Source organism: Rhamphochromis longiceps, linkage group LG6 (genome assembly GCF_057381845.1).
Source record: "Rhamphochromis longiceps isolate RC_006_pf linkage group LG6, R_longiceps_female_GT1.1, whole genome shotgun sequence".
Classification (NCBI taxonomy): Eukaryota; Metazoa; Chordata; class Actinopteri; order Cichliformes; family Cichlidae; genus Rhamphochromis; species Rhamphochromis longiceps.
Window position 1 is genome coordinate 4,700,394 of NC_140562.1, and position 72,089 is coordinate 4,772,482.

Consider the following 72,089-nt stretch of genomic DNA (forward strand, 5'->3'; position numbering starts at 1 on the left):
ACGGAGAGGCCTCAGACAGTTCGGATCGGCAACAGCATCCAACACCACCACACTGAGCACTGGAGCCCCTCAGGGCTGTGTGCTCAGCCCACTGCTGTTCACTCTGCTGACTCATGACTGTGCAGCAATGCACAGTTTGAACCACATCATCAAGTTTGCCGATGACACGACTGTGGTGGGTCTCATCAGCAAGAAAGATGAGTCAGCATACAGAGAGGAGGTGCAACAGCTAACGGACTGGTGTAGAATCAACAACCTGTCTCTGAATGTGGACAAAACAAAGGAGATGATTGTTGATTTCAGGAGAGCACAAAGAGATCACTGCCCACTTAACATCATTGGATCCTCTGTGGAGGTCATCAAGAGCACCAAATTCCTTGGTGCCCACCTGGCGGAGAACCTCTCCTGGTCCCTTAATGCCAGCTCCATAACCAAGAAGGCTCAACAGCGTCTCTACTTCCTGCGGATGCTGAGAAAAGCACATCTTCTGTCAGGCTCAGGAGGGACTCGGAGTCAGACCGTCACTAAAGTTCACGTTTTATTTACACACACAGACACCAGGTGCGAATATATACAGGTGAGGGGGCACAGGAAGAGGGTCTCCGGGAAGCACAGGCACGGGAAGAAGAGGGCTATGTACAAAATCCACTGAAGCTCAGGCAGCTCGGACTCCGGCTTTAGCTCACCAACGGCGGTCCTCAGGCTGGCGAGAATCCTGGCACAGAGAGGAAAGGCAGGTAAGTAGTGGCACGACAGAAACTCAGAAAAAGGCTCAGATAGGTGATGACACTGACGAGTGTTACACAATAATCCAGCGAGGAAGCACTCTCAGCAGCCGCCTTAAGAAGTGAGTGAGATGATTGCTTGCAGGTGTCCGAGCCAGGGGCTGGAGCCGTCATGACTCCGCCCCGGTAGAGCGCAGTGCAGGGGAGAGAGAGAGAGATGCAGCGCAACAAAAACACTTGTAGCCATACAGAGTCAGCCGAGAAGGCACAGGGTCATGACATCTTCCTCCATCCATTCTTACCAACTTCTTCAGAGGGACTATCGAGAGCGTCCTGAGCAGCTGCATCGCTGTCTGGTATGGTAACTGTACCGTATCAGATTGCAATACCCGACAACGGATAGTGAGAACAGCTGAGAAGATCCTTGGAACCTCTCTTCCCTCCATCACGGACACTTATAGCACTCACTCCATCCGCAAAGCCACCAGCATTGTGGAGGACCCCATACACCCCTCACACACACTCTTCAGCCTGCTTCCTTCTGGAAAGATGTACTGGAGCATCCGAAGCTCATCCGAAACCTTGGCTGATTGTGACCTAGACCCGTTTTCAGACCTTTGCTCGTGTGATTAGGTAGAGGATCAACAGGGGGTTCATGACCCCCTTGGGGGACACTCCCCTAGGGCTTAAATTTGGGACTCTCCACCATTTGACCTTAGAACTGAAGAAGCTTCTCAGATGAGAGGTGAAACGTCTTCAAGCAACATAAAGAAGTCCAGACGCTTTTCTTTCCAAGCTCCTTGGACTGTTTCTCTATGTGTTAGCCCTGTGAGAGAAGCTCAGCACCTTTTTTGCTCGGTTTGAGACCAACCCTACCTCTACTGCCCTTGCCCCCAACCTCCCCCTCTCCCTTCAGGAACAGGAGTTCAGGAGGAAGCTGAGGGTGGTGAACCCCAGAAGATATCCTGGCTCCAAGGGCATCCCAGAGGCTGTCTGTGCAGGCTTTAACCAAGGCCTTGTGAGGGATCTTCACCAGGCTGTTCAACCTCTCCCTGACTCATGCCACTGTTCACACCTGTCTGAAGGTGTCCACCATCATTCCCTTCTCCAAAAAGACTGGAATAGACAGCTTTAGTGATTACAGACCTATAGCCCTCATGTCTGTAGTCATTAAGTGTTTTTTCAAAGATGACTGCTCCTCCCTAAACCTGGTTCTGCCAAAGGTTTCTTCTTGTTAAAGTTCTTCCTTCCCACTGTCACCAAGTGCTGCTCACATAGGGCCATTTGGTTATTGGCTTTTTTCTATTATCATGGAGTCTCTGCTTTACAAGATAAAGTGCATTGAGGAGACTTTTATGATTTGGCACCATATAAATAAAAGTGAATTGAATTTTACCTTTTATGCTGTCCTCTTGTGATTAGAGAACCATAAAAACAGCAAATTGATAAAAACCTGTAAGTCTGTAGTTAAAATTTCGAAATGTCTTTAACAAAGAATATGTGTCTAATTTTGGTTACTTTAAATTTCCAATAAAAGTGTGGTAACTTTGTTTGCAGAGTGTAGCACCATTTCTCTTATTGTCAATATCAATTAACTTCAATTTATTCAGTTCAGTTGATCTGGATTACTGTAAAAATTGCAATGCACATTGTACAATAACAGCTCTCTAATGACAGAGGAGCGTGCTGAGTTGGGAAATGCTGGCTGCACTGTTTTTGTTTTTTGCTTGTGCTTGTTTTTGTCATTCTAGAAACAAATGTATCTGGAATGTTCATTGTAAACTGGCAGGTTAGGTATTTATCATGTCACATGTAGACACACTAAAAATCCCACTTGGAAAATAGCAATTAGTATTATAACATTACATTCCTAATACTGTCAATGGTAAAGGTAAAAGTTATGGGTGTGTATGACAAGATTAATGTTAGTAATTTGTCACTGAGCTAAGCTCCTCGGACAATTTTCTTAAACCCATAAAGCATCTCTGCGCCACTTAGCTCAGCTCATCTCTTCGTCTGCGAGGGGAACAGTCAGAGTGTCAGAGAGCAACAAAGAGACATGAGGAGACATCGTTCCACAGCTGCTTAACAGATGGCTGGAGCTTACACTGCATTCACTGTTTGTCACATATAAACTGCAGGTAAGCACCAACTCTTTGTTTGGTAATATGACTGCTTACCACTGACCAACTAACACTGTGTATATGCAACAAATGTTGATGTCATCTGAAGAAACCTTTTTTTAAGCTATCAAATCTATTGGTGTCGATGCAAATTAAGGATGTATATGAATCATCATCTCTGAGTCATCTTGCATCATTGTAACAGTGACATTTTTGGTTTTAGGATTTCCGTGACCTTTAATACAAATATGTTTGGTGCCCTCAGTATGGAATGCAATAACCGAGGTGCTTTATTTTAATGATTTTGACACAGACTTCATCGTCAGCAGTAAATTACACTTGATGTTGTGTGAAAACAGAACAGCTGGGGGTTAGCATTTTTTATTTTTTTACGGGATGGCCTCAGTTACTTATTTTGGGCCTATTTTTGCTGTTTGTCTACTTCACTGTCAAGTTTCTTTATCTAATTTGAATTGAACAGACAGCTTTTAAATACAGCACTTTCACACGAGCGATTTAGGGTTGCGTAGCAACTGTGAACAACAACATTTCATAGATTTTGCACTGTGGATCAAAGTGACTCTTTCCTGAGAGTCTAGATCGTCTAGGCTATCAAGCAGGCCACTTCATTTCCTGAAGAAAGTGTAGTCTGAATAGCTGAATGATTTGAATTCAATAGCTGTAACCTTCAAATTTGGGGGAAACTTGTTGAATCAGAATATTGAAAGCTCACATACTTTAAATCACTTAAGTCTGTAATTATGTCAAATCTCAAACTCAAAACCAAAATATTTGCATGTTCTGTTCACTCTAATATATTGTGCGTGCGTGTGTGTGTGTGTGTGTGTGTGTGTAGGTGTGTGTGTGTGTGTGTGTGTTGTATTTTATTTTAAAATACGTATGTTTCAACTATACAGACTGAAAAAAGAGGAATTACATTAGATGAGCTGAAATGTGGGGGATTCACTACAGACAGATAAATGGTTGAAATTCTAATCATCCAGTCAGAAAAGACAAATCTGAAAACCATCAACTGACATCAACTGCCCAGATTTAAACCACCTGTCTGCCAAAGAAAAATTCATCAACTGAAAGTACCTGCCAACAGCTTTCGGTTGGACTGCAGGAAATAGTGACGTACTGTCACTCTGCAGCAAATCCCTGGTAAATTTGGTTCAAACTCCATCTAAATGCAAGACCTTAACCAGCAAGTCCACTGGTGTTGCTCCTGGTAAATTGCTCCTGTTGAGCAATTTAAAAACTAGGGTCTTTCCTGCGGTTAAGACAATCTCCTCATTGAAAATACATTGTGCATCTATGCTTCAGTTACAAGGTACTCCCTCCAATCGGATCTGTTCACATCTGTTAGCTTTGAGAGATTCATCACTTTCATCACTGGAAAGAAGAGAAACGGTGCTACATTTTGAGGGTCAAAGAATGGCTGCAGACTGAAAGCTGTGGACACAGCAGCAGCTTTCAGATGAATCCTTTCTGCCACACTGCCAGTTGCTTCTCTCACTGTAGCTGTCAACAGTGCGTACCATGCACACGGGCTCAGGGGGTTGGGAAGCGCATCTGTATCCGGAAGGTCGCCGGTTCGATCCCCGGGCTCTCTGTCCTGGTCGTTGTGTCCTTGGGCAAGACACTTTACCCTACCGCCTACTGGTGTTGGCCAGAGGGGCCGATGGCGCGATATGGCAGCCTCGCTTCTGTCAGTCTGCCCCAGGGCAGCTGTGGCTACACCTGTAGCTGCCTCCACCAGTGTGTGAATGTGAGAGAGAATGAATAGTGGAATTGTAAAGCGCTCTGGGTGCCTTGAAAAGTGCTATATAAATCCAATCCATTATTATTATAAAGTTGTGTAGTTCAATGTCTTGGCTTCGTTTTAAAGTTTAAATGGTGTCTATAGATGAACGTATGTGGAAGCAAGTAGAGTTGAAAGAGAAGTAGGTTGAATGAGGATTTAAACACTGAAATACATTAGAACATATATGCACACATGTTCAAAAGAAGCAGAATCGACGTTTTTTCTAAGTTGAACAGTGTTGAAGATGCCAAAAACGACTTGGATCTCATTACTGTCAATGCTTAATCAGCGTTCACACTAATCTTTCTATAGTATTGCTGAATCTAATAGCTTGGAGCCGATGAATGTTTTTTCCATGTCAGACGTCTCTATTCCCCTGTCATCAGAATATTGTAGGTTTTCCTCAGCTGTGAGCAGTCACATCATTTTAACACTTTCCACATCGGAGTGTTTTGAACTTACCAGTGACTCATGAATCACTAATAATTAAAGACCTCTCACAGAGTTATGAAAGTGCAGAAAGCTAGATTTAAAAACAAAGAACACAACTGGTTGCTGTGAAAACACTGAAAACACAGTGTTAAGTACGCTCATTGTTTCTGTGATGGGAAGCTTCTTCTACATCCAGCAGTGTTGCTCTGTTTCAAGTTTGGTATAAAAATATTTAATTAAAATAAACTTTATCAGAGGATCCCTCATCAGATATCAGCAACTCCTTTCTACATTTTAGCTGATAAAATAACTTTGTCCATTCACATAATCTTCAGAACTCACCTCGTTCAATTTCCTCCTTCCTTCCTGTCTGTGATGAAAACATAAGCTAGCAGCTCTCTGCTGTCCTAGAACTGCACTAGCAGCAGTAAATTAACTGAAGAAGACAAAAAGAAAACGTGAGCCAACAGTGATTGTGTCCTTGTGTTTCTTCTGAACTAATAAATCATCATTGTGAGGCTCTCTGCTCAGGCTGCATGGCTCTGCCAGCTGTGGCTGAGTGTTGTACAACATCTGACAAGAGCTGAGACATGAACAGCATAGTCTTCAGCTGAGAGCACAAAGCCTGGACAGCAGCTGCTTAGAAAGCTCTGGAACAACACAAGTGAAAAATTCTGATGGTCTGGCAGCCCTGCTGGGGTCAAAGGGCATAGATGACATTAGGAGGGGAAAGGGGAGGGGGCTGGGTCATGCAAAGGTCTATGGTCTTTGAATTCAAGCACTATAATGTACCCGCTGCCTTACAGTATATATAACAACTACAGCAAAACTGTAGGATAAGGTAGAGTAAACGTAGTTCAGACACAAAAATGCACTGTGAAGGATTCGTCTGACACTTTACAAAAATGCTAAAATCAAGAAAAGCAAAGTAATGCTCGTGAAACTGCTGCAGCGGAAAACAGACAAAGAAATAAAATCTGAAAACACTGAATTCAGTTCATTTTGATTCAGTTTTATTTATAAGGTGTTCACGTTATCATTTTGTACTTAAGCTACTTCTTTGTGGTACAGAAACCGTTCTGATATCAAAACGTTCAGCTGCTTCTGGAAAAGTGTGCTACATTTCTTTTTTCCGGCTTTTTAACATATTTAACTTTTCAATAATTTTTTTTCCACTCAAATGAATGGAGAATGCTTCTCTTCAAACCCACCATATTTTGAAACTTCATTCATGCTCACTTCAGCATACTTTGAGTTAGAGAAAATAAAACCAAGTGACTTCTTCAGTCTCAGGCTACGTCCACACTAATACGTTATTGATTGAAAACGCATCTTTTTCTCTCCGTTTTGGCGTCCCGTCCACACTGAGACGCCGTCTTTGGTCAAGGAAAACGCAACGTTTTGAAAACGCTCTCCAAAGTGGACACATTTGAAAACGCCGTTTTCGGGTCCCAGTGTGGACAGCGAACCCGGGGCCTTTTTGAAAACAGTGATGACGCATTTTAGTCATGTGATGCAGTCATGTGACCAATTAAACTAAGATAGCGGAGGGCGTTATACAGCAGTTGCGCTCCAGATATCTTTTCTTCAAATTCTTTAATGCACACTTGCGTTTGCAACTTTGTACTTTTGTGTTACTCGCAGCAACAACTCCACCTCATTGTTAGTCCATTTGAAAAACTCGGTGCTTTTCCTCGACATTTTGCCGCAACGTTTCAAAGAGCCGGAAAGTAAATAAGCGGCAGAAAGAAATGAGGCAGGTCGAGTCGTCATGCATGTCACGCATGCGCAGGACTGGAACGTAAGCGTGTTCGGCCATTTCAATGTGGACGCACAACTGTGAAAACGAATGAAAACGATAGTGTGGACGCGGAGCGTTTCCAGACACGGGCACCATTTTCAAATTTATCCGGGCTAGTGTGGACGTAGCCTCAGCTGACTGCAGGTTTCCAACCTTATAAACAGCACATCTGCACAATGACTGAAACCAGCCCACTGAATGAACAATGGGCTGTGAGGTCAGTTCCAGGTCATTAATATGCAAATTGTCATGACCACTGATCAATGGCCATGAGTCCCATTCACAGAGAGTTGAATGGCTGCAATCACAGCATTGTAAGATGGTGACAGATGTACCCTTGGGCCCCTCGTTGATTCAGAGATGGTCTTTCCCCTTTCATGTAAATGGCCTCCTTGACTCCGCGCTCATACCAGCGTTCCTCCCTGTCCAGGATGTACATCCTCATCATTGAAAGAGTGTTGTAGTGTCCTGATGACACCCAGTTTGTGCTCCATCATCATCATCATCATCCACTGGAGCACAAACTGGGTGTCATTAGGACGCTACAACACAGAACAAGCACCGTTCCCACAAACACTGCATCTCTGTGGCTTTTAAACCCCAGAACATGCTGCACCAAAAATGAGCCAGGCTTCATACATGCAGACTGCACACTCCAGCCCAGGGGTGGGGAACTCCAGGCCTCGAGAGTCGGTGTCCTGCAGGTTTTAGATCTCACCCTGGGTCAACACACCTGAATAAAATGATTAGTTCATTATCAGGCCTCTGGAGAACTTCAAGACATGTTGAGGAGGTCATTTAAATCAGCTGTGTTGGGTCAAGGACACATCTAAAACCTGCAGGACACCGGCTCTCGAGGCCTGGAGTTCCCTACCCCTGGTCCAGCCTATGTTGGACAAAACCAGTTACCTTAAAACCATCCCAACCTTCCCTCCCAAGAAGATTTAATTGGGAATTGAAATGGTAATATGTTTGTAAGGTCTGAAAGTTTAACGTTATTAGAATCTATTTATTCTACTTCTATCCAACTACAAACTACTGAGCTTGTCCTGTAGACACAGTAATACATTTCCATCATATAAATTAATTTTGTGCTCCAATAGGGAGGTTTAAATACCTTTGATATTCCAATTCTCGTGTATTGTGACGACCAGTATGTCTGTGGAAAATTGCAAATAATATGGGTGACCGTGTTCATCCTTGTCTGGTCCCTCTCTCCAGGGTGAAACATTGTGATATGACCTGTTGGTGGGTAAGTTATATAGAGCTGTTATCCAATGAATAAAAGACTTTCCAAAACCAAAGTTGTGAAAAAACTATGAAAAAGGACCAGTCAAAGATTTGTTCTGATTCTAGTGACATTACTATACTATGACATTATGATGCTTCTGGTGCAATTATCTCATAAATAACAGAAAGCCAAAGGTTCACTGTGGTTGTGTTACAAGACAGAGCATCCACAGCAGTAAGAGGTTAATGGTTTAGGGCCCGGATGGCTTGGGGATAGAAGCTCCTCTTGAGTCTCTCTGTCCTTGCCCGGAAGATGCAGAACCTTCTACCAGATTGCAGAAGTTGGAACAGTTTGTTGCCTGGATGGGACGGGTCCTTCAGTATCTGCTCTAGTCCGGCATCTCCTGGTGTAGGTGTCCTGAAGCGGGGGAAGAGCAATCCTGCAGCAGCGTTCTGCTGTACGGATCACTCTCTGGAGAGCTTTTTGGTCCTTCACACAGCTGTTCCCAAACCACGATGTCATGTTCTGTGTGAAGATGCTCTCCACATGGTGATGCTGTTAATAATAATAATGGATTGCATTTATATAGTGCTTTTCAAGGCACCCAAAGCGCTTTACAATACCACTATTCATTCACTCTCACATTCATACACTGGTGGAGGCTACAGTTGTAGCCACAGCTGCCCTGGGGCAGACTGACAGAAGCCAGGCTGCCATATCGCACCATCGGCCCCTCTGGCCATCACCAGTAGGCGGTAGGTGAAGTGTCTTGCCCCAGGACACAACGACCAAGAGCCGGGGCTCGAACCGGCAACCTTCCGGTTACAAGACAAACTGCCAACTCTTGAGTCACGATTGCCCCGACGGATGTTAGAGAGGCATCTACCTACCCAGTTCTCCCAGTGAGGAAGTCCAACACCCATGCACACAGATGGCTGTTGAGTCCCAGATCCCTCAGCTTTGTGAACAGTCTGCAGGGCACTATTGTGTTAAACGCTGAAGTGTAATCAACAAACAGCATTCGCACATAGTTACCCTGTTTCTTGTCCACGTGGCTGAGGGTGGTGTGCAGGACGTGGGCGATGGCGTCCTCTGTGGATCTGTTGGGTCGGTAGGCGAACTGGAGCGGATCTATGGTGTCTGGGATGGAGGGGGAGATGATGTTCTTCAGCAGCCTCTCGACCGCCTTCATTACTACCGAGGTCAGTGCAACTGGCCGGTAATCGTTCAGGGATGAGGGTCTGCTGTTCTTGGGCAAGACGGAAGTGAACACACCTGCTAGCTGGTCAGCGCAGCAGACGGCCGGTGATGCCGTCTGGCCCCGCCGCTTTCCTTGTGTTCACATGGTCAGAATTAGCCCATGAAAATGTGATAAAAGTTAAAAAAGGAAAACTCATTTTGAATTTTCATTTAAATACCCTGACAAGGCACACCTGTGAAGTGAAACCATTTCAGGTACATCATGAAGCTCATTGAAAAACAAATAGTGGCTACTTTGAGGAATCTAAAATATAAAACAGATTTAGAGTTATATATTATCTTTATAATCCCATATAATCCCATCTTCAATTCAATTCAGTTTTATTTATATAGCGCCACATCACAACAAAAGTCGCCTCAAGGCGCTTCTTGCTTCATATATGTGATGTTTTCAGTTTGTATCTACACAAAAATACAGAAAAAACACTGAACGAGAAGCTGTGTCCAAACGTTTGACTGGTAGTGTGTATATTTATGCAAATAATTAAAAAGTCACACTACGCCAGCTTGTAGCTTTGTTTGAGAGTGTGTAGAACAAACCTGATGACAGGAACTCCCAGAAAACTTAAAAGTAATAAAAAATCAATCAAAGTTTGAGAGCTGTGAGCAAAAAACGAAGCCGTAAACAGCTGGAAACCTGTGTGCTTATTACAGTAAACACAACAGTCTTGTATGTTTTACTTTATGAATTCATTTCTTTTGATCAACACAAATATTAACAGAGGGAGATACTTGATGAACCACACTGATCATTACAGTCTGCACTGGGCTTGTCTGCATCATCGTTTCACCGGACAGCATAATCACGATGTGGCGATAGCCAAACTGGCCAGCAGATGTCACCACGGAGTTGAGTTTCAGATCGTTTCAAAGCCTCGAGACACGTTTGGGTCAAAATCATCAGCAAAAGCGGAGCCATTACACCACACGATGTCACATTATCTGACATCATCTGTACATGTCTTTCCTTCTAAAGGTATAATCTATAACTGGAGTCTGACAAACTCAGTGCCTCATGTAATACGAAAATAAGTAAACATGGCTTTAAACAAAATAATTTAGAGTGTCATACGCATCTGTTCAAGACAACCATGTGCTTATATTACAGCTGATGTGGGTACATTTGTGTTTTCAGTGACATATTACTGAAACACTAATTTCATGAAAAATAGTGCAAATTCCTAATTCATTCTCTCTGTAAATTAAATGCTGTATTATCCACGTTTTAAAAAGGGTCCAATTTTCAAGCATTTCCAGTAGTAACACAGCTGACGACAACATTAAGTTCCTTCTTTTAGCAATCAGTTGTGTTGGCACTGTATGAATATGGTCACACATGCACAGCAGTAAGTGTGCCTACATGTATGTATGGATGGGAATGTGTCTGTAGCCCCCGATCTTTAATCATTTGCAATGCATAAAACAAATAGCAGCAGGGGACAGGTTGTTCTGCGTCTGTCTCTGAATCACACACATCAAGTATCTGGAGTCGAGATTGAATGTTTTACCTCAAATACGAACACTCTTACACACTCCAGTTATTTTTGAGTTTGAGGAAGAAGCCGGTGTAATGAGTCATGAACTTAACAACCACATATCCTAAGGTTAACTTTAACTGAAGCCTGAGCTTTGCTTAACAGAAAATGACGACCTTGCAGAATCTAAACCTAACCTTTTCTGGTTCTCACCAGTTTTTATACACAAAGACGTGTTGCACGTGACCTCGGAGCCTTTGTACACTCACTGTCCTGTTGCATTTTTTATTGTCAGTCCCATTATCATGTTCTCGCCCTTCTCTCATTTATTCTTAATGCTAATTAGTTGCGGACAGCTTGCTGCTCGATTAGAAAGCTTGAGAACGTGGAGCATTGCTCCTATCTGATCCCCATCAGGTTTTTCATAGCTGTGTAAGTGTTTGTTGGGTTTTTGGTTTCTATTAGTCTACGTCTGACAACCCAATGTGTGTCTGGTTCATGATTGGTTCACGTATCGCTGGAAAAAAAAAAATTTCTTTAAAGGTAAAATTTATGAATAATAATTTTAAAATCTGCTGAATTAAGAGGTTTACTTTTAAGTTATTAAATACTTTTCCATACTCCATCTACTCTGTTATACGCCTGCTAAGGTGGCAACTCATCTGTGACTTTGATAAATCACTTAATGTCATTTACTTGGTAATGCTAGCTGAGTTTCACACCAAGCACAGGTTGTAACTGATCTCAGTGCATTTAGCTGTGCATGTGCAATTCACCAGAAAAGCAGCTGCCGGCATCTCAGCTTTGCACAGCTTCAGTCGTTGTTAACGAGATGGACACAGAGAACGCTAGCATAGCATAAGGATTCACGACAGCACGTCTGATATTAAAGGAGAGAGATCGCTTTACTTTCGTACGTTTTAATTTAGACAAGAGGAGCATTGCTTGTCTCGCTTGCTCTGAGGGAATGCCACAAGTTTCTCCCTTGGTTGAAACTCGTCAGGAAAATAAAGACACATCCTTGGAACAAGTTCTCAGTGCATTTTGACTTTCATAGCATAAGAACACAGAAAAAAACAACAATAAAGATTTCATAATTTAAACATTCGTGTCAAATGTCTGAGTGATAATGATCTAAAGAAGAGAATGAGTTGGACAGAAAACAAAACCAGTATCTTTTGACTGTTTTACAATACCCCCACCGTGATCAAATAAAATCAAACCCTTAATTAAACCACAGAAAATGTGTTGTTGCTATGGTTACATTAAGTGAACGCTGTGATCCCTTTAGCTGCAGCTACATTCTGGCTGTTGGCACTCGCTGTTAGAAGCTACGAGCACAGAGTGAGTATTGTGGTGGGGAATAAAGAGAAGAAGAGAGAGCAGAGAGAGACAGGACAGGAAGCACGCTACAGGAGAGAACCAGAGTTTAATCACTGCTCATAATTAAATACAGAGAGGTGAGTGAAGAAGAAGTGCTCCGTGCATCATGGGAAGCCCCCCAGCACCCGAAGCATATTGCAGCACATCTACAAGATGGTTCAGGTCACCTGATTAAAACTTTACTTTTAGTAAAAAGTAGAATGAGTATCTGTATCCACAATCAATCTATGTCCTCCCTATTGTAGTGTTACCTTACAAATCCATCAATAACAGCTCAGACACCGTGCAGCTAGTTATATAAATAGAAAGCTAAATAAAACTTGAGAGCACCGACTCACTCTCACTGACCTCTGAAAGCATGGGACTGCTTTTGCAGGGGTTGTGGTGTTACTGTAAAACAGAATTACACTACATGTGATTAATGTCACAGAACAAAGTGGAAGACTTTTTTGTTCAGGAAATAAAACTAAACTGTAGCAGTTGGGCTAAACTCTGTTCAGGACAAAGTTTTATGAACGCCCTAAATCATAGTTATACTCTGTTATGAATATTATTTACAGAGTTCTGGCATCCACCCCTGTTCAGGAGGCAAATCCCCAAAGACCCAATAAAACTCCTCTTTTCTTGGCTAACATTATCTCCTTCTACACTTGATTTGAGCTATTTTTCTCTTAATAAGCATCCATCTCCATCACCACCAAGCCACTGCTATGACACGTTTTCTTAAATCACATACTCACTTTCAACTAAAAGTAACTAAAGATATGCATGTTTATTAGCTGTTACTAACAATCAACTGTATTGCAATTTGCAATATTTAAAATTTACAACAGCAGCCCTCCTGCAAGAACAAGATTCTCACACATTCATTTTAAACTACATGTGGATATAGAGTCTCTCAATTTTCTTTCATTAATATAATTAGAAAATCTTTCCGACTTGCAGCAGGAATCCTCTGTTTGACTTCAGCGTTGCCACAGTAGTATTATAGCCTCCATAACTTGTGTTTGTTACAGATACTGCAGGTAAAACCCTGTTACATGGCATCGTTTAGTGTTCATGTGTACTGACTCTTATGCCTCAGGATGAGAGCCCAGTGGTTAAATTATAGTTCGGAGGGTTTTGAGACATATTTAGGCTTATTCAGCAAAGCAGTTTCAAAAACAGTCTACAACTGATCTACTAGCCATAGTGTCCATACGGCTGATCAAGCCTACTGTTTATAGCATGGGCTCAACTGCTTAACAATTAATCTTCTTATTAAACTGATGGTATGTTTGATACTGTGTTAGCTCCATTTAATTTCGTGTGTCACTACCAACAAGAGTGAGCCAGGCTTCGTCCTGCAGCTGAGAGACGAGCAGCGCTTAGCTAAACGGAATCAGCAGAATTACCCTGACATCAGAAAACAGACTGAAGACGAAGCTTTTCCTGCTCTTCCTCCACCATCAGTCAGTAGTCCCTTTCAATCAGTGCAGTGTCTTCGTGGCTCTGCTTCAAATCTCCTCCTCTGCAGTGACTGGGTTTTAAAGAAATTAGGTTCTTTCACATGTCAACATTAATTTTTGGTAGCGCAGTGTCTCTCGCAGTGGAGTGACAATTTTATTTGTTTCTGATCTTTCCAGTAAGATTTAGCCGTCGTATTCCTCGTTAGATGTGAAAAGTTGTTCGAATCCATTTCTGTGGTGATCCATACTTTTAGACACGAGGCCGGTTCTTATTTTTTCAGTGCAGTACGGTCAGCTGACAGTTGGAGCTACGCAGCAACGTGGCCGATCAGGTATATGTTATCGTAGAGGTGGCCTACGAAGTCATCCGAAACATTGTGTGCTGCTCGTCGTGTGTTCCTGATAAACTCCCTCTTGGACATCTTGTTTTTCACGTGTGGGCTGGTGAGGTCGATGGAGAGCAAGATAAGGCTGTAGCACAGCACATACACAGCATCTGCAGAGAGAAGGCACCAGATTGGAATTGGAGAGAGGAACAGAAAGTGGAAAAACTCGTCAATCTGAGTGATTTCTACTACTAAATAGCTCTAGAGCATTCTTGTTTCCAAGACTTTCCAGAGGGGACAGGTGGTTAGATTACCACATCCATGAAAAGGCAGTAATCCATCCCTCTCTAGTCTTGGGCTCTAAAGTGTCAGACTGATCCTGCTACAATTCCTAACCACACAAGCAGTTCAGACGAGTTAGCAATAATCCAGAGAGGCATTGGTTTCTCTGTGTTCTGCTGACATTAACAAAGCCTTTGGTAAATGCAGGGAAAGAATAAAACCTTCTGACATCCTTATTATGTGGCAGTGAATGAGGTTTTCATGTCATGTCTGCATACTACAGTTTGTTGTTACTACAGCAGGACGATGAAAATCACACTCCCTCGACATTTCTGAATCCGAAAAACTGAAGCTTCCAGTTTTACTCTTATTATCATTTATCTGTTTCAGAAATCAAATACAAGACGGTTCGCTGTCAATGACAACATCAGTTTAACAGTTCTGGCAAAAACAAAATATCCACGAATGTTAGCATCTTAGTGTTTGCTGGGCATCTCTTTAATGCTAGCACCAAAGAAAAGGTTTTACAGAGAGTTGTGTGTGAGGGTGGACATTATGAAAGGACTTGGACTGGCAAGGCAGAGAGATTATTAAGATGGAAAAGATGTGCAGCAGATTAAGGATAGCAGTGGCTATGTGCTAACAGGTAAAGATAGTGTGTTGAGTAGATAAAAGGAGTACTTTAAGGAGATGATGAACACAGAAAATGAGAGAGAGGAGGGCGGATGGAGGACAGAGTGAATGAGACAAAATCAGGGCCGCTATGAAGCAGATGAAGAGTGGAAAGGCAGGTCGTTCAAATGACGTACCGTGTCTTATTTTGGAGGAGTTTTTGATCAGACTATTTAACAAAGGATGGCTGAGGAAGGGTACAGTGTTTCCAAAACAAGAGTGATGTGCAGCAACTACAGAGGGATAAAGCTGGTGAGCCATCTTCATGCCAAGAAAGAGCTCTACAGATGCAAATGAGATGTTCTTTGAGAGGGTCAAATGGAGCTGCTAGGAAATGTGTATGAGGAAGTCAGAAAATCAGAAGCATAAACAGCTGGGGAAGGATAGTAAGGAAGTGAGACAGTGGTGAGGTGTGCGGTCGGAGTGACAGATGGATTCCAGGTGGTTGTGGAATTAAATCAGGGATCAGCTCCGAGCCCCTTCTTGTTTGCTATGGTGATGGACAAGTTGGCAAATAAGGTCAGGCAGGAGTCTCCATGGACTTTGATGTTTGCAGATGAGAGCAGGTGAAAGAGAGCTTGCAACAGTGGAGCTATGCAGGAGCAAGACAGAATACACTTGTGTGTGTGAGAGGCAGGCGGGTGCTACGGTGAACACAGAGCAGAAAGAGTGAAAGGGGATGAATTTAAATATGCTGGGTCAACCGTTTAACGCGACGCACAAGAAAGGTAAACAAGTGCACGCAGGGTGGAGTGGGTGGAGATGGACGTCAGGGTGATTTGTGACAAAAGGAAGGTTTACAAGATGATAGTGAGACCTGCTATGATGAATGGTTTGGAGATGAATTCAGAGAAGCAAGGATTAGATGGTTTTGGGCATGTTTAGAGAGGCGATAGTGGACACATTGGACAAAGGATGTTGAATTTGGAGCTGTCAGACATGAAGAAAAGAGGAGGCCCACAGAGGAGAGGACATGCACGGGCTTGGTTGGACAGAGGAGGATGCGAGGGATACGGTGAAATGATCCTATGTGACAAGCCCTAAAGGAAGCAGCTGAAGAGGAAGAAGACTATCTTCTATCAAAGAGCCATCTCGAGGCCCAGACACACTGGTGACACTTAAGTTAACTCCTGTACTTAAAGCAGGAACACTAAGTACTAACCAGGACTGAGGCCCAGCTCTCGAACAAGCCCAGGGTTACAGGTACAAAACCTGTGGCTGAACTTGGTAATAAGGGTTTCCAGATATTCTCCTCTCTCCTCGGGCGCATGGATGTGTCTGAAGAAATCCCTCAGAGCATTGGGGAGAAACTGGTTACTGAAGTTATGGAGCTTCACCAACTCATCCAGGACATCCCGTCTGCCCACACAGAAACATACAGTCACACAAGCTGCAGTCACAGAATAGCATACAGATACTATCTTTATTTATTTAACCTTTATTTATCCCATTGAGATTCAATTTGTCATTTACAAGAGAGACTTGTTCCAGACAAACATATTAAAATATCTATACTAACATGAAAATACATTTAATAGTTAGCAGTAAAGGCATATTTATATATTTGGGGATAGTTAGGACCAAATGTATTTGGACACAGTAGGTAAACATTTTCCCTCTGAGCACCATCACACTGGACTGCAAACTAATCTATTATGATGTGACTGTCTCTAAACATTCATGGACCTATGAACTGCAAGTGTCAACCTTTCAGCTTAACAAACTGTTGTGAATGTCAAGTGAAGAGTGGTGTGTGTGTGTGTGTGTGTGTGTGTGTGTGTGTGTGTGTGTGTGTGTGTGTGTGTGTGTGTGTGTGTGTGTGTGTGTGTGTGTGTATTAACCTCTCATCCAGATAAATCCTTAGCATCTTCCAGTTGAGCCGTCTGGTGTAGAAAATAAACTTTGCCAGCTCAGTGGGGTGATCCACTAGTATACCTTTGGACATGAAGTAACTGATACCCTACAAACACAAAGAGGAAAATGATGCTCTGAAATAGCAAAGACTTGTAGGACTAAAGTTAGAATCTAGACACTGACTCAGCGACTCAGGGAAGGGGGACGTCTGCGTCTCAGGGTCAGACACAGAAAGCCCGCCGAACAGAGAGGCAGCTCTAAAACAAATGCTTCCCAAGAGAAAACTACAAGTTGTAGCCGACAAATTCTTTTACTGTGAGCGGCAGCGTCTCCCAATCTACAAAACACTCAATTTTCATGCAGTATTTATTATATAGGCGTGGTGACAGTGTAACGACAGCTTGGTTCTTGCACTCTCACTACGATTAGCTGATTTCAGTCCGTGTGTTGGGGAAAGGAAAATAGTGGCACAGTTTATAGTGTGGATACGGACATTACTTCGATTTTTTTCGCACAAAGGGACACGAGCGCAATGGTAAAGTAGAGACTATTTGAGGACAGAAACAACAGCACAATGTTGCTAACACAACATGCACCTGCACAGACAGCATGCTAAAGCTAAGCTAGCCAATAACCCACAATGACACTAACGTTGAGTAAATGCTGACCCCAGCCCAGCGCCGTCATTTGCGCTGTTGAACTACAAGAGTTACCAAACTAATGAGCAGTCAGGTTGCTAGTTTATTTTGTTATGCTAGCAATCTCCCACTCTAGCTTGTTGATCAACCAAAGACCTAAACAGAGTTTTCATTCATTTGAAAGCCTGATGCTTAGCCTTGTCCACCCCTGTTGGAAAACGCAAACTCAATTTTGACCATTCGAGAAAAAATTACCCATAATCATCTCACAGATGTAACATTATCTACAGCTACTTTCAGCACCATTGATATTTATTTAGAGATTTTTCTTTCTGAGTTAACTTCAATAATTACTTCCTCCAAACCATCAACGTGTCTTTTAGACCCCATTCCTACAAAACTGCTCAAAGAAGTCCTGCCATTAATTAATGCTTCGATCTTAAATATGATCAACCTATCGACTCAATTGGTTATGTACCACAGGCCTTCGAGCTGGCAGTAGTTAAAAAGCCATCACTTTTAGCCACTTTTTAGCCATCACCAATCATAAGTCAGTCTCCTTTCATATCAAACATCCTTGAAAGAGTAGTTGTCAAACAGCTAACAGATCATCTGCAGAGGAATGGTTTATTGGAAGAGTTTCAGTCAGGTTTCAGAGCTCATCACAGCACAGAAACAGCTTTAGTGAAGGTTACAAATGACCTTCTTATGGCCTCTGACAGTGGACTCATCTCTGTGCTTGTCCTGCTAGACCTCAGTGCAGCGTTCGATACTGTCGACCATAATATCCTATTAGAGCGATTAGAACATGCTGTAGGTATTACAGGTACTGTGCTGCAGTGGTTTGTATCATATCTATCTAATAGACTCCAGTTTGTGCATGTAAATGGAGAGTCCTCTTCACACACTGAGGTTAATAATGGAGTTCCACAGGGTTCAGTGCTAGGACCAATTCTGTTTACATTATACATGCTTCCCTTAGGCAGCATCATTAGAAGACATAGCATACATTTACACTGCTATGCAGATGACACCCAGCTCTATCTGTCCATGAAGCCAGATAACACACACCAATGAGTTAAACTGCAGGAATGTCTTAAAGACATAAAGACCTGGATGGCTGCTAACTTTCTGCTTCTTAATTCAGATCAAACTGAGGTTATTGTGCTCGGCCCTGAAAATCTTAGAAATATGGTATCTAAGCAGATTCTTACTCTGGATGGCATTACCTTGGCCTCCAGTAACACTGTGAGGAACCTTGGAGTCCTTTTTGACCAGGACATGTCCTTCAACGCACATATTAAACAAATATGTAAGACTGCTTTCTTCCATTTGTGCAACATCTCTAAAGTTAGAAATATCCTGTCTCAGAGTGACGCTGAAAAACTAGTTCATGCATTTATTGCTAAAAACTAAAAGCTCCTTGAAAAGCCTTCAATTGATCCAAAATGTTCCAGCAGGAGTACTGACAGGGACCAGAAAGAGAGATAAATATTTCTCCTGCATTGGCTTCCCTTCACACAGATGCTATTCATTTATTTGTAAGTGAGCAAACCTACAAATTCAGCAGGGGATCAAATACTTATTTCCTCCAGTGTATAACTGTATCAACTGTTATCACTGAAGGTTTAGACAACAGACTGCAGATGCCCCAAATCCAGATGTGCGCATCAACCAATACTGACCCTTTGACTAAATCATTAGGTCAGGTGAAGGACGGGGATTAAGTTATTTTGTTCTTACACTGAAATCCTGGAAAAATTAACATATTGGCTGGCAGGAGATTTGATGGAAACAAAAGAAATATTCACAGTTGATGCGTCTCTACTACAGATCCTGGGTGTAACTTTATATATTACCTCCTGTGGGTTAGCATTGAATGTCAGGCTGCCTTCATCTAGCTGTAGGTATAGTCTTCTATATGAGAAACCAGCAGGAAGCCTTCTGTTGTAGATGGAGCAGTGGCCCCAAGTGGACTTACATAGACTGGAGGAATTGACATGGATTATTAAAAAAAAAAACAACAACATAGACATTTGTAACACTTCTAGTAAAAATGTAATTACCACAAGAAAAAACCGAGGTGAAGTGCCTTACCCCTGCCAAAGATATTCATCATTTCCCAGACCCTGCCACACACATCCAGCCAGGCACAGATCAGTAGCATTCAGGTATGACAGTATGGTGATGCCCAGTTCAGGTGGCAGCATCTCCAAGTCTATAAAACCATGAGGTTCCTTACCTACCAAAAAAGGAGAGACAAAATAGACAGACGTATTCAGATTTAGTTGTAGCATTTTTCTGTATTTGGTTGCACTGCGTGCTTTTAGAACATATGAGCTGTGAAATTGATGAAGACGTTTTCATAATTTGCTCTGTTTTTCGATTTGCATACATTTTCTTAAGCTGCAGTGTGTTCAGACCTCGGGGCCAACTAAGAGACCCCAGTACCAGGACTTCAAAATGCAAACTGACTTGAAGCACTGTACGCGTACTTTGTCCTGATTTTAAGTACATGCTAAAAAACTCATTTACTAAGCAGAACTCATGGCAGAACTCATGGCCAAACAGCTATGCCTCTCACTAATTACACCCAAATTTCTTGGAAACCTTCGGACAGCATACAATCCTTTCCTACAATAGAATAGTTACAGCCCACCAGCCTCACCTAATGGCAAGATCCAGGTTGAAACCCCGGATGGAGCCTTTCTGTGTGGCTAATAATCAAGTTGGATGAAAGTATTTATCTCTTTCTTAGGTTTAACGTCCTGCATATGAATCAAAAGTAATAGCCTATTAACTACAGCTATTCTGATTATGTACAAAATGTTAAAAGAAGCAACTAAACAGTACTGAAGTGGAGATGAAACACTACATTAATAAAGGCATCGATTTAACATTATATGTCAAGTTGGCTTTAAGAAATAAGTGTCTAAAGTTACATGTTTAGTACAGAGTATGATGTCATTGGGTTGTTTGGTTGCTGCCAATAGACTTTGATTAGTTTATGTTGGACCAACAAGCTGTAGTTACTGACACTGTTTGATTGTTTCTTGTTTAGTTAGGTTTATCAAGTGGTGCAATCAACTGACAGAGCAGATGTCTGCAAGATGCGATCAGCATGGTTTTATTCAGTAAAGCTGTCCCTCTTCCAAACAGTTTACAACATAACAAGTTAGTACATGTGCATCACAAGTTTTTACCCAAGCACGATCGTGTCAGAGGGGGACCCGACTGATGTGTGGAATGGACAATGTAACAAACACACAAACAAAAATGGAGCCTCAAAGGACAGGATGCTACAGAAACCTATTTCCTTGTTTTAGTTTAGAAATCCTTATCTCACATGATCTCACTGAGTGGATTATTTCATAGTGAAAGTGAAGAGAAGTGAAGCCCAAATGTAAGTAAACGAGAATGAAGGACTTTTTCCTCCCTGGGGACATGGTCACAGATGTTTGGATTCCCGACAGGCATGAATTGTTAATACAGATTGCATCGTGTGTGTTTGTATGTTTATACCGCCACTGCGTGTTCTCAGCAGATGATAGATGTCAGGCCGATAGCAGTGCTGTGGAGCTCTTTTCTGCGAGCCTGCATCTCTCCCTGGGTAAAGAAGAAAATGTTTTTCTATTCAGTCGCAGACATTGAAATTCACCTCGAGGAGAAAAATGAATCATTTTCTGACTCTAAGCTTCACCACTGGTTAATTGTTTTCAGTGGATTTGGTAGAAACTGCCAAAAGTTAAAAATAAACCTAAAGAGGAGAGGATAAATGCAGTTAGCTGTCAGTTCAAATGACAGCATGTGTAATTACTGTACATGGCATAAGAAACTCATTAATGCTTAATAATATATACAGATTTAGGAATAAATAAATATATGCTGACTTTAGGGCTGTCCAGCGGTGTGGTGGTTAGCACCATCACTTCACAGGAAGAAAGCCGTTGGTTTGAATCCAGGAGCCCTTTCTGTGTGGAGTCTGCATGTTCCCCTCTCTGGCCACACTCGAAAGACGTGTAATTAGTGAATTTAAATCGGCCATGAGTGTGACAGGTTATCTGTCTGTGTTAGCCTTGACAGATCAGTGACATGTGCAGGGTGAGCCCCTGCTCTTCCCCTGTTACAGCTGTGACAGCATCCCCACCCCATGACCCTGGACTGAGCGGAAGAAAATGTATATTTTTGATTCATTATCTTCACATATAAAACTATTACAAATAGGAGATAGTAATTTAAATCTATATCATTCAGAGAACTTGGCTACATCTATAAATGACGCCGCACCCTGGATTGCAGTCTAACACCGGGAATATTTATATAAATTACACCAGAACGTTTCAGTTTCAAAATTTCAGTGAAATATAGAATTTCCATCATTTCCAAGTCAATTCTGTTTCCTGCTCTGAAGCAGAGTACCTTGCTCCTGTCGTCCCCCTCCTCTCTCAGCCAGTCGATCAGCGAGCTCTTCCTGAAGCTGCTGCTGTTGTCTGGGAGGCAGCCTCCACAGTGCCTGACCCATCTGTAACAGGAGGGAGACACTTAGATGATATAAAGGAATATGCTACATTTCCACTTACCTGTGTGAAAAATAAAGTAGTAGACTACATCTTTTTTTGTACACGCATGTTTCTTCTTTGCATACTTTGACATGACATTAAATACATGATCAATGGATGTATACAGTGAGCACTGTTCGAGGCAACATTTGACCATTTACTTTATGAACAGGGGTCATACTTTTTAGATCAAACCTGGTTATTAAAAAATCGAGATTATAAAGGGTTAAGACTGAAGCAAAGTAATGAGCCGCTGTGTCCCGTTTCATGTATTAAAAAGCCTACGCAGCCACCAGAATCTGACAGCACTCTAACTGCTTCAGAATAAATAACGATCACCGACACAGGCCTACATTTAGCAAACACTGTCAGATCCACAGAGCACACATGCTGCTAACTAGCTTCAAATTTGGCTTGTTCGGTACCTGCGTGCCAACAGCAAGGAGACAGCGGCTAGTCTGAAGGCCGGTCAAACGTCAGCTGTTTTACATAAACAACTTCCATTACACTGTTGTAAACATCAACGCTGGAAGTTCCAGCCAGCACGGTAGTTTGACTTGCAGACCCGCCCTCCCTTCAATACCACTGGCCACAAAATCACAGTAGCATTGAACCTCTTAACCCATTGGTTGAACTGTCTTTCACTCTTATGCTAGTCTTTCAATTCATCAAGTTAGCCTACCAAGATAGTTTAAGTGCACCGAGGACACAAATGCGTTCTCTTTATTTACATATTAAAGAACATATGAGTTCGTCACAGAAACGTAAGTGGCGCTACCAACCTGACTTCAATGATTCCTCTGACAACCTGACCTGCGCACAATGACAGCTGGAAGCGCGAGTTCCTTATTATCAAACGGATACTGCAGTAATTTCATTAAGCCGAGTACAGATAACAACAGAACAACAGGTCCTCCGGTTCAGCAGAGCCCTTCAATACAGGAGTCTACCAACTGAATTATGTTTCCACTCTCTTCTTCCTGTCGGCCCTCCCACCTTTTGTATCGCGTCATATAGACAAAAAAGGTTGAATCGAAAGAAAATGTGTCTTCCCCCGGTTTGTCTTTATCAGTGGATTAAAGTTTACGTATTTAACATGAATGTGATAAATAAGCTTTAAAAACAAAAAAAACAAAAGCAGAACCAGCGTCTGCGTCACTGACGTCAACTTATTGCATGACGTAGGCAACGCGCACAGACCCAAGAGCCAATCAGCCTGCTTTACAAGTCGGATCAGGGGACAGTGGTTAATGGTTAATTATTGGATACACCTGAAAGCTCATAATAAGCGTCATCCTGTTAAGAAAGTGTTTTGGAAAAATGAAAGGATTAAAAAATAGTTTTGGGTGGGTTGGTAGAGTATTTCAAGTATATAGCACAGAATTAGGACCCATGGAAATACACAACTGTAGACATCAGATATTAAAAAGAGAAGAAATATAACAGATATTTGTTAAGAATTTTATAACAGAGTAGAGATCAAGTAGAGTGATTACTTGCAGATTTATACAGATGGATCGAAAGAGCCAAAAACTGAAACAACTGGTGTAGCAGTAGTGGCTCCTGAATTATAAAATAAAATATCAAGATTTCAAAAAAGAACATCAATTTAGTTTTTAGTATATGTGGTGTAGAATTGTATGTATGTATGTATTTAGCGTAACAAAAGAGCAGATAAGCTGGCTAAGGAAGCTATTACAAGAGTAGATATTTTAGTAGATATATTAGTTTGGAAAATAGTACATTATGAAAAATGGTGTGGAGTAATGAGGTAAAAGGTAACTGTATAAAATACAGTTGGAGTTACAAGACAGAGGAATAAGTAGGCCGGAGGGGATAATAATAAATAGAATAAGAACAGGTCATTGCTCTTTGAATGGCACTCCTTTCAACATGGGGAAACATCTAGCTGGTTTATGTAATCGGTGTAATGCTATAGAAACAATAGAACGTGTGCTTATTAGCTGCCGGAAATAAGTCAATCAAAGAAGAATATCGAGTGTAGAAATGGATACTAACAGGGAATTGAAGTTTGAGAATGTGGTTGCTCAGTTAAATCATGATGAAGGGAAAGGGATTTCGTTTCTGAGAAGTACCAAAGTCATCAGGAGCATATAAGGAAATGATGTAGCAGTATAGCCCAAGAGATGGCAGTAGTGCAACATTGTTGGATGCAAGCTGCCGTTAATAACTAAGGAAGAAGAAGAAGAGCCAATCGAGCGTCGCGTTGTTGACGACCCGGGAGAAACAAAACTAGCTAAAGGAAAAGGAAAAGCGGCAGAAGAATGATTCATACGAGTTATGTCTCTTTGTGGAAAAGAGGATAAAGGAGTGTTAATAGAGCTTCGACTTCTTAAACAATCAATTCGGCTTCTTTAAATTTGGCGTTGTCACAACAGAGAAACTCCTTCGTACCTTTTTGGGAATAAAGCGGGGATTGGCATCAACGGGCTCTTCTTTCTTTTACATCTATTTAAAATGTTGTCTACTGGAGATGTTCAAGGTTATCTCCGTAAACTGGAAGCTCTCCTGCGAGTGATCAAGTACCCGGGATACGTCGACTACAATGGGTAAGCGTCACCACCGCCAGTCCCTTGTTACTAAAGAGATCCAAACTAACAGTATTCGCGTTACAATGTTTTATTAGTAATTTGTGTAAGAAAAACACTTTGATTAAAAACCACGGCTCTTCAGTTGTAGCATTTTTACTGCTAAAGGGTACAAAGCTCGTTCCCAAGAGTGCCTATTCGGCTCGACGCCATCGTTTTCCATTCCTATCTTCTTTGTTTGTTTGTTTTTAAATAAGATCCTTATTTAAAGATTGGTACAATACAAAGTAAAATGAAACAGTATTGCATTAAAGGTTTTGTACTTACAGAAACTGTACCAGAAACAAACAAACATTAGCCAGAACATACAATACACATACGCTAGGGGGAGAAGTTTATCTAATTAAACCAAAGAGCGGTGATTGAAGGATCTTCATTTTTCCACATACAACCATAGTTTTGGGTTAGCGGATTTCTTAATTGAATTAAGATATTGCAAAAACTCATAGAAAAGGAGGGATGTCTTCCTAAACATTTGGATTTGTGAATATGAAATTTAGCCTTTAAGATTAACAAGTTAATCATATCTATGTTGAATTGTCTTTGGTTTTTGTGGGGACCAAATAATACACGTTTCCAAAATAGTACAAAACCTTTAAATCCATCTTCTGAGATGAAGACACGTAATCTCTGCCAGAAGTTTTGTACAAGGGGACAAAACCAAAAAAGATGCATAGCAGATTCCTTACAAGTCTTACAAAAGCTACAGTTTGCATCAATGTCTAACTTGAATTTGCTTTGAAGATAATCTTTAGATGGGTAAATTCTGTGTATTACCTTATAAGAAATGTCTTTAACTTTGTTGGTAATTAAAAACTGATTAGGTAGTTTCCAAACTTAGAATATATATGTATATTCTGCACCACATCTCTGTGCGTTCATCATTTGTTTGAAGCCAGCTCACCTCCTGCAACCACTTTTCCGAGAATACGCGCTTCTTTTGTGGTTCGGACTCTTTGGAGGTGGAGGAACATCACAGTAATTGCTTAAAGGAGCTTCTTCGACATCTTTAAGAGTTCTAAACAAATGTCTGTCCTCCTCCAGAAAATCTTATGTACGCAAACACGCGTTGCAACTTCTTATCTTGTGCGCATTTTTTATTTTGACAGCGAATGCTCACCCGCGGACCACTTATGTGCAGCCCTGGTTATGCTATTCTGAAATAAAGGTCTAATAGATTTATTGTTGTTTTCAGAATACTTAGATAAGCATATCTTACCAATGACAGTTTGTATTGGAGATACCAACGGCATATGGTATGAAGGAATATTAGGTTTATTCTTAAAAAGCATACAAACCCCTGATGGTATTGAGCCAAATACTTTAGCATCATCGTCATGATTTATAGCTAAATTGAGATGTAGACAAAATTCTTCATTGGAGAGAAGCATACCATTTGATGTTTCCATTACATGTACTATCGAGTACAGCCTAATGTGCCTGAGGTCGTTATAGCAATGCAGTCGACCATCCCGTGACATCATTTGTATGTGACACGAACGCTAGAACAAAGGTGGATGTAATCAATATTGATATGAAGTACAATTAAGTATCCATCCATCCTCTTCAGCTAATCCTTTTCAGGGTTGCGGGGCGGCTGGAGCATATCCCAGCTTCCATAGGGTGAGAGGCAGGCTACACCCTGGACAGATTGCCAGTCTGTCTCAGGGCCAACACATAGAAACATACAACTATTTGCAATTACATTCACACCTATGTGCAATATAGAATTACCAATGAACCTAACCCCGCTAACTCCCAGAATATCACGCAAACACGGGGAGAGCATGCAAACTTCACACAGAAAGGGCCCGGCGAGGTGATGGACTTGAACTCAGGACCTTCTTGCTGTGAGGTATGCCACCGGGCTGCCCTAATGAAGTCTATGATATAAAATATTTTTTTGTATTTAATACATTTGTTATTCCAAATCAGAGATTTATGTCGGGAAAAATTATGTTTGTAAAGATGAAGCCAGCATGAAAATGCTTGTAACGGAATTGGAGTTTTGTTTGGGTGAGCAGGAAGAGCAGATCACCTTCTAATCAGAAGGTTGGTGGTTTGATCGCTGTCTCCTCCAGTCTGAATGGGCAATATACTAATACCAAGTTTCACAATGATCCATCGGAGTATGAATGTGTGTGAATGTTAGATAGAAAGCACTTGTGTAGAAAGAGCATAGAAAAAAGTGTTTGTGCAAATGGCAGCGAATGAGGCAAGTTGTGTAAAGCGCTACATAAGAAGGGATTCTGTCCCTCTATGTTTAAAAATAAGGTTTGGTATTAAATACCAGAATCTATGTTTGTCTCTAATGACACGTTTGATCCAGTTCAGGTTGAATTTGATGCTGAAAATGAGATATTTCTCTCTCAGACTGATATTGACAAATATGAATCCCCAGATAAGGTCATTACTACTTCTTTGGCAGGAATACCTTCAATTTCTTTATGGATACAAGCTTCTTTGAGAGGGAACAGGACACCTTTTGTTATTTGAAGTAAGACCTGATACTTCAGAGAAAGCATTAATACAGTTTTTTAATCTGAAACTCATCTTTCGAGGAGATAGCTGTATCATCTGTTAACTTCCTGGCCTGAGATGGCGATCCCTTCAAATGCATCATTGTCTTCCTTGCACAAAGCCTGATTAACACTCAACTATAATGGCATCCAAACAGAATTGAAGTCTTTCTGTAAAAATATAAGATAGTAATTTGACATCATTGTTAATTTGTGTAACTGGCCTCCAATTATCATTTTGTATCATTTGATTCTTATCAGGTTCAGGTGTAATTAAGCCCCGACACATTGGTGAAAGAAACCTACAAGCTTCTGTGGCCTCCTTTAAAACATTTAATAAGTCAGTGATGTGATCTTGAAAGAGCCTCTGAAATGTTCCAGTGAGTCCATCATCACTTGGGGATTTTTTCTTGTTCAGTTTACTGATAAACTGTTTGAGTTCTTTCAGAGATAATTCTTGATCACATCATTTCCATTGATTTTTGTCAATAATTTGTGCCCTCATTTTAATCTGTGTAAAGAAAGGTTAAGTTTTTTCAGACTGTAGCTTTTGGTAAAATCCCTCAATAACGACAGAGATTTGTTGAGTTTTCAGATATTTTCATTGTTCGTTCTAAGTTTATGTATGTGGTTGATTTCTTTTTTCCAGTTGGTGTTCCTTTTGCATTGCTCCATCCATTTACTTTGAGTGCGACAATAAGCACCCATAGCCAATGCTAATAAATAAGATTTAATTCAGAGAGTAGTGAACTTCTCATGCTCATGAATAAAATAGATTTTGTTTTAAGTCTCTTTTCTTTGACTTATTCCTTCCTTCTCTTCATTGCAGAAATGTGATATTTTGTGAATTGCCAGTGCTTTCTTAAACATTTTCTTCTGTAGCGTTTCTCCAATTACTGCTAGTAATATTTGTCTTTTTTAGTGAGCATATTATTATGAATATTATAAGCGTATTACTTAATTTCCATTCATAAATGCTAGATAACATTCCAATGGATGCAGCCGTTCCAGTATTTTGCTCAGGGACACTTTGACAGGTGGGCTCGTGGAGCCGTGGATCAATCCATCAGCCTTCATAAAGAAAGACAGCCCACTCTTTACTAGAGGTGGGAATCACCATACATCCCACGATACGATATTATCACAATACTTAACGCACGATACGATATTATTGCAATTTTTAAAAATATTTTGCGATATTCAGATTCTGTACATGAAGGTAAACTTTATCAATATTCATTTTATCTAATAACAAAGTCTCACACTCAGTCTTTCTCTCATTTCAGTCAGTTTTATTGTTGACAAACTGAACGGTTTGTATTATAGTCTAGTCCAACTTAACTGAATGCAACCATCTGGTACAATTACAGCTATTCTGAACTATGCAATTTATGAAAACTATGCAGCCCCTGCAGCAACTGAAGAATTTGAAAGTAAATTAAAACAAAATATAATTTTACGTTAAATAAAAAAGTTTTAAACTTAATTAAAATAAAACATGTCTTAAATTAAAATAAGTAAACTGTCATGTTTATTGCTGCCAAAAAAAAGTTAAACACATTTGGACAGTGAAGGAATGTCAGGATTCTTGCTCAGAAAAAGGATCAACATGCTCTGAAATCAGAGCACAAAAACCTTTTTTGTTACAAAATATCGATTTCTGCCGTCCCTGTATCGATACATTATTAGCAAACAAAATATCACGATACTACACAGTATCGATTTTTTTCCCCCACCCCTACTCTTTACCTGACACTTGCTCCCCCCAAGCTGCACAATAATCTTTGTGAGTGGAGCCTCTTAGTTTAACTGAGCTTGAATGGATCGCCTTGATGTTGCCAGTTAAACACTAGGTATCACTGTTGTCACAAAATGAACCCTGCAGATTTTAACACGTTCTACGTAGTGTGGTTGAAGCCATCCTGATAACCTTATCCCACCGACGATGTGGAGATCCAACTTTTTTAGATCCAATTAAAATCAAGGCAGTCAAAAAGATGCTGGAAAAGAGGAGAATTCTTGGAACAGAGTTTACACTGAATCATATGAACAGCAAGAAAATACATACAGAGTATAGCAAGCAAAGCAAAAATCCCGGGGTGCACAGCCTTAAGCACAGACAGCAGAGCGACCCAGAGATGGACAGCAGCAGGAGAAAAGGGAGTGCTGGGGTGTCCTCTGGTCCCCTAATATAGGACCAGTATCCCCGCCCCTGCTGCTGGGTAACTTTCCCACCCGTCCTCAGGCCAAACACAGCTGCAGGGACGGGTACCGACAAAAGTCTTGGCCAAAGGCCAGTCAGCACTCTGACTAGCCTTTTCTTTGGCTTATCACAATAGGTCAGAACCAAGTCAAACATTGCACATTAATCCCAATGATTAAATCTTACAACAGGCAGTCAGCATGTGGCATAATCTTATATTATACATGTAAATAATACCTGACCTAACTACATAGGTTACATGCTTATTCTCATTGTAGGCTTATAGTAGGGGTGTGTGTGTGCATGCACGGGCGAAAGACAAAACACTGACTGGCTGCTCTCATCAAAAACAAGCCAGTCGTGTAGCTCACCATTGTCAGCTTGTTTCACGTTTTCGTTAAAAAAAAAAAAAAATCACAGTTTAACTTTGGGTTCTTCCCTTGACTCGTCCCACTAAACTCCAGAAATGTAAATCTACATTTCAAAAGCTACTGTTGAAATTTTCCTCCTCCTTCCAGAGCCCCTTTTCCATTAGCACCTCCTCGGATCGACTTGTTTTTTGTAGCCATTTCTCCCCTTGCCGGGTTTCAAAAATGGCAGTTTTAATTTTTGTGAACAGGATGCTCTCATGACTCATCGTGTGACGCTACTGACCAGCCAGTCTGACGACGTCACATTTTAGTATCTGCTCGGATCGCATAGTGGCATTTAGATAGCAGAAACCCAGGCGCATCTCAAATTGAACGTATTTTTCTGTTCAAATTTAAACCCGCCAGTGGCGAGTGCTAATTTCCACCCCTGCCTGTGCATCAAATGAATGTTAGGTCCAATGTTTCTTTTTGTTTTGTTTTGGGGGTTTTTTGCCCTTTTTTTTTCTAACATGCTCCACCCAATACTGAGAAATATCTCTGCACCTTCCAGGTTTTTCCAGTATGTTTTTTTTGTTCAGCACTTTGGTCCTTAGCAGGTTGTTCACAATTCTGGCAATAGACTGGCTGCTCTTTGTGAAGACTGAAAGATAAATGTTTGCCACTTAAGGCCATGCAGACCAAGTGTCAGCCTCACACCGGGGTTCCAGTTAAGCAGAGGTTGTGAATTGGTATCAGAGCACATGTGTGTATTCTGCAGCTTTGGCAGCACCGCCCATCATTTCACGGTTCTTGGAATCATTTGTAAGAAATAGTAAGAAAATACTTGGCTTGTTCTACATGATTAAGTATGTGTGAATGTATGTTAATAATGTAATAACAAAACAACCAAAAGCCTGTAATACCCCATAATACTACATTTACCATTTTGGGAAGATGCAGGATTGCATGATTGCATGAATTTGTACATATTCTGTAAGTATTTATGTTGAATGTAAATTTGCACATAATACAGATGGTTGTACCTCTGTCAGGTCTGTGTAAATACATATCAGATATACCAGATGAATAAAAAAAGAACAAAATGTAAATCTGAATGTTCTGAACGACCTGATTCTGAAAAGCGACGAATGTGTAATCAGCACAGCAGATGGATTTCTGTATCTGCTCTAATGCTGTGAATGCTGTTGTGTGTTACTCTGCCAGGCTGTCCAAAGGAGATCCATCAGCTTTTCTGCCAATACTGAGTTTCACTCTCACCTCCTTCTCTCCACCTTTTGCTGAGCAACTGATGGCAGCTGGTTTAGAGCTGACGGGTAAAACTGACCTCCGCTTTACAGAGGCCGTTTATAAGGTAACAAATTCCTGTGTTTAGAGTGTTGTCTTTTTGCTAATGCGCAAAAACTGTTATACTGATTGAGCCGCCCCTTGTTTCTCCGTGCTTCAAAAGTGCTGAGGTCTGCGCCCTCGGGTTAGATGCCTCTGTCAGGTCTGTGCTAGACACAATTTAAGTTTGATTCTTTGTTTCTGTTATATGTTGACAAAGCACTGGTTCATCCCTCGAGTTAGGCCGCTTTTTATGCTCGAGTGATTTACAGGTTGGTGTTAAGAGGCTTAACAAAGAAAAACCATTCTTCTGAAAATGGTCAGATACAAGGACTTGAGTGGAAATGAATGAAAAAGCCGCCAACGTTCAAAGAAAAAGGCCTCAGGAACTATTACTCAAGACCACTGTTAAGAAATGAACAGAAGCTTATTGGAATAAAAAAATAAGAAAGAAATGAAGGATTGCTTAAGAGTTTTGCAGAGCACTATATGACAACCGTTCAAAGATGGTATTGACCTAAAAGTGTTGACCTACCATTGCCAAGAACATGGGTCTATTTGTGTTACTCTGTGTGAGGCCTGTTTCTGTGATTAAACATTGTTACGGGGATGCAACAACAGGAATAAAGGATGCACACAAACAGACTTAAGAAACAGTATGTTTGGTATAGGGAATGAAAAGCATGAGGAACTCACCCACATTAGTTACAACACAGAACATTTATCTGGTTCACCTTGTTGTTTGTTTCCAAATCCTGTCATGCTTCATTCATTGAGTTATGTTATGTTCAGTAATCACACAGTTAGCCTTTTGTTGTGTGAGGAAAGCAGTTATTACTGAAAGGAAAAAAATAAATATAAAGAAATGCTAAATATTAGGAAAAGGTGTATGGATAAGAACAGCTCTTATAATTTCATTGCACTGAAGAGTAGATCTGATGATGTCAGAGCGCTGCAGCAAGCAGGAGGCTAAACACTGACACAAAGCTGTCTGTGGCTGTAGCTTGGTATTTGTAAGGATAATGTGAGACACATTTAAAATAATACAACATCGTTTGTCAGTAGTTTTTACCTCTCAGTAGTAAAAAGCTGGTGGGGTGTTGTCGTCACCCTTCTACCAAAACCTTGGACAAGTTTGAATATCAGTGATGTCTACCTCCAGGTCAGAGGTCACGGTTTCTGAAAATCGTGTGAATGAGATCACTTGAGAGCAGGGTGATGTAGGGTGTTGAAACTGATGCTGTAGGTGTATCTACGAGGATGCTGAGCGGTACCACTGGTCACTGCCAGTATTTTCCACATGTGTAGATATTATACTTTCACACGCTACACTTTAAGGAAGGCAAGCCAAAGTAAGGAAAGCTAGCCATGGTCACAAGCAAGGGTGCAGAGAAAAGGTTTGTTGACCAGGTATGTAAAGAATAGATATGAAATTAAAGGGTTTACATACAGTGTTAACACATGTTACACAAGGGATAGCTAATAGAGCTATAGCGTGCCCATTCCTAAACACAAGCCTAATGTAGCATTGCTCGATAATGTCATGTGTGTTTTAATCCAATAATGATAACGTTCACTGGGAACGAAAGAAGTGCTAAAAAACAGCAAACACCAAAAAATAAAGCATGAAAAGCACAGCAAAGACTGCAGTTTAGATCTTTTTGTTTTCAACACTTCAGCTCAGTATGTGCTTCACTCTTCATCGTGGACCAGCAACAGCAGGAGTACACACAGACTGGCTGTAGCACGTACTGTGTACACTGCCTCCATCTGACCAAAGAGCAGACAGCGAGCCCGCTCTCTCTACTTTTAATCCCATTTACAGTAGAAAAGTGCTTTATAAGAAAGTCCATTCAGTCCTGTAACAATGTGTCCAGCTTTGTGAGTGTGTTTCCTGTCTCCGTTTTGTCTGTCAAGGTGTTACGAGATATCTTCCAGTATAAGCCCTTGCTGACCAAGCAGCAGTTCCTGCAGTGGGGCTTCTCTCAAAGGAAAATCTCTGTCATCTGTGACATTATTAATTTGGTCCTGCAGAAACACAGCCAGCTGAAGAAGGTACGAAACCTGCCATTTGTTTTTATTTCCATGTATTTGCCTCAAATGGAGAGCGCTTGTTCCAGAAGTTTCTGTAGTGTGTTTGAGTTTGTGTTTGTTGCTGGGTCACAAGTGGCACACTGTGTTACACCAGTCATTTCTCACTCCAAGTTTCTCAAAGCAAACATTTAATATATGACTTGTCACAAGATATAATAATATCCAAAGGTACAGAGAGTTGCTCAATGTTTTATTCCTGAGTAAAAAATACTGTTAACTACTCTGAACAGGATCTCCACAGGGACCAGTATAGCTCACTGGTTCAAGTAGGTGACCCATATGCTGCACGCCTACTGGAGAGGCAAAGGTTTGAATCCTTCCTGAGGCCATTTCTTGTGTCTTCTCCCTGTTCGTTCCCAGCTTTCCCGTCTTTTCTTCACTGTCCTGTCTCAGTAAAGAAAGGACAGTGAAAGAAATAAAGAAAAGCCCCGAAAATAGCCCCGAAAAAAACCCCCCAAAACATTTGAATGGCTCAGAGGACAAACCACTGAGACACACACAATTCAGCTGAGTAACAGTGTAACACAGCAGTGTAATGTACTGATTATTAGTTACTACATTAAACTATAACTGTTACATACTCACCACAAATCATATGTAGTATAGGATGAATATATTAGGCCAAAAAAGTCTAATATTAAGAATGTTTCTGATGATTTTTCTGAACCAAATACAAGTGTGTTGACTTTTAAAAGTCAGACTTGTTTGTTCTCACAGTGATAAATAGAAATACCATTTGTACCACAGTTTGCAGCCACACAGAAAACAGCAGAGGTGCTAAAGTGGTCAAATACACTGTCATTTACTTCATTGGCATTCAATACATTTCATAACATCAGAGAGCTGCCTTGATATTCTCCAGCAGTGGAAAAAAGAGACAAATTATGGACATGAGATGGGGTGGTTGCTGCTGAATAATCGTGCCAGTGGACCTGCCAGTTAAAAAATAAAACAGAACTGCCACCCATGTGCTTTTTTTTGTTTTTGCCAGTTTAAAAAATGGTAACAATAAAGTACATATGCATTTCTTCCACTGTATGGTACAGCTCAACCCCACTCGTGGGCCATTTATCAATATGCGTACTTGTGTGTTCTTGTGGACTTTGGAAGCTTCATCAGTCACAGCCCATAGTTCCACCTCACAGTGTGAGAAACGGTTACCATACAGCAGTCCTGTAGCCCAGAGTCGAATGCTCTGGCACCTAAGTCTGGTGTGAAGTCGTACATGACCAGCTGATGTCCAGAGAATGGCATAGCATTGTACACAACTGTACATCAGTGATGCAGTTTACTCAATGCGACAGGCACTCAAAGAAAGTCATGTCTTTGTTAACTGAAAGCCGTTCACAGATGTTTGGAGGATCACGTTTACAGAGAGGCGTGACGATAATAATGTAACATTAACAGCTGATCGTTGTGTTTTTATCTATTTTAGGTATCCAGGAAGTCATTTGTCATACATCACATGGAAAATCCTATGACATCTCCCACAAACTCCTCCCATACTGAACCATTGTCCTTGTATAATGGAACATGTGCCTCTGGTGACGTACACTCCCCTGATTCTTCCAGCAGTGACGCTGCAGAGCTGCCAGGAAAAGAGGATAAGGACAACAGCCTCCATGTTAGTGAACTCCTGTGACAGATGTTGGTTATTTGAGATTTTACTAACACGTGACTGCTAACCATGTGACATTAACTTGTCTCCACCCGTGAAAATCGTGATGATAATTTAGAATAAAATGAATAAGGCCCAAATCACACAGGCTTTGACGATAGTCAGTGGCCATCTGGCAAGTACCGGTTGTGAGGGGGAAACTGGGTACTCCCTGACCAATTGCAAGTGGTTACTCGAGGTTGATGGGAACATCTCTGGTAAAGCCCCGGTCAGACAGACCTGTGATTCGCTCACCAGTTGGCAAACAGCACCGTGTGATTGATTTGTTGGCAAGCATGGTAAATGGCCTGTATTTGTATAGCGCTTTACTAGTCCCTAAGGACCCCAAAGCGCTTTACATATCCAGTCATCCACCCATTCACACACAGGTGATGGCAAGCTACAATGTAGCCACAGCCACCCTGGGGCGCACTGACAGAGGCGAGGCTGCCGGACACTGGCGCCACCGGGCCCTCTGACCACCACCAGCAGGCAACGGGTGAAGTGTCTTGCCCAAGGACACAACGACCGAGACTGTCCAAGCCGGGGCTCGAACCGGCAACCTTCCGATTACAAGACGAACTCCCAACTCTTGAGCCACGATCGCCCCATAGTTGCCATAGTTGTCCGTAAGTAACAAATTTATTTATAAACACTCGCTGGCAACTCTCCAAGCTATAATGAATCTGTGGAAAGTGCAAATTGGAAACTGAGACCATTTGTGCTTTGAGAGATGTTGGGTACAGCTCTTTCACTTTGAAGCTTGTGTCACACTTTCTGAAGTTTTGCTACCGTCACCTCCCGCAGTCACTTACAACCAGTCGGGAAATGCACATTGTTTTCCCTAGCAGGGTGGGTGTATCATGTCCAATATACTGGACATTCTTTAACAAATGATGTCAAAAAATCTTAAAAGATTCAGTGCGTCTCAAAGTTTAATAGGCATGAAAGTCTGAGGATATGTTCAGGGTAGGTTGAACACATGTCAACACCATGAGTGGTGTATATGGCAGACAGGTTTTGGACCCAGTATGCAGGTCTCGAGAGGCAAAACCTGAACTCAAAAACGGCTTTATTGCATGTGACATTCCAGAAATGCAAAATAAAGAGCTCACTGGAGCCAGGAATACAGAACACTAGGCAATTAGAGAAAACCATGGCACTAGGTAGCAAAGGAGTCACACAGCAAAGAACACACATGGAGACAATAGAAACATGGCAGGTGATGAGGACAAGGAAGAAGAGTGGCAGGAACAAACTGGGAGACACTGGGAGAACAACTGAGCATTCATATGCTTACTTGACACAGACAAAAGGTCAAAATACATGGACACATGACTGACTGAGGAGATGAGAGTAACTACAGAGGGACACAAAGGGAACAAATAAGGCATGACAAGGCAACTGGACCTAAACTGGACATTGAAGCACAGGAGACAAAAGCCTACTTAAGTACAGGAAGTAACAAAACATGGAATCACAAACAGACAAAGCTACAGAAGCACAGGGACCACAGTGGAAACAAGATTCATTGGGGACCCTAAGGATGCAAAATAAACTAAAACCCAGAACTGAAGTAGATGAGAAAGCGCTCATCTACTTCGCTTAAAATATCAATATTGAAAAACGTTCAACTGAAAACACTGGGTCCAAACTCAGGGATGGTAACAAAAGCTCAGCTATGCAGTGTCTGGCCTCAGCAAGGTCAGTATTCTGGAGAAACGCCTGGAGCAAGGCAGGAAAACAGACAAAGCTAAGATACTCCCTACTTATTTAAAATATGTTGCCCTTTCTTTAGTCTTGTTTTAGTCTTCTCTCTGATAGACAACAGGAAAGAGAATAACCCGAGCGCTTCTTTTCTGTAATTATCATATTCTTTTCCAGAATGTGGGAGAAGTCGTCACCGTATCCAGAGAAAGCTGGGAAAAGCTGATAAGCAGAGTCCTGCTGTTGGAAACAAAATTCGAACAGAGAAATACAGAGGTAGGTGTGTGCACATGCTGTGACGTCTGCTTTTCTCCCTGTAATTCTGTTGATACGTGGCAATTGATTAGGGGTGGGTTTAAAACATTGATTTCCTGATTCAAATCAAATTTATATCGAACAAATGTAAACTTGATGCCAAATTGCAAAACTCTCAGCTGTGTCTGTAATCAAACCTCTAACTTTGCTCTGCTTCACTTCAGCAGCATCAGGTCATGTTCAGATGCTGATTGATGGTTTTCTTACGTTTTTGTTCTACTGCAGAATATTTTTAAGATTATCTGCTATAAAAAGCCAATCCAGGAAAATCTGCTTCATGTTTCTCTGTTTGATCTTCAGTCACTTTGACACAAAGGCCTCTGCTGTGATGCTCACACCTCTGATGAAGTCTCACAGTGTCAGCTTTGGTTTTATACATAGACAGGAAATATATTATAATTCTGATCATTTATAAGTGCATATCCATATTTTTATATCTGAGTCCAAATTTAATTGAATCGAATCAGGACCTCGTGAATCGGCTTTTACAGATTAAATTAAACCACCTTTTCTAAATGATTGGTAATCTGCAACCAGTTTACCCAAATGGTTTAAAAATGGCCATTTTAGTTGCATCTCCTTTTGCCTTCTCGTCTTTTTTTAGGTGCACAATACACAGCCATGCCAGTCGTCTACCTCATCACATGCTTCCAGTTACACAATTGATCCTTCAAAGGTGAGTAATTTGCTCCTTATCTGTCCTGTGTTGTAGTCGTAATAGACCAAAGTGTAGACATGTGACCTTCTTGACTGTTTGTGCACTGAGTAATTTGGAAAAAAAGGTAATTAAGCTGAGTTGAAAACCTTATGTTTTCAAGCTTTCTCATGATTGGAATGAGTTAACCATACTTTAAATTTTGTGTTATTATTTTAAATTCTGTTCTGTTATGCTGTCTATGCAATTAAGTACCATTCATTTAGACCTGCTGGCACCTCCACGACTTCTTTGGCCGCGAGTCACAGTGACACGTATCTAAAGAGAAACCTCAACATGATATGGTAGAAATCACACAGTCGTTTAGGAAAATTCATTTGAGATGTTTGTAGTTTTGCTCAGTCACTAACATGGAGTGTTCTGGGATTTTGTGGAATCATTAAATCACTGCCTATAATTAAGTCTCAGGACACCTATTTGTACTTTATATCAGTCGCAAATAGAATAAACTTACACTTAATTATGTTTTTATATTTATGCTTTCCATCAGACTGTTCAACACCATCTGGGATGCAGCTAAAAAATACAAAACTGTCTTATGCTAATTTAAACGTTCATTTAATGGAATAAGTCTGTTGGCATTTTTGCCAGCTTTTCTTTTCTTTCTTTATAGTAGATTTTTTCCAGTCTTACTGTCTGACACATTTAAAGCTGCTGCTCAGTATTCAGTGGGATTGGTCAGATGTTGCCAGTGTCACCCCTTGCACGCGCGTGTACCTAGATTAGGAAAGCCAGGGTAACTTAACAGGTTGATAACCAGCTTCATGTGACCATTCACCGTGATTGCTGATGTTAGTGTCAGTGAATCCAGAACAAAAAGATACCCTGGGTATGTTAAACTTGCTTCCTGGTACAAGGCCCATATTTGGGCGTATGAGGACGACTTCTGGCTTATCTCTGCTATCACTACAGAAACTTATTTTGTAGACCAAACTTGGTAGGAAATCACCATTTACTGACCAATTGAGAACATTATTCCTGGATTTTATTTATTTGGGCGATCGTGGCTCAAGAGTGGGCAGTTTGTCTTGTAACCGGAAGGTTGCCGGTTCGAGCCCCGGCTCGGACAGTCTCGGTCCTTGTGTCCTTGGGCAAGACACTTCACCCATTGCCTACTGGTGGTGGTCAGAGGGCCCGGTGGCACCAGTGTCCAGCAGCCTCTCCTCAGTGCGCCCCAGGGTGGCTGTGGCTACACGCAGCTTTGCCATCACCTGTGTGTGTGTGTGTGTGTGTGTGTGTGTGTGTGTGTGTGTGTGTGTGTGTGTGTGTGTGTGTGTGTTTGAGATTGTGTCATTTGAAAACAGAAAACTTTCCAAGGTGTCCAAATTGAAGTGTTTATTTCTTAACCTGCTGTTTGTTTGTTTGTTTGTTTGTTTGTTTGTTTGTTTAGGAAGAGTGTAAATGGGCTACTGACGGGATACAAAACGTTGCCAACTTGTAAGTACCTGATTGTACTTCTGCAGTAGAAGCAGCCTGATTTTCAGTGTAAAGCTGTTTTGATGCAGTTATACTTCTTTAACTGTGAGATTTGCAGGCTGAAGAGCACCTCCAGTCTGTTGCACACTGAATCATCCACAACACACTGAATAATAACACTCAAAGCTTTAGTGCACTAAAGCTTTACTATACTTTAGTATACTGTATACTTATTATACAGGTACATATCCACCCATTAATGAGTTTAATCAGAGAAAAATAGTGAGGCTTAACAAACAGACAGAGATATCAAAGGGAGTAAAAGGTTTGACAGCATCAATATAATTCATGCAGAGATGTAAACCGGAGCACTCACAGTCAGCTCAATGCATCAACAGAAAGTTATCAGCACAACGATTCAGACAAAGAGCTTTTTAGGGTAAAGACTGAATATTATCAGTCACCTGACCTGCGTCCGACTGAACGGCATTCCACCAGAAACAGAGCGCTCTGGGAGAGCCTCGCATACAAGAGTCTGCTGGTGTCACCAGTTCCAGCACTAAAATGGAAAATTGTGATTTCACATGATGTTTTTGTTACTTTTGTCTTAATAAAGGTCCTGGTGCACCATGAGTTCATCAGTCAGTGACCCTCCCTCTTTAACGTTTGGCTACAGATTTGGTGGGCTTCCTGAACTCTTTTACTTTGCAGTAATACTACTTACAGCTGGTCACAGAATATAGGAGAGAGGGACTTGTTGCAAAGGTGCCATGCTATTACGTTACCGTGCTCAGAATTCAGAGCTCCTTAGAATGAGCCACTTTTATACCCTTGTAGCTTGTTGACTGCAAATACCTGAATTTTATCTCTATAGTGTAGCTGCACAAGCTGATGAATGACCTGTTAGTGCCAAACAGACATGAAGTGTACTTCACAAGTGCTGCTCTTTATATGGCAGCTGTTAACCTTCTAATTATGTTCTTAGAGCTTGAGCTCAAGTAATTAGTGATGTGGGTGTTTATCGTTTTCATTATGACTGAATGTCATAGTTCAAAGAAGTGGATCTGTACAGTTCAGTTGAGGGGGTACAAGGACCTTTGGCCAATAAGAAACGTCATTAATGTTAAACTTACTATAAATGTGTCATATCGTTAGCTTCATAGCATAATTGCCTAAGTCATTTGACTAAGTCAATGACTTAGGCACTTATGCTATGAAGCTAACGATATGGTCATTGTGTGAATAATTATCAAGGAAGAGCACTGTCCTGTCCTCTAACACAATCAACCCAGTGTGAGTTACATGTGGGCGGGTCTACAGGAGGCTCTTCAGCCTGCTGTGGAGAGAATGATATAATAAATAGTTTTAAAGTGCTTTGTTGGCTCCATTTACATATAGGTGATTTTCACGTACTTTACCAACGACGTATATGCCACCCTGCCCCACCCCTGTAAGACTTTCTCGATCCGCCACTGTGACCGAAGAAGCTGCAGTCCTTTGAAGCAAAAGTCAGGGCAGAAAAACTCCTCACAGTCCGGCCTTAAGCGCGGGAGATTTCTTCCTGTGTTGTGACGTGGTTCACGGTGTCGTAGCGACCATCGTGCGGTATCAACAAAGGCTGCCGTTGTCAGAGGGATTTATACCAGTTACTTGTTACAATATGGAAGAAACCCAACAGCGTTCTAGTTTAAACAGGTAACCTTTCTCTACACGTGACGGGAAAGGCTCGGATTTCCACCGAGAAGCAGCTGAGTCTGTCCGCGTGTGGTGCGCTGTTACGTAGTGTTTTAGTATATGTTCCACCCTGAGCCAATGTCTTTCATTTATCAGTCCGTCACAGTGTTTTTCACATTTATTTTTAATGCTCGGAGGTCGTAAAACTGTCTCACTGGGCTGTTAGTGACGTTTCGAGTTTTATGGTGCGTTCCTGCATCGCCGGAAGTTCCCAGTTGGAGAGATTTTGTGGAATGCCAAAAAAAAAATTGCATAAAAGGTCGGAACATACCCCAAGTTACCGATCCAATAGTAAAAGCGTGAACCTTTAATCTGCACTGTTGTGGATTTTGACTCACCGTGTGCAGAGGCTCTATTCCTGATAAGCGCAAAGTATTATGCTGCTCCCAGTGATACCTGCACGGCTCTACCTTGCCGAGAACCAAATTAAATCCCGTTTTTTCTACATTTATTCTCTCAAACACGATAATCGGGAGTGACGTCAGTCCCAAATACACTTCCTGTACTCCAGGTTATCTGTTTAGTCTCGCTTGAAGTGGAGTTTTCCGAGATCGACACATGTTTTGGTCCTTGTTGCAACAACAGACCCAGTTTTGCTGTTGACTGCTTAAAGCTTTCATCATCTTCCCATTATCCTTCTGTCTTCATGATTTCTTCCACCTCGATGAGTTCCCCCTTTCCAGACACTAGGAAGCATCTCCCACAGCCTAACACTGCCGCCTCTGCTTTTTCTCTGCTGGGACAGTTTTCTTTGGTTGCACATCTGGCCCTTGTTTCTCCAAACATAAGCCCCGTGGCTCTCAGTAGTTTGTGTTATCGTTTGTGGCTCAGTACAGAGGTTTGTTTGTCAGGGGGCTTATGTGAGTCATTTTGGGGGAAATATTATTTTTATTATTCATAATGTTAATTAAAAAAATAATGTGCAATACTAAATAGTAATACAATTCTTATTCATCTTTTAATATAATTAAAAACTCTCAGTGTTGTCATTGTCTGTTGGACACTAACGCTGGCACCCTACCATCCCTCTAAACTGCTGCAGAGGGCAGCCAGAGCAACATCCCAGTGCCAGACACAACAGGCACTGTGTCCACTCTTTCCATACTCTGACAGCTTAGCTGATTTGGGGGCAGGAGGAAGATCTACAGAGTATTAGTGACATGGTTTTAATGTTGTGACTAATTGGTGTATATCTGAATAGTATCAGTCTTGTTACAAGTGCTGATACTGAAAACCATTATGTTCAAGCTTTTACTAAAGGTTATGCACATTGAGCTTCTACTCAGGAGACTCTGTGGTGTTTATATGTAAATGATTGTTTTGGCAGCTCATCAATTAATACATACGAATGTACACATCAGATAACACAAACTGAATCGTAACATTGATGGTGAGGTACCAGAGTGACGGCTCACAAAGCTGTGAAGTCCCTTAAACCAGAATTGGACAGTTTTTGTTTTCTCTCACATAACTTCATAAATCTCTTGGGTTTTTTCTCTATAGTGGCAAAACCAAGAAAAGAGAGGACTACCTTGAGTGGCCAGAGTACTTCATGGCTGTGGCTTTTCTGTCAGCACAAAGAAGCAAAGACCCGAGCTCCCAGGTACGTCTGCGTTTGCTTATGTGTCAGGGCTGAAACAGATACTTTACTATGAGTTCATATCCAAATTTCTGGTGTACAGAACTGAGGTGTGGTTCAGGTTTAGAACAGTCTTTTACTATGAGTTTACTGTTGTTGTTGTCATTTGCATGTTGGCATGAGAATGTGTGGTTGCTCGCTCATCTCTCCCCAGCTGTCTGAGGACACTGAGGAGCTCCCAGGCCGGCCGAAAGGCACAATCTCCCATTGTGTTAAAATATAATGTATTAGCAGGAACGTTTCTAATGCAATAGTTTAATGTGAAAACGGTCAAACGTCACCTTCATTGTCAAGCTGTCTTCGCACAATCCTAGTTTAGTTTGTTTCCTCTTGCTGCCAAAAACAGGGAGACAAGGTTTAGGCCTGCTCAGATGTGATGTTCACTGTTGATGTAATGATTATTTAACACAGTTACTCAGACTCTGAAGGAAAGAAAAACAGGGAAAAATTGAACGTGCCCCAAAAATTGTATTTCCTCCCAATTTAAATATGCAGATGAAAGAAAGAGAAAACACACACAAATTTAAGGTGAGCTGAATATTAGAAAGTCTGTCAGGGAGCGAATTTGGGGCATGCATTATTGTAAAATAGGACGTGGTGGTATAATAATTTTAATTTGATGGTCTTGTTTTTATAAATATAGGAATCAGTTCTTTGTGTGTGTCCCTCTCTTTATGTCCCTCTGTCTCGGTGTCTCTCACAGGTGGGAGCATGTATAGTGAACCAGGAGAATAAGATAGTGGGCATCGGTTACAATGGTATGCCTAATGGCTGTAATGATGACCTGCTGCCATGGTCTCGCTCTGCTGATGACCGGCTTGACACTAAATACCCTTATGGTGAGAATGCACACTGTCATTTTTGCTTTCTTCTACAACAGCTTGTTTTAAAATGGTGTATTTGGTGCATTAAAGTAACAAAGCACTCCTGCTTTCATCCACCTTATGTGTGGGAGAATGTCTGGAGTAAACCAAATCCTATCTACATTTGCACCATACTGCCAAAAGTATCTGTTCATCTGCCCTCACACCTGAGCGACTCATTCTTTCACAGATGTTTATCTGTGTGTGATTTTATGCACCTGTGATCATGGAAGTGGGTGGAACAATTTTCAAACGTTTGGCCAGTTGGGGGCAGCAGAGGCTACATGATGAAGTGCTATCAAACTTGCAGTGTGTTTTAGTGACTGAGGTTTGTTTCGATGTCGTGTCTCACAGTGTGCCACGCAGAGCTGAATGCTATTATGAATAAGAACAGTGCTGATGTGAAGGACTGCACCATGTATGTGGCGTTGTTCCCCTGTAATGAGTGTGCCAAGCTCATTATTCAGGCAGGTGAGTATTAACAGCACACACTGTAACTGTTTCTACATTCATACTGATTCATGAAGGTCCAGGTAATAATATTAGGAGTCACAGCCGCCAATGTTGGCAGAACTCACTTCAGTTTTAATAATAATAATAATAATAATGGATTATTATGGTCTGATTGGTTAGCCATCACCAGTTTGTCTGAATAACAAATCTAGCAGACACCCAACAAAGTCAGACGACTGTATTTGTCTTTCTGTGACTTGTCCCTTGTAAGAGTTATATATTCAGTTAAAAGTCCACACCTCCATCCCATAATGACTGATTTAAAATATGTTGTCAAGTAGAGTCAAAACTATTTAAAAAATTGTGATTAAAGCACATTTCCATTTGTGCCCAGCTATTATTCTACAAAGAAACTTGTTAGAAACAGTATTTTTATGGCCTCTCTCGGCTTTGATAACAGCTTGCATGTTTTCTGGCATTGCTCTTGTACTTGCTGTGATGCTCTTTTGTTAGTGACTTACAAAAGGTTTCTAGCTGTTCCCATCGACCTGCTTTGGATGAAACTTTGTGTGATCCATCCAAATCCACCAAATCCCAAAAGTGTGCAGTGGAATTAAAGTCCACACTTGAGTACTTGAACTGACGGACTGTCCGAATCAAAGTTACTTTTTCTTGGTTAGTTAAGCTCGGCGTCGCTTTAAAGTTTGCTTGTGGCCTTTGTCTTGTTGGTGCCCACAACAGTCCAGAAGGGTTTCCATGATGCAACAAGATGCTGTCGTAGACAATGTCAATTTTCACAAATTTCCCCATGTTGTTTCCAGAAATGTAACCCCGCGTGCGTGCGTGCGTGCGTGCGTGTGTGTGTGTGTGTGTGCGTGCGTGCACAGGAACAGGAACAGTACCTAGTTGCAGTCACCTGCAGCTCCCTGAGAGATCTGAAGTCTTCCTGTACATTTGTTGACCTCCTTAATGCTCAGTCGCTGCTTCTTAGCAGCTATTCTTCCTTTTTCAGCCTTGTTCATTCAGTTGTCTGATTATGGTCATTCTGAAAATCTTCTCAGACTAGTTAAGACTTCTTCGTAGCAGTAATCTTCTTTTCTCTCCCAGTACTTAAAAGTTTGAGGTGTGTGGCATCTGTTTCAGTCAGCTTTCATTTTCTGCCTCTTCTTGGCACATTTTCTAAGTACCAGTGTTTGCAGCATGCTTGACCACATCGTGAGAACAACATCTTTCCCCCTATTTGTTTCAAAGACCACCCAGTTATTCACATTTTCATTTAGTTCTAGATGATTTAGACTGCTCAGAGAAGACATAAATTATAATAACAATGCGATTTGCTGTCTGTGCAGGTACTCGGTCACCCAGGATGTGGTTGTCTTAGGAGCTTGAAAGGAAGGCAGTTTGACTTCTTTAGGTTTTTTGAAGATGAAAACAGCCTCTCATCCAAGAGGACGAGAGGCTGTTTTCAAACCAACAGTGTTTAAACCCCAGTGGTCGCTGACCATCTATTAGTCATCAGTGTTATCATATGAGCCAAGGTGTGATAAGAGGGCGTAGGGGGCGACCGTGGTTCAGGGGGTTGGGAAGCTCATCTTGTAACCGGAAGGTTGCCAGTTCGATCCCCAGCTCTGTCTGTCTTTGTCCTTGGGCAAGACACTTCACCTACCACCTGCTGGTGTTGACCGGAGGTGGTGCAGCCTCGCTTCTGTCCGTCTGCCCCAGGGCAGCTGTGGCTACACCTGCAGCTGCCTCCACCAGTGTGAACGTGAGATTGAATGAACAGTGGAATTGTACAGCGCTCTGAGGGTCTCGAAAAGCGCTATAAATGCAATCCATTATTATTATTATTATTATTATTATTACTACCTCCAGGGGTTTCAGGTGAGCCACATCCTATCACCTGACTTACTTGTCAGATTAAAGGTTCACGCTTGTGATTCTCCACAAGCCTAGGAACTTTTAAAACTGCTCTTAAAACTCACCTCTTCTCATTGGCTTTTAGCAAGCTTTAACTTATTGTTTTAATTTATTGTTTTATCAGTGAGGTGTTTTATGTACTTGTGTTTTATTGTATTTTATATTTGTATTTTCTTGTACAGCACTTTGGTCAGCCTTGGTTGTTTTTAAATGTGCTTTATAAATAAACTTGACATACACGATGTAACCTGGTGCAAAGTGTGAGTGTGGGTTGTGGCCACCACCTCTGTTCAATAATGGTCATTCACAGTGGACATAGATGGCCTTTTTTACATTTAAGAATGTGATTCACTGCTACATCAGGCTGCAGAGTGGGTCAGTCCTTTGGAACAGAAAAGCGTGTATATTTAAAAAGTGTTAAACCCTCATCGGTGTGTCTGTTACTTAGTGTTTAATCAATTAACCTTAATTGATTTGCAATATTCCATCCTCTGTAATATCAAATAAGATTAATTTATGACCCCTCCCTCACTTTCTCCAGGTCTGAAGGAGGTGGTGTATCTTTCTGATAAGTACCATGACACACCTGAAATGACTGCTTCCAGAAGGCTGCTCAGTATGGCAAAGATCGAGTGCAGGTAAGTTACACGTTAGTCTAGAAGGAGAAACTGATGCTTTGTTGCCTTAAGTACGGCCAAACTACTCCGGACCAGAGACTGAATTCAGGCCAGGCGGTGGTTACGTTTCTGCAGTAGTCTGTCTCGGACACTTTCAGAATGTTGTAACTCAGGATGTATCAGGAAGCTTTTCCATGCTTGCAGAATCCCACTGCTGCAGATATTATGGCCAAATAGCAAAACGAAAGCTTGTGCTTGTTCTTAAAAGTTGTTGTGATGATGGTGCTTCACCTAAATTTCACACAATTCCTCCTTCATTCAGTACAGAGAAAAATCTCTGTGAATGTTGTCATACTGTGACTGTAGTTGAGACTGCCCAATAGATGCATGCTAAATCCAATAGCACGAGTAAGTGGAACTGCATCCAAATCTTAAACTTCAGATTTTATATCAGTTGCAATAAAACATTTCTTGAGTGCAGAGGCTAAAGTGGGTGTATTTTTGTTCTATTTCTATTTGATTGCTTTACAAAGTTACCAAGAACTCTGCAAATTCACAAAATTCAGGTTGCATTTGTAAATTGGATGAGTGACGAGAGGTTTCTCCCTCTGACAGCGCTGCGTCCAGATGAACACAATCAAACTGTGGGATTTACCTGGATGACTGAGCATGCATCAAGACATACAGTACGCTTATTTACATAGCCCCAATTAACAACAACAGCTATCTTTTAGACGTGTTGACTTACAATAAGTCAGTATAAACAAAGGACCACCAGATCTGAGAACTAAGCGGACAGACATGGAAGGGAGCACAACAAATGAACTGTGCAAGTGAAAATGTGGTGAAAGGGTTGGAATTGTTATGGAGGTCAGAAAAGGATGATTGATGTATTTGATTTAAAGGGAAAAGAAGATGTAAAGAAAAGTAAAGCGCCTGTTTCAGCGGGAGAAACGTGTCGTTTTCCTCAGCTGGGATGAACGGCTGAAAAATAGGATCAAGGGTGTGCAGAGCAGCCACAGCTCCACCTGCTGGTGATCCCAAGAAAGTACCAAATCAAGATTTCACCAACCCTATAGACCAGAGGGATCAAAGTCATTTTACATTTTACAACCACAAACAGCTCACTTTGATCCTAAGGTGGCCAGACCAGTGAAACTCTTTTCTGTCAGTGTAAAGAAGTTACACATTTAACTGTTTGTTTGTTTTTTACTAAAGCAAAAAAGGTTGGAGATTGGCCTATAATTAGACTGCTGGGTCTAGAGATGCTTTTTGAGTAAAGGTTTAACTACAGCCAGCTTGAAGGCCTGTGGTACATAACTGATTATTAGAGATAGGTTGATCATATTTAAGATCGAAGAATTAATTAATGGCAGGACTTCTTTGAGCAGTTTTGTAGGAATGGGGTCTAAAAGACACGTTGATGGTTTGGAGGAAGTAATTATTGAAGTTAACTCAGAAAGATCAATTAGAGAAAAAGAGTCTAACTTAACATCAATGGTACTAAGAGTAGCTGTAGATAATATTACATCTGTGGGATGATTACTGGTAATTTTTTCTCTAATGATTAAAACTTAATTTGTGAAGAAGTTCATGAAGTCATTACTAGTTAACGTTAAAGGGATGGTTGGCTCAACAGAGCTCTGACTGTTTGTCAGCCTGGCTACAGAGCTGAAGAGAAACCTGGGGTTGTTCTTATTTTCTTCAATCAGTGACGAATAGTAAGATGTTCTGGCTTTGTGGAGAGCTTTCTTATAAAGCAGCAAACTATTTCTCCAGGCTAAATAATGATCCTCTAGATTTGTGACACGCCATTTCCTCTCCAGCTTACGAGTCATCTGCTTTAGGCTACGTGTTTGAGAATTATACCACGGAGTCAGGTACTTCTGATTAGAGACCTTAGTGTTCACTGGACCTACAGTATCCAGAGTCGTACGTAGTGAGGAGGTGAAATTATTAACAAGATAATCGACCTCTGTTGGGGTAGCGTTCAGATAGCTGCTCTGCTCTATGTTGGTACAGGGCATTGAAGATGATAACAGTGGGTGGATTATATTCTTAAACTTAGTTACAGCACTTTCAGAAAGACATCTACTGTGATAAACGTCTACTCTCCACCGCTGTGTAATCAATTATTGTAAATGTAAATGTTATCAGGAAATGATCAGACAGGAGAGGGTTTTCAGGAAACACTGTTAAATGTTCAGTTTCTATGCCATATGTTAAAACAAGATCTAATGAGCTGTAGATAAGGTCTGCTGTTAGACTAAAATAAAAAGGTACCCACCAGAGCACTCACTGTGAACGATGCACTGATCACACCTGCATTTTAAAGATAAGAACACAGCTGGTCACAACAAAATAAGAAACACACTAATAAATAATCGTAAAGGTAGAAATGATCAACTTTATTATCTTGTACAGACCTGCATGCAGCCTCTCTGTTCAGGCCTGAGTTGCAGCTGTGCTGCTCTGGATTCGACTCTTTATTTGCTACGATTAGTTCTCTACAGTCTGGACTCTGCTGTTAGTGAGGGGAAGAGCTGTGTCTGTCTGCAGCCACAGCACTGTTTGTATCACAGTTGTTTCAAACGAGTATCGTAACCCTGCACTTCTAGAAAGCTCATCATACAGACAAGACTCGGGGAGGCCTGTGCAACTCGGGGGCCGTTTCAGGAACACCTGCTAGACCCAAGTTATGATGCTCGATGTGGCTTAAAAAGATCCCAAGACGTGTCTGTGAGCTGAACTATGGATTTTTGTGGTTACAAACCTCTACATGAACCTTGTTATAACTTATCAGAGTAGGAGGCCAATAAAAATCTTTCAAAGGTGCATTTTCTTTTCTTTAAGCATTTTCTGTGTGTAAAGGTGCGTCTCTGACCAGTCTGTGTGTGTTTGGTGTTTTCACAGGCAGTTCAAGCCCAAGAGGACTGAGATTGTCATTGATTTTAGCTCCATTAACTGCTCTGGAATGCTGAACTGTGCAACCAAGTGAAAATGCAAATGCCTCACCTTGGGGAGCTGTTGAATGAGGCAGTGAGTCAAAGGGACTTTGATGCCTCTTTTTGTGTTTGTCTTCTCGCCTCCTGCTTTGTCCAAAGGAAAACTCAAGGATAACCTGACTTTGGCATCTTAGATATTTTGATTTGCTGCTTTAACGTTTTTCTTTTAAAACTTCCTCTGGGTCAAGGAATTCATAAGGCTTATGAACAAACTGTTGTGAGTAAATCAGAAATCTGTTTCTGTCAAGCTTCCAGGCTCGTTCTCCTCCATGAAGATCACTTAACCTTTGTTCACATTCACAGCTGAGACTGGGAGATGCTGTCATTACTGCTGGCACTCGGAGCTTCAGCATTCAGTATTTTATCACTACTTCCCTCCTCTCGGCTGATGCCACCTCTACAATACTGGGCTTTAATATTGTTAATACGAGTTAGCTTCATGCAGCTGAGCCTCATCACTCATTAGAGCCAAATGCTAGTTTTAATTAAGCAAACAAGCTGTGAAAGGCTGATTGTGTATTTTTGTAAATATGATTACTGCAGATCCAGGTGACGTAGGTGCAGCGACTAAAGATCTTGGATGAGGTCGAATCCTGGTGACCTCAACATCTGACCTCAAAGTCGGTGTCAGAGGTCAAGTTTTAAGTCTTGGTGATAAGTCAGGACGATTTCCCCGTGTATGTAGTGCAGCTGCATCTACTACAGGATGAGGTGTGACGCTGGAAGCTGCCAATATTATTTGCAATTAAGTTCATCAAACCTGTTTACCAAAAGTAATGTCTGTAAATTTGACCCATCCCTGACGTTTTACTTCTACTCTTTAATGCCTCCTCTGTAGTGAAGAATGTCTTTACTGCAGCTGGAGTCAAGTGTCAGAAACAAGAGCACACCGTTGTTATTTTGGACCTTTGTAACAGAATGTTTGATTGTACCACAGTAAATCTTTCATTCACTAAACACGCGTGAAAACGAATCATTTGTTTATTTTGTGTCCGTGCACCACTGAGGCCCACACAGGTAGGAAACACTGCTCACAGCCATGTCAACTGTCACTGCAGCTAAAAAAACTGGGACACATTAATACTGCCCATGTTACACATTATATTATTTATGTTATTGTTATTCTTAGTTAGTGGGGGGGGGGTGTTCTTACCACTGTTTTTTCCTGCTATGGTGATGGTAATCATCAGAGATGGGCGGTAACGCCATAGCAGGAACAGTGGTAAGAAAAAAAACAACAATCACAGATGAAGTGTTCGTGATTTCTCAAGGTGGATAAACAAATACACTCATGAAGGCAACAGTGGTTGTCTGAACTGTCCAAACTGGGCCAGTGGCTCCAGTAGAGCCCAGGAACAACATCCCTGATCTCTATCCAGAAGAGTGCAGGGGTAGGACAGCAGACCCTGGAGCTCCCAGGCCTCTGGTAGAGGCTCGAAGGATAAAGACTACCTGCAGATAAAGATGTAAGAAAACAGATGAAGGGAGAGATGCAAGGATTCAGTTAAAATAATGGCTATTTTGATGTTTCCATATTTACTTGATTTCCCTTTTTACATGTATTACTCAGTTGTTCCATTGCTTTAAGAAATTGCACAAATCTGCACACATTTAACTGGACCGTGGTGGGCCTCCTGAACCAAAATTGCCAGGTTGAAGGGGTTTTTTGTTTTTAAATCTCTGTAAAGTCTTGCCTCATGGGGTGTGAATAATCAGAAGGCAGAGCATTAAAATCTTGCAGCACTTGCCCTTGCTCACAAAGGCATTTGTTGAGACCCATTTCAAGTTTGCCAGTGAATATCTACATGGTTTAAGAAGACTTGGCAGAAAGTGCTGAGGTCTGATCAAACAAACTGCAGCTCTTTGACCTGCCATGTTGGGAATGTGAGAAATGCTGCATATGATCCAAAGAGCACAATCCCCACAGTTGTGCATGGTTGTGGAAACGTTATCCTTTGTGGTTGTTTTTCTGCTAAGGGTACAGGATGACTTCACCGCACTGAGAAGCCAATGGACACAACCATGTAGTGAAAGTCTCGTGTTCCCTAACACTGAACATGGGTCGTGGATGGGTCTTCCAGCATTAGAATGAACCAAAACACACTGTGATGGCAACAAAAACGTGGATAAAGAGCACATGGAGTACCCTAGCCTGTCTCCAGACTTCACTCCTGTAGTGAGAAAAACACACTGTGTTCATGTTTGCAGTTTTGTCTTGTTATGCAATATTTGACATTTTAAAAAACAAACAAAAACTATGTTTTCAGAAATATTTGTGGGTGTTTTCACGTTTGCTTGGTTGGTTTTTTGTACTGCTTGAACACTAAAGTGGCCCTCCAATGAGAGGACAGTGCCAGCAGGGGCCCACACCTGAGTTTGAGTGTAAGTGGGCCAAAATATCTCCTGAAATGTGTGAAAACGTGGTGACAAAGAAATGTTTTACTGCTGCAGCAATGACTGCATTATGAAGTTCTTTCAGGATTGTAAGTGTAACACTTACATATTTGCAACAATGACGGGTGGCCCATGATCTCATTCAGGTAGTCGGGATTCCTTGGTTAGAAGCTGGAGAAGAGATGGGAAGAAAAGCCGGACAATGAGCAAACTTGATGGTAGTGTGAGAGAAGCCAAAATCAGACAGCAATGTGGAGGGACTTGATAATGAGCAGAGGTTCTAAAGGTGAAGCATGCTAGGATTTCTCAAGCTGGAGGTAATGGACCAGTGTCTTCTGAGGGCTTAGTGGGTTTATCTGGGGGGGTATCTTGAAATAGAAAATTGAAAGGGGGCTGCCTGGCTGGCTAGTTTCACTTTGTCAAAGCAGTGATGACTACTTTGTAATTTGTTTAAACGAATGAAGGTGACGCTACACAGTTTTGGAGGTATTTGCTGAATTTGGAAGGCCAATTAGGGCAGAACTAGCAGAAGATGTAGCTCATAATGCCATCAGGCAGGACAGCTGATCGTCATAGAAGCTGTTCAAGGTGGCAGGGAGATGTTGACCGGAATGATTATAACAAGAAAAGAGGGTTTAGATGATGCAAGAAGAATCGGATAGTAGTCTATAGGATGACTTTGGTGATCAAGAAGAGGACCTGAGTGAAGGTAGAGCATAGGATTAAGTGGTGGAAGATGAATAAGGAAGAATGTTGCACAGAGGTCAGGAGGAGTTCAGACGTGCTCTGGGTGGTACAGAAGAGTTACCATATAAGAAAGTCCATCTCCAAAGCTAAGGCAAACTGCAAAGAGGGTATTTCCTGTATCCTCTGGAGAGAGGAAAGAGGCCAAGAAGTCTTTGTGGTGGACTGACGAAGTAGAAATTAGCAAAGAGTAAGAACTGGGAGGCTAGGTGTACAGCAAAGAGCGAGGTGGCAAGGGCAAAACTCATAGTAAGCTGTATGAAAAGGCAGAGAAACCTTGCTGGAAAACAGACCGCTAATGTCACGACACTCATCTTTCACTTATTCATTAAAGTAAAACATCACTACTTCCACATCCAGTTGGTTGTAACTGAGGCAGAGTACGCGCTCCCGATTCAGGGAAACAGATTCTGTCGGGCATACCTGTCTTGGCACGACAACTGTCTGCGGCAGTTTTCATTTGCTGCATGTGTACTTTGAGTTCAACTTTTTATTTCATTTGAAAGACTTTCAACTCAGCATGTGCTTTTTGTTGTTTTTTGCTTTACAAAGTTCTAAATGTTTAAAATGTTTTTTGTACATAAATAAAATTTCACAAGCAAGACACCAGCCATTTTTTATACATAGCATAAAACAGTATATGCAGTGTTATCTTTAATTTACGTGTCTAAAAAGATTTGCAGATCCAGGTGCTCTCTCCTTATGGTCCATTTGGCTCTTTGAGTGTTGCCGACCCCTAATGTAGCCGGTACTGACTCAGGCTCCTCACCTACCAGAGAGGTGACTTTCCATGTCCCACTCACTAGTTTTGGTAGCCTGGGATCTGTACGCCAGGCCTTCGCTTCTGGCCACAGCCCAACACACATTGCACTCGACCCCTATGGCGCCTCCTGCAGGTGGTGGGCCTAAAGGAGGATGGGCCCATGTCCCTTTTTCAGGGCCCCGGCCACCAGACGCTCGCCCTCAGGCACCTTCACCAGACCTGGCAAAAGCTCCCCGACAACATAGCCCCTGGAGTCCCTGGGACACAGAAAGCCCCTCCACCACAATAAGGTAGCGATTCACAGAATATTTCAACAGTCTTATTGTTTTTTAAGAATATTCCAGTAAGGATGGTATATACTGCAGATGGTGAGTCTTCTCTCCTTTCATAATTCCTTCATAATTTTGCACTGAGCAACATTAATCTGAAACTGTTCAAAATTTGTAGACAGAGGTTTGACTTCTAAGACACTCTGCCTGTTTTCATACTGAGCTGTTGCCATTTAACCTAAATGAAAAGAATTAAATGATAAATATTCCTCCAGCTATTCTTTTTAGCAGCAATTCTTTTTCCACCCGTTGTTGCCCTCCTCTGATCTTTTTTGGGAAAACATACTTTGATGAACTATATATACACAAATATTTGTACTATGGTTTTCATGAAATATCAAAATGTCTTAGTTTGAACTTTTTTTTATTATTATTATCTCTTTTATTGGGACAGCTGTTGAACATAACAGTAGTTTGCCTTTTTACATTTTCTTTGCTGTCACATTTTAACTTATAATTGAAAAATAAAGAAGACAGAAAAAGAAGAGAAAAGAAAAGAAGAAAAAAACAAAAACAAACAAAAACACCCCCCCCCAAAAAAAAAAAAAACAACAACAACAAACAAACAAACAAAAAAAAAAAACAAAACAAAAAACAACCTAGGCTTAGGAGGCAGCAGGACAGGTAGGTTTACGTAGAACTCAGGGTTGTAACATCATACACAAAATCACACCTCATATGCTTAACATAGTCTGTCCATTTAGACCATATTCCGTAGAAGGTATCCCTCTGAAGTTTAAGAGAAAATGACACTTTTTCCATCGTATAGATCTCTTGTACAGAATGTATCCAGTCTTCTATCGTTGGTGGTTCAGGCTTAAGCTATCTTCTCGTAAGAGGCTTTTTACTTGCGGCCAGAAGGATATACAGGAGTCTTCTGTTGTTGGAATTCAGTTTATGCACTGGTGCATTGCACAAAAACATGGTCTCAAAAGTTGAAGGAAAAACAAATGAAAAAACATTTTGTAAATGATCATGGATTAGAGACCAATACTGGCGAATATCTTTACAGTCCCAAAAGATGTGGAAATGGTTAGCTCCGTCTCCCCCACATCTCCAACATTTATCACCAATTCCTCGATATCTTTGTTGAGCAGGGGTAATGAAAAATCTCATAATGCTTTTCCAGCAAAATTCACGCCAAACATTAGACCCAGTGGTAGCCCACTGTATCTTGCATGCGTGAGCCCAACACTTCTCTGTAATTGTCAAATTACCCTCCTTTTCCCACTTCACTTTAATATACAGAGTGCTGTCGTTTTTACACCGCCGGATGCTGTTATATAATTTAGAAATAATTTTACTTTGCACTTCAGAGTTTGAACATTTGATGTTTTCTATGAATAATCATAAAGGTCTGTGAGATTTGCAAAGCATTACATTCTGTTTTTTATTTACAATTCACACAATGCTTTGGCTTTTCTGAATTAGGTTGTACAACAATAACAATAACATTAATAATAATACTTCATCATTTAAACTGCTCTAAAAATAATTGTTAGTATTTATCTCACCTTATAAATGTCTTTAAGTCTGTTATCTGTACCATATGTGTTCTTGTAAGCAGTTGTCTGTACTTTGTTTACCTGTTTTTTGTGTGTTTTATCCATCAAGGGATTTAAAGCAAAAGCTATCCTGTACAAATCCCATTCTCTCCCTTCAGCCTGTCATGAGTTCTGCATAGTGATCTCACGTGAAACAGAGCTTTGCTGACATAACATAAAGGACTAATGCCACGAGAGAGCCTTGTTCTGCTCCTACAGTCTCAATAGCTGCTGTTTTAAAGCTGGAGCAAAAAGAGTTTATGAGAAAAAGAGTCTTTGAAGAAGCCTTTGTGTGTGTTTGTGGTTGAAAGTGATGACACATTAAGGTTGTTACCTGCTTGCTAGTCACTAGTAAGTTTGATTGTTGACTGAGCATTCTTCTCTTCATTGTTTTGAACAATCTTAAAAACAAACAACAACAGATATTATAAATAAAGAGCCTACAATAATAAAGAGAAAATCCCACGGAGGCCTGGGGCACCTCCCACACTGCAAACAACAGTCTGACCAGTGTTCCCCATCGCGTTCAACCTCATGAATAAACGTACAAATCATGGACTTTAAGGTCTTAATCCGGTCCTCCACCACCCCGTCAGCCTGGGAGTCGTCATGCTCGTCCAAACAGGCTTAATGTTCAGTCACGTAGATCTTTGTGCGAGTGTCAGTATCTCTTTTTGGATGCCAACTCAGGTGATAACCTGGAACAGCACCTGCATCACACTCCTTGCCAATATCCCGCACAGCAGCACTGCTTCAGGATATCACATGGCATAATACACGAGAACTCATTTAAAGCGATATTCCTGTATACTTTATTAAAATATGCTGATGAGGTTCATACCAATGCGCTCAAACCGGACCTCCATTAATGGTAATGGGTGCCACGGAGTGGCCGGCTAATTTACCAGTTGACCTTCCAGACAGCATGCACACCACTGGGAATGTACACCACAGTGCACAGAGACGCTGCAGGCTCAGTTGTACCGAGGGCCCAGACCGAGCTACCAGGTTTACCAGTACCTCTGTGTGCGGCTGAGAGCGTGCCTGCAGCGTCTCCAGCTACTGCTGCTGCCCCGCCCCCTGTTCATGGTGGATGGTAGCCACCATCTATGCAAACAACCGCCCTGCCCGTGAGTCCATCATTGCCTCATGCTGGGAAACCACTCATTACTACCGTGGGACCCAACACATGCACACTGACACTCCTTCAATGACAATTCAGACTTTATTCTTTCAGTGCTTACATACACTGCCTCAGCAGCACTCGCTGGTCCTTGTCAGCTTGCAGTCACTGCTGCTGTCAGCCGCAGCTCTGCTCTTCATCACACATAACTAACCTACTGAGATTTTGACTCATGGAAGTCACGATTAGGTGATGGCTGGCAGCCGTACCAATTAGACTCCCCTGGCACTGCCCCCAAACCACAGCCAACCACCACAAGACTTCAGATACCTGAGAGTCCAGAAGCTTCTTGGTCAACAAACTTAAAGAAGTCCAGTCGCCTTCTTTTCACCTTTACTGTCCAAAGCAGCCTGAAATCTTACATGACAGCTGTAAGGCTTCTCTCCAGGCTTCTTGACATTCACACAGCCGTCTGTCTTCACCGAAAGGATGACCCTGGATCAGGCCATACAGTTTTATATCCCAACAACTAGGGCTGTGCGATATGACCACAATCTCATATCCCGATATAAGACATCTATCGTCCGATAACGATATAAATCACAAACATTTAACATTTTCTGTAAACTCTGTGAATCTCGGGCAGCTCGACTTGTGTGAAGTGTTTCCAGCTGGGCGTCCTGTAGTTGGAGTCGAGTGTTTTAACCGATGCATGAAACGATACATTTTTAGTCATAAGTTGTAACGGCGCCGTTTTCTTTGTGAGTATTTATTACACGGCGTGCTGCGGGGAAAAGCCTGTTCTAATGTTTGAGTCTAAGGTTTATTTTTTAGCACCTGACGGCTCTTTTTTGCTTCTCATCCATAAACTCTCTGCATACTTTTTCATATGATTCAGTTTATTTTGAAAAGTCTCAACAGGATCTTGAGCTTTATTGTGAAAGGTTTATGTGGAAAATAAACAAGCAGACACGCGATGGTGTTACCATCGTTGTTGCTAATGACAACGCATAAAAACAGGCGCTTGTCCGTCCATAGTGTGGTTATATTAAATATAAGAGAAAGAGAGAACTTGAAGAAATTAATGTAGCCACTACAGTGACCATCAAAACATGAACAAATATTGCTGTAAACAGTTTATTTTGTGACACCACGAAACAAACGACAGCGTAAAATGAAACGATAGATGTTTTTATATCGTCATCCGATATATATCGTTATAGGGCTTTGGAGCGTGATGTCACGGGGGTGGGCATGGAAAGGATTTTGGCCCGATCCGCCATTTTGGGGGTCTAAACAAAGCGCAAGTGAAAAGGGAGCGAAGTCACACACAACAGCCATGGTTTGTATTTGCTGTGTGGTCGGCTGCAATGTTCGATCGCACGACCGGCAAGAGAATAAGCTTGAAAAGGGTTTGTCTTTTAATTCTTTCCCAACCCGGAAGCAACATGACGCAGCTCGTGTATCGATGTTACCAAACGAAGGCGTCTAGCCTGGATAGCAGCTGTGAGACGAGCTCCAGTTCTCTTCCATCTCCAAATATCTGTTGGTGCTCCTGACATTTTCATTCCGGTAAGTTCTAAATATGTTCATATCACTCTTTATAGCCTATTAGTATTATTTTCGATGCGCTCTGAGCTCATAGCAAATTAGAACAAACATCCTACTGAGTAATTTTGCAGAACTACCTTCTATTTATAGAGTTGCTAATTATTTGGCATTATTGCAGCAAACCAGCCCATGAAATGGATGAAACATCATGACTGGGTTCCAGTGCTACACAAGGGACCTGCTTCAAACAAACCACCATGCCAATCAGATTACTTCTTCCATGTGAGGGTGAAGAGGTGACCCTCCTGGATAAGATGGTGAAGGTTTGGTGAACAGTGTGATAATAAAACCAGGGAACAATGAAACCTGCTCCTGTTGAATATTCTTAAGTCTTTTGCTGTATAAATAGCAGTATTTTTTTTTCAAAAGATACAGTAAATAAAGTAATGTTAGTAGTGGGTGATATCATGTAAACACTGTCATGATTTTATGTAAACATTTTGTCATTTGTAAACTATAAATGACATCATCATTGTAACTGATGTGATGAACAGCCCTACCAACAACAACACATTATTATTATGACTGTCTTCTTCCTGGAATCAATGCAGCAGTCCTGATGTCTCCCTCCTACTCCGCTCACTCCCGACCTTTTCCTGGAATGACAGAGACAGAAACACCTCCCTGCAGTGGCGGTCCTAGCCTGTTTGCCGCTCTGGGCGAACACTGCCTGCCCCCCCCCCCCCCCCCCCCCCCCCCCCACACACACACACACACACAGGCACATACATAAAATAGAATAGAATAGAATAGAATAGAATAGAATTCAACTTTATTGTCATTGCACATGCACAGGTACAGGGCAACGAAATGCAGTTTGCATCCATCCAGAAGTGCTTTAGTGATATAGATATATTACAATATATATTAGCAATAATATAGATATGTGAGTATATTACAGAAATGGGTCTATTATGGTATGTTATAATGCACACGGTATGAAGTATGTTGTGAATATTCTATAACTATAAGTATGTACAGGCTGTAGTGAGTACAAGCTATGTACAGGATATGAACAGGATATAAATATGAAAAACTATACAGAATGTGAAATAAATAACTTTACAGAATCTGGGATATACAGCTATACAGAAATGGGAACTGTGCAAGTTATAAACAGTTGTAGGATTAAAGATTATCGTATGTACAGAATGATTATTTACACAGAGCTATACAGTAGTGCAGTTAAGATAAGTGAGGGTGTAGATAGTTTCTACAGAGGCTATATAAAGTGCTAGTGGTTGTGAGTGGTGGTTCAGTCCATGTTATTATTGTGTTTGAGGGTACAGTTGTCCATTGTGGGTGTGTGTATGTTCAGTCCATGAGTTAACGTGGGTCAGATGTCAGGAGGCAGAGTTCAGGAGTCTGACAGCTGTGGGGAAGAAGCTGTTCCGGTACCTGGTGGTCTTAGTCCGGAGGCTCCTGTGGCGCCTCCCAGAGGGCAGGAGGGTGAAGAGTCCATGTGATGGGTGACTGGGGTCTTTGATGATTTTCCCAGCCCTTTTCAGACACCGCTTCCTGTAGATGTCTTTTATGGCAGGAAGTGGTGCTCCGGCGATGCGCTGGGCAGTTTTCACGACCCTCTGCAACGCCTTCCGGTCCGAGGCAGAGCAGTTCCCGTACCAGACTGTTATACAGTTGGTCAGGATGCTCTCGATGGTGCAGCGATAGAAGTTCACCAGGATGTCTGAGGACAGGTGGTTCTTCCTCAGAGTCCTCAAGAAGAAGAGGCGCTGGTGAGCCTTCTTGACCAGCTTGGAGCAGTTGGTCGTCCAGGTGAGATCCTCGGAGATGTGGACTCCCAGGAACTTGAAGCTGCTCACACGCTCCACAGCCGTCCCCTTAATGTGGATGGGTGGATGTGGGTCAGCATTCCTCCTGTAGTCCACGATGAGCTCCTTGGTCTTCTCGGTGTTAAGCAGCAGGTTGTTTCTGTCGCACCACTCAGCCAGACAATCCACCTCCTCCCTGTAGGCGGCCTCATCGTTGTCACTGATGAGGCCAATCACCGTGGTGTCATCTGCAAACTTAATGATGGTGTTGGAACCATCAGCAGGTCTGCAGTCGTGGGTGAAGAGGGAGTAGAGGAAAGGGCTCATCACACAGCCTTGTGGTACACCGGTGTTCATTGTGATGGTAGATGAGCAGCGGTTATCCAGCCGGACATGTTGGGGGCGGTTGGTCAGGAAGTCCAGTAACCATTTGCAGATGAGGGAACTGATGCCCAGGTCTGTCAGTTTCTTAATGAGTTGTGAGGGGTGGATTGTATTGAATGCTGAACTGAAGTCTATAAACAGCATTCTGGCGTAGGTGTTGTTGTTGTCCAGGTGTGAGAGGACAGAGTGCAGTGCGATGGAGACTGCATCCTCTGTGCTCCTGTTCTGGCGGTATGCGAATTGGTGGGGGTCCAGGGTGGGGGGGAGACAGGATTTGAAGTGTGCTAGGACCAGCTGCTCTAAGCACTTAGTGATGATGGGGGTGAGTGCTACTGGGCGGTAGTCATTGAGGCAAGATGGGTTGGAGTTTTTGGGTATCGGGACGATGGAGGTGGAGTTGAAGCAGGCCGGTACCACAGCGTGGGCCAAGGACAGGTTGAATATGTCTGTCAGCACTCCTGCAAGCTCCCCAGAACACGCTCTGAGAACACGCCCGGGGATGCCATCAGGACCTGCAGCCTTGTGGACATTGATCCTGCTCAGCACCGCTCCTACCTCGGTGGGGGAGAGAGTCAGAGGTTGGTGGTCTCTGGTTGTGATTGTGGGGTTCCCTCGCTCAAAACGAGCATAAAAGTTGTTGAGCTCGTTGAGGAAGGAGACATCAGAGGATGCGGGGGAGGGTTTGCTGGTCCTGTAGTCTGTGATGGTCTGGAGTCCAAAACATATTAAGAATTGTACATTAACATAAAACTGTTGTCACTGTTGTCGGAACCATACTGAATTTTACCAGAGAAACACACACACACATATGAAGAGAGACAGAGAGAGTATGCATTGTATGCAAACAGCTACCGAACAGCCATCATAATTCGTCATACAGTGAGAACAGGACAAATCAACAACTGACAACGACTAATTAATATTAAAATCTGTTTTCTGATTTCTTCTTGGAGCAACTGTAACCCACATCATTTCTTTAGGGATTAATAAAGTATTCTGACTCTGATTGGTTCAGGATGAGCTGCCATTATCCAATCACACATCTGCTTACCTGCATCTTTTGCTCGTTTCTCCTCCTCTTCTTTTCTCTTTTTTCTAAACTGAGCACCTGATGGCTTTGAACTTTTCTTGTCCATCTTCCATTGGTTTTAATTTTGCACTCCAGTATGAACACCCATCCCTCAACCCGAGGATCACCACAACATAACCTAACACACCTACACCTTAGTTCACAGTTTCACTTTGTCTAGGGTTTATTTCTGGGATTTCACACAACCCAGGATTCAAATCATGAATACATAATTTACAACATTATGAATGAAATGTGCTCTATTTGGAAGCAGCAGCTCCCCCCCCCACCTCCCCTTTCGAGGGATTGTGTGTTAGACTTTAAATCATCAAACACTAAATTATAAATGTTAAATTGATCTTGATCCCTTTACCCCGAGTCCTAAAGTTATATTTATTTTCTTACTCTTCTTATATTTATTGTTTGTTTACTTGCACTGCTGTAACTGGAGCCTCGTCGTCTCATCTCTCTATATACTGGACTGTATGTAGCGGAGATGACAATAAAGTTTACTTTGACTTCAGCAGCGAGCAGGCGCACCGAGGGCTCTCGCGCTCACTTTTCGTGTATAGAATTTCGAAAAAACATCGGTGCAAATGTTGCTTAAACAGGGGAAATAGTGAGGAGAGGTGAAAGAACGGCACAGACACACAGCTCTCACTCTCACTCGTCTGTATTGAGTGAAGGAGGAGGCGTGCGAACCCACCTCCTGGAGCCCTGAGGCATTAACAATGGATTGACGCACAATCAACCCAGGCAAAACTTTCACTACTTATCTCCCTCTATATTCCCACTGCATATTCTATTCGAAAACAGTCAAAGCGACAAATAAAACATTAAAATGGCATGACATGAAATGTAAGGAACAGAGATGTACAACTTCAAAACTAATCAAATTTATGATCCACCACACAAATTATAAGTCTGTGTCATAATGTCTGGTGTTTTCGTGTTTGTTGTTTTGTTTTTATCTTTGTTTTATTTTGCGAGTTGGTTATTAGATGCTGCTCCAGCCAGCCAGAGATTCCCCCGCTGCCCCGCCCTCTCCTCCCTGTGCCGCCAGCAGCAGGCGCACCTCGCAAACGGAGGGCGCCCTTACTCCCAGCAAATGGGCGACAGAAAACTAATCGGTGCCTGTGACATTCCCAATATGCACTGGCTGATGTCGGGACAGCATGAGTACGAGCAATTTCTTTTCTTTTTTTGCCGATGCCCGTGATACCGCTCTCCACCACGATGTCACCCGTATCAAAAACCGCTACTGGTGATGGTGTTGTGTTTAGTATGTTGCTCTGTTTTTTTCCCTTGTTTTCTCTTCTCTTTCTCTCAACAGATGATCCAGGAGATTTTTTTTCTCTTCATTCTCTTTTGAAGTTTCCTTTCTCACTGTCCCTCTTCCCTTCTGTTTTCCTTTTCCTTCATCTTTCTTTCTCCCTTTCCTATTCCCCAGTCATGTCTGTCCCGTCTGTAACAACTGAAAATAAAATAAATAATAACAACAAAGGTTGATCAAATGGACCAATACGGCAAGGCCGTGATGATCCATTTGAGAAAGTAAATCCATTGGGTCTCCTTGTTGGTCTTCAGACAAGAATTCTGACGGCTAAAGGACCAAATGGGACAGGCAGAAAAAAAGTGCTCCAGTTTTCCACCCCCTTTTTAATGCCCCCTTATACCTTTCAAATGTACTTAGACTAGAACCTCTGTCTAAGGAGCTTTTAACCTTTATTTTTATTGCTGCAGCTACCAGTGTCTTCCAGTTGGGTGATTCTCAGCTTCTTTCTTCGACCTCCGGGGTTAGACCACCCTTTAGTCATTGCACAGTTCTGGGGATTATTCTGCCCCGATTTCAAACAAGGATCTGTGTGTTTTGGGATCACCGCCGTGTCCCCCTTTTTGCCAAGAGTCTCTCGAACCTCATTGGTCTGGTGTTCCTGGTTTTCGCTAACCCCTTCATGGTTATTGCTGTGTTTATGGGATCCATCTTCTCAAGGAGCTCAAACGCCATGACACTTGACCCCAGTTGCTGTCTCGGCAGTCCCTACATCTGTCTCTGCTGTGAAGGGTCCTCACATCTCCGTGTCCCCGTCTGGTGTCTGTTCCTTTCTCTGCAAGAAACAGAAAACCAAAACACCTCTCTCCCTAGCCTTGATAATCTAATATTGTTACCCATTATTGTTCTAATGATTCAAATTTGGTTTAAAATATTATGTTCAGGACTCTCTGACCCAGGGACTTATTCTAATCATAATCTATGTGTGTGTAAAAGAAATCAAAAATTAGTGAACCCTTTCTAAGTCTAACACATTATAAGCTTAAGTTTTACCATAGCTAAATTATTAAACACAAAAATAACGTCATAAGATGTTCATAAAACCATTGTTTGATGTTCGGACTCAACTTCCCCCTTTTTGACACACTCCCATGTGTCAATTCATTGGAGCTAGACAATTAAAAGAGAAGGTTGGTGACATCATATCTCAGAAAGTATCAGAAATTCTTCTCTCGAGTACCGTTGCTCCAGCCTTGTCATCCCTGAGGATCTTCGATCCCGAAAATGTCCCTTCTCCTCATGTAATAAAGTCTGTCATCCTTCCATGCCCTGGTAACTGGTCCATCCAGAGCTGTAACATTTTGAAATGTACATACAACAAGCCAAACCACACCTTGGTCACACCAACCCTTTTCTACCCTGAAGATGTCCAACGCCATCTTGGTCTGGACCAGGGTTGTAATAGTTTTGCAATTTTCATTAGTTTTTATTTTTATTTAGCTTCGACTTCAGATTTTCAATTTTATATCAGTTTTACAGTTTTTGCCCGTTGCCTGAACACATTTTGCAAAACTTTGCTCATTGTGCCAAAACCCTAAACACAAGTAAACATGACACAACACTGGGAAATATACCATTCACATCTGCACCAAATTGAAACTCTACTCTCAAAACCTAAACTCTGCTATCAAAACCTGACATTCCTTTGTCAAAATGTAACTCTGTTGACAAAATGACACATACTTGCATCATATGCAAACACTTACAGAGCAGGGGGAACACACTAGTCTACTTTATATAAAGCACTGCAGTCTTTGATTTCCATTGTTCATTCAGAAGGCATATTGGTACATATTCAGCTCGAAGTCCTTTGACCCCGTCACTGTTCCTCTCAAATGGGACTCTGTAGAGCTGCTTCATGGTGATGCTGTGTTTTCCCAAGATGCGTCTGATGGTGGTGATGCTCACATGGTCTATGTTGCTGAACACTCGCCTGTCTGCAAGTATTTGCTTTCGTAGCTGGTGGAGACGGATAGCATTGTCTGCCCTCACTAGGTCCACAACAGCAAGTTCCTGCCGTTGTGTGAACAGGCGTTGGCGTCCTCCCCCAGAAGGTCTTCGAGTCATTCTAGAGAAATACAACCACATATTGTCATCGGTTTGCTTATTTTTCTTACAGTACTTTACTGTATATACTGTATCATCCACTGTACAACACTGTACTTCAATATAAGTAATCATGCTATGTTTCACAGAAACTACCACTTTGGCTGCAAAAGGAGCATTAGCACCCTGCAATACCCTGTACACTTGATATGGTAACTGTAGAACAGTACTATAAAACCATCTGAGTAGAGTAGAAGGCAGTGAGATGAAGACAGACCTGTTTTCTAGTCGGAATTTTCTTATTACAGATGCCACTGTGAAGCGGCTTAGATGTGGGTGGACTCTCTGCCCAGCTTCCCTCATAGTCAGGCCGTGGTTGATGACATGGTCCACCAAAGTTGCTCTTATATCATCAGAAATATGGGTCCGTGCATGGCCTCTTTGACCTCCTCCTCCTCTTCCTCTTGCTCTCCCTCCATCCATGCTTGCAAAGTTCTTGAATTGGCTAAACTGAGGGCTTTTTGTGGTTGGCTAATTGGTGTTCAGTTTTGCAAGTAAGTGCCTTCAGGTGTATATTTGAGTGGTTGCAATTACCCGATGTGTTTTGTATTTTGGATACATGTGTTTTCCAAATGGCACCCTGAAATTTCATTTTTGAACGAAGTGTCTTATGTATGAAATAGAGTGTAGTATGCAGGACCATGTGTGTTGCATAAAGGGGTAAGTGTGTTGCATAATTGCAACCAGAGTGCAAAGCAGCACTTTTGTTTAAGGTATGGGTACATGTGTTTGAGGTATGGTAACAAAAGCTTCAAGTTGTGTTACTTTAGTCTAAGCATGGGTTTATAGTGTTCAAGCAATGAGCAAAAACTGTAATCAGTTTTTACCAATTGTTTGCTAGTTTAGTTTAGTTTTGATTAGTTTCAGTTATAGTTTTAGTCGTGTCTGCAATAATTAAGTGTAGCAAAATCCCAGTCCCATCATATCAGTCATGCTCTTGTGCTTATCCTTGGGTATTGTGACTATTAACTCTTGCAGCACCGGGTGCTCCTAATTTTGGTTCAAGTGAATTTCTAAACTTTGTGAAGGGAATTGACTCCTCTGCACACTGGAATAAACATAATCAACATGATCCACATTTTACTGCGTGTTATTTCACCATCTTATTGATTCAAATGCTCCATCCTTATGTGGTTTGCGACATTATGTTTATCCACTTTGTCTCTAAATGTTTGAAGAATTTTCAAGTTTGGGGTCAAATTTTGAGAATTTGACCATAAGTGAAAGTTATGGTGTCATCACCCTTCGGGGCTTACCTTTCCCAGTTGTGATGATATTCCTCCCTATTCTTTGCAAATACCCCCTGTTGGTGGCGAGAAACTGTTGGTGTGGTCAAGTGGGTGCTATAGAAACAAAAGCTCAGGACAGAACAGTTATCAGTCATGTACTTCATACAAAATTTTGCATATGTTTTATTCCATATTGATCCTGTGAGTGTAATGGTACATTTTAAGTTGAATTCATCCAAACTAAACACAATATTTTCTTTATTTACTTTGCTCTTGTTCTTTTTCAGTACCACATCCTATCAAATGTCCCTGTCGATTATATTCTACTTTTAATAACTTACTATTTCAAGTGAGAACCTAAATCACGTGGACCAATGTTTGTTATTGCATATCTCTATTCTGAATGTGGCCAGTCATTCATAGGTATTGTTAAAGTTTTGGCGATTTTCCTCTATAAAATTTAATTGACTTTTTTACAGTGGCCTGCTATGGTTAATAATAACATATTCCAGTCATGAGTGATATCAATAGTTATCTCCACTGTAGCATTTGGCATTCCCAATAATATAACATGATACCTTAATCAAAACACAGCTAATATAGCACAGTTTTCTTAATGCAACCATCAGTAACTCAGAATTAGCAACCAAAGTGTTAAGTTCATACTTATGTGAAGCTACAGTCTCCTCCTCCAGTCTCTCTTATCCTCCTGCTCCTGAAAAAACAAAACAAACAAAACGAAGCATCCACCCTTCTCTTGTCCGCTGGGTGAATTGTTTATTGGCATTTACTAATCCTAAAGTTGGTGCAGTCATTGTCTCAGTATCAAGTCAGTCAAAACTTTTAGTCGTCAGTCCATCACAGTCCATTCACATGCATACCTCCATACACATTCATACCAGATGTTGCTGATAATGGAGTCTCACGCGCAACCTATTCGAGCCTCCATCACCAGCAAGATGACGTCATCATTTTAAAGGAAAACAATTCCTTGTTGTTTTTTGGGCCGGATTGACTCGGTGCAATCCTTTTAGACTCCGAACTTCTCATGTGATCAATGTCCCATATAATTGAATTTCTCCCAAGCCAATTACAATCATGGAGAAACACACTTTGCAACTGTTTTTGTAAGAATATTTCATAGTGCTTTAAATTTCAATCTTTCAGGCCTGGTTTAAAGAGCTGATTGTTAAATCATGAACTCACAAAATATCAACATATCACCACCGGTGGATCACACCTCTCATTTGTTTTTCCTCAGTGCACTGTAACAAAAACGAAAACAGACATAACCAACAAAATACTACTAAAATAACACAAACTAGGGCCCGTTGCAGACATGTCCAAGCATAAAACTATCCCTCTCTCGCTTACGAGAAAGAACACAAGCCAAAGCTCACTGATAACATCAAACTAGCGCTAAGCAAAACCAAAAAATCAACCAGAAATTCACAGGAACATTTTGCTTCCTGCCGGGACAATATTGTGTGGGAATGAGAACCTCAGGTGCCGTAACACCTTTTGTTCCTCCTTGAATTAAAACTCAATCACAGAAAATGCCGTACTCCAACCTAAACTTACACTATTAATTCATCATTTTTCACTCTGTGCCACTGTTCCTCATCAGGGCTGTGTGAAGCACAGCAAAGAATTCAGACAAGGCCTTGAGCCATAAACAGACATCACGCACAGACATTGTTTTCATAACCAAACCGTTTTAGACCTTATTCCTAAAATCTACATAAATGCCCTCTGGGTGACATATAACACATTCTAAGTAATCAATGGTAATCAATGGCTCCTCATAAAAATTATGCACTGGGATGTTTGTGTGCAGCATTTTGCATATCAGCATAAGCAAAGCATTCTTCATTGCATCAGCGTGTGTGTGTGTGTGTGTGTGTGTGTGTGTGTGTGTGTGTGTGTGTGTGTGTGTGTGTGTGTGTGCGTGTGTGTGTGTGTGCGTGTGTGTGTGTGTGTGTTCATCACTTTCCTGTTCTGGTGTTCTGGGTAAACCACGGCCTGAAGCATTCCCTGGGGTCCTGCCCTCCTCCTTTTCAGTTTGTTTGCGACCATTGCTGCTGCTGCTGCTCAAAGTTCAGTCCGTCCTGGTTCTGACCCCAATTGGGGCAGTCCTTTCTCCAGTGTCCATGCTCACCGCAGGTGAAACCTGCATCTTCTTCTGTGTTTTTTTGTCCATTCTGAGGTGCCTTCTGTCCTCAGTTACTCCTCCTGTCCCGGTCACGCCCTTTTTGCTGCCCGATCATTCGTGTTGGTCCATCACTGTCCTGCACAGTGTAAATGCAGAGTTATCAAGGTCAGCATTCTTTTGCTCGGCCTTACTTTTCCTTCGGGCTTGGGGGGCGTCTTGTCACAGCTCTGTCAGCTGACGCAGTCTGGGAATTTTCCCCCGTGTAGTGAAACGGGCCTTAGGTTTAGTGCTCTCCGTCTCGGCTGCATGAGATCGCATTCCTGCAGCACTGTTGATTTTTTCAGGTCGTTGTTGTGGGTCCAGCTGTTACAGCATTTGGTCAGGGTCACGTATGGGGGAGAGCAGGAGTCCAGTCAGCCTCGGCTTTCAGGGCGGCAAAGCAGCCTGTAGCTAAATATATATAGAGAAAAACAAAAAACAAAAACAGACAAAAAACAAAAGCAAACGAACAGGAAAATGATGTGTTGGCTGTATTTCAACGAGAGGGGAGAAACACCGGGGCCAGGCCCTGTGTCAGCCTTCTCTCCCCCTTTTTTTTTGTTTTTTCTCTCCCGATATAATCAACTCCTAACCCACCAAGTTGACAGGACAACACCGGTATATGTTAAAATTCTTAAGATCATGTTTAAAAGCCCAAAAGGAAATTTTCTTTCATTCAGTAATCACTTGTATCAATCAATCAGCAGAAAACATGTCACCATTTGAATCTTTTAACCCGTAAATTTGTCATGTCTTCACTGGTTGGTCAGACCAGTGTCTTTTTCTTTAAGTTAAATTGTTGTCCTGCAACCCAGAGAGTTTATTTGTCAGTAATGTATTTATCCTTTAACAACAGGTGTATGTTAAGTTTCGCTGCTTTAGCCTTGCTGGAAAATCTTCACGTGTTCATGAGTGTAAGCTGTTTCTTCATTGCGTGTATGTGCATTTGTAGGCAGGCAGGTTAATTTTATCTTTTTCTCAAACTAGGCGTTACCTTAAAAGGAGCCTTTCTCTCAGATTTCTCTGCTTGTGTGTTTTTGTTTCACCTTTTTGTTGTGATGCTCCGGACGCCTTCCCAACCTCCACAAGTCCGTTGGCCCCAATTTTATGTGTTAAAACTTCTCTTAATTCCTCCTCTAATTCTCTCCTCGCTGCTGTCTTTTTCACAGCTGCTGATTCGTGCTGGGTGTGGTTCCCATTACCTATAATTTTGCTTCGGCCGCTGTGCTTGTGGGGGCAGTTGGTCCAGGTCCGCAGCTTCCTGTATTAACACACTAAGAGATTTATTTAATTTCATTTTCATCACTGTTAAACAGATAAGCAGGCAACCTGCCTACCTTGACAGCGTAAACTGTACGCCAGTCTCCCAACACATTCCTCTCTGTACTCCTCCATAATTCTCCACTACACACCTCTCACCCTTTCTCTCCTTTTTTATACTTTTAAAAAGTCACACCACAGAGTAATACACCCAATTATGCCCGTCTATGTGGCTCCAAATTCCCTCTTTATTTAATTTCACACTCGTCAGGGGACAGGCACACAACAATTTCAACCACTGAAACGAGGAATTCAACCTTTTTTATTTTTTACTATCTAGACTCAACCTTTGTTCGCAAAATGTGTCTTGTTCTAGTCCGGAATAAATGTGAACCCGCGATTACGCTGCGGTCCCAGTGTTATTCCGTAGCTATGCGGGGGCCCTCACCTCCCCAAGTCACCACCTCGGCATCCGGACGCCGCCAGGCCTGCCCGCGCGTCCACGAACAGGAGGGTCGCCACTCCATAGGCAAAATGTTCCACAGGTACACTAGGCATCAACCTTTGATCCTAAAATGTGTCTTTGCTCTAATGTCCTCCTAATCAAACACATCAACCGTCACTGTCACTGTGTTCACGCTTCACACTCACAAAAAACACACTCAGAGCGCGCCTCACTCACACTCAAAACAACACCTAGAGCGCGCTTTACACACAAGACAGCACCCAGAGCGCGCTTCGCAGCTTCGCACACACTCACTCAGAGCGCGCCTTCACACACACACACACACAACACTTTTCCTCAGCGGGAATTTTACACAGAAACCTCTGAGCTCAACTATTAGATCTTCTTAAAGCACACTGCACCATAGACCAAAATACCCCTTTCTCTGCGCTTATGACCGCCACAATGGGGCAAAGTCGCATCATAAAAGTGATGCTTGCATCCCCGAAGTTATACCCGACATCATAAACCAGGTTTTGCTCTATGTACTTCTTGGCAAGTAAAATTTTACTTTGTTTTATGACCGCAGCCCTTAAAACTCGACTGACGCCACAAACCACCGTCAAACCTCTGTTCAATGTACTAAAACTAGCACCAACCACTACTGCACTCCACGGCCGTACCACCGGAACACGCCGTATCATAAACCAAACCTACGGACGTGTTTCGCTCTCGCGTTGCCAGCATTCAACCGCACCGTGAGCCAGCATCTGCTTTTCCTTAAATCAACTTCTATTTCATAGCCGGCAAGAGCCAGGACGTAACCGACACCATAAACAAACTTCAAACCTCGACTTCAATGTACTGGACTAATGGCCGCGTCTTCAGAAGAAATTCTAATGTATTATTGCTACAGAAGCCAGTATTAGACAAAATTAAATGTGGAAGGTAAAGTGGCTGCAACTAGTCCAACGTAGTATGTTATTAGTATCTCGGTAGAAGCAGTTTACTGCAACTAGCTCAACGTAGTATCTTATTAGTTTCTCGGTAGAAGCAGTTTATTTAACACACTGGAATTCAGCCTCAACTTATGTTGTTAGTATCTCGCGCCAAAAACCAGACACCGACAAATTTAATGTGAAAATACATGTGACTCAGCGAACAGATTAATTTGGAAAGCCCAATATGCACATTTGGTATTTATAATACAACAGGCTGTGCTTACCTTTCTGTTTTAGGCCGGCCTTCTGTTCACCTTGCCCCACGATCTCACCAAAAAGCCAAATCTGCACCTCCTCAGCACACCAAAGATCCGGGTCACGGCACCAAGTTGTTGAAATCTCCCAATTCTTTGAATCTTTGGGCTGAAGGAAGGACAATACTCGGTGTATTTATGCTCAATCAACAATCATTTATTTCCATACAATTCAACACTTAAGAGCATAAGGACCATCATGATGGGGAGACATGCCTGAAGAGGGTCACAGCAAGTCTCAAAATGGTGACGGGTTGCTCAGCTTTTTATAGTCTCTAGTGGCCCCCATCTAGTCGTAAAAGCCAAAACATCACATTTTTTCTCTGTTACAGCGCCTAAGTTATGACCTCGGCAGTTGTTTCTCTGCTTTCTGTAAGGTGGGGGTGTGGAATGTGGTCTATCTATCTCCCCTGCCTTAGACACAGAGTCTCCTGCTTACAACCTTCTCTTCATGATTCAACAATTAAGCATGTAACACATTCACAGCAGATCAAGGATACAGAGTGATGCACATTTATCTAATAAACTAATACGTGAATGTTCTTTTAACTCAAAAGTATAATGAGAACTAAACTACATACAGATCACACACTCTATATTAAAGGGTATAATATGATCTACAGCAGTATTCTAATTCAACTACTTTGATTACATATATAAGGTAACATATAATAACAGAATAATCTAATATTGACTAAAAGATCTCAGAAAGCAACATCGTGGACGTCTAAAGAAACAGCTAAGAAACACTGAACTCTATCAGTCTGGAAAGGGTTACAAAGGCATTTCAAGCGCTTTGGGAATTGAACCACGATGAGGGCCTTAATCCAGAAAATGTGGAAAACCTGAAGGTCTCACTTGTCTCATTTAATGTGCCCTGAAGCTCAAGTGCACCAGGACAATAATGCAAAACACAGCAGCAAGATCATCTCTGAATGGCTCAAAAAACAACATGGAGGTTTTGACCTGGTCAAAGTGCAGACTGCAATCAGATTGAGATGGTTTAGCATGACCTTAAAAACTCAGCCTATGCTGGAAAACCCTCCAAAGTGGCCGAATGAAAACAATTCTGCAAAGAAGAGAGGACCAAATTTCCTCCACAGCGCTGTAACACACTCATCACCAGTTATTGCAAATGCTTGATTGTAGTTCTTGCTAGATAACAAAACCACTTATTAGGTTTAGAAGGAAATGACTTTTTCTACATGAGGTAAAGTTGGAGCTGTTTCCCCAAACTAAATGAAATCATCATTTAAAAAACTACAATCTGTATTTACTCTGAACATCTGTGTTAACATTTGGAAACATGTAAGTGTAACAACCATGTTAAAACATAAGAAATCAGGAAGGGGCATGTATAGGAA

At 41.7% G+C, this 72,089-nt stretch overlaps 2 protein-coding genes across 4 annotated transcripts; one reads left to right on the forward strand and one right to left on the reverse strand.

Moving 5' to 3' along the window:
• Positions 1-13,386: 13,386 nt before the first annotated feature.
• Positions 13,387-23,055, reverse strand: fbxo8 (F-box protein 8). 2 transcript variants are annotated; one of them, XM_085408969.1, is made up of 8 exons: positions 22,799-23,055; positions 21,877-21,979; positions 20,980-21,063; positions 19,555-19,699; positions 19,317-19,443; positions 16,807-16,925; positions 16,128-16,324; positions 13,387-14,181 (listed from the first exon to the last, which is right to left on the reverse strand). In XM_085408969.1, the coding sequence occupies exons 2-8, from the start codon at positions 21,977-21,979 to the stop codon at positions 13,994-13,996; spliced, it is 963 nt and encodes a 320-aa protein (XP_085265095.1). In that variant the 5' UTR covers positions 22,799-23,055; the 3' UTR covers positions 13,387-13,993. The 2 variants fall into 2 exon arrangements, with proteins under 2 accessions (XP_085265095.1, XP_085265096.1); XM_085408970.1 differs by lacking the exon at positions 22,799-23,055 and adding an exon at positions 22,442-22,585.
• A 1,161-nt stretch (positions 23,056-24,216) lies between these two features.
• On the forward strand, positions 24,217-50,146 carry LOC146667316 (uncharacterized). Of its 2 annotated transcripts, none has more exons than XM_085408972.1 (12): positions 24,217-24,586; positions 30,922-31,069; positions 32,959-33,096; positions 34,571-34,759; positions 36,677-36,775; positions 37,419-37,490; positions 38,920-38,966; positions 42,183-42,282; positions 43,022-43,157; positions 43,536-43,652; positions 46,093-46,189; positions 46,784-49,075. In XM_085408972.1, the coding sequence occupies exons 1-12, from the start codon at positions 24,495-24,497 to the stop codon at positions 46,797-46,799; spliced, it is 1,251 nt and encodes a 416-aa protein (XP_085265098.1). In that variant the 5' UTR covers positions 24,217-24,494; the 3' UTR covers positions 46,800-49,075. The 2 variants fall into 2 exon arrangements, with proteins under 2 accessions (XP_085265098.1, XP_085265097.1); XM_085408971.1 differs by lacking the exon at positions 46,784-49,075 and adding an exon at positions 49,082-50,146 and having other exon boundaries at positions 24,218-24,586.
• Positions 50,147-72,089: the final 21,943 nt, after the last annotated feature.

Bases quoted from the DNA above. Each gene is read 5' to 3' on its own strand.
- LOC146667316 (XM_085408971.1), top strand. From the start codon at position 24,495: ATGTTGTCTACTGGAGATGTTCAAGGTTATCTCCGTAAACTGGAAGCT. The intron at 34,760-36,676 runs GTTAGTGAACTC...ATTCTTTTCCAG, and splicing joins ATAAGGACAACAGCCTCCAT to AATGTGGGAGAAGTCGTCAC. The intron at 36,776-37,418 runs GTAGGTGTGTGC...GTCTTTTTTTAG, and splicing joins TCGAACAGAGAAATACAGAG to GTGCACAATACACAGCCATG.
- fbxo8 (XM_085408969.1), bottom strand. From the start codon at position 21,979: ATGGGTCAGGCACTGTGGAGGCTGCCTCCCAGACAACAGCAGCAGCTT. The intron at 19,444-19,554 runs GTAAGGCACTTC...CAATTCCTCCAG, and splicing joins GATGAATATCTTTGGCAGGG to TCTATGTAAGTCCACTTGGG. The intron at 16,325-16,806 runs GTTAATACACAC...CTGTGTGGGCAG, and splicing joins AGGATTTATCTGGATGAGAG to ACGGGATGTCCTGGATGAGT.